Source organism: Scomber scombrus, chromosome 23 (genome assembly GCF_963691925.1).
Source record: "Scomber scombrus chromosome 23, fScoSco1.1, whole genome shotgun sequence".
Lineage (NCBI taxonomy): Eukaryota > Metazoa > Chordata > Actinopteri > Scombriformes > Scombridae > Scomber > Scomber scombrus.
In genome coordinates, this window is record NC_084992.1 from 18,496,511 (window position 1) to 18,557,458 (window position 60,948).

Consider the following 60,948-nt stretch of genomic DNA (forward strand, 5'->3'; position numbering starts at 1 on the left):
CTATATGTCTTCTTTCATGTGCATCTCTGTTTCTTTACATCCCTCCTCTCCCTCTGTGTCTGTGTCTTTTAGGTGTGAGAGCACAGTGCAGCTCCAGAGGCTCCCGGACACTGATGGCTACTGTCTGATCCTCCCTCCCAACCTGAAGTCAGCCATCGCCGCTGTGACATACATGGCTGAGCAGCTGAAGAAGCAGGACACGGACGACACGGTGAGTAGCGTGCACGACATGACACACACTGTCAGGCAGCTTGTTATTCAGGTACTGAGTACAGAATGTTCCAAACATGCCCCAGTGATGTTCATGTGTCACTGCATACATACAGTACACTGCTGACTCAGTGCTTACAGTAAGTATTTGTGTGTGTGTGTGTGTGTGTGTGTGTGTGTGTGTGTGTGTGTGTGTGTGTGTGTGTGTGTGTGTGTGTGTGTGTGTGTGTGTGTGTGTGTGTGTGTGTGTGTGTGTGTGTGTGTGTGTGTGTGTGTGTGTGTGTGTGTGTGTGTGTGTGTGTGTGTGTGTGTGTGTGTGTGTGTTCCCTACAGATGACAGGAGATTGGCAGTTCATCGCCCTGGTGGTGGATCGTCTCTTCCTGTGGTTATTTGTTATCATCACCACTCTGGGAACCCTGGCCATGTTCTTGGATGCCAGTTTAAACTATACACCCAACGAACCCTTCCCATAGAAGACAACATACACACACACATAAATATATATGCACACACACAACACCTGGATACTATGGTATTTGCAACAAAATCTTAATGAGATATAAGTATATTTTCTTGACTCTTTTGAACTCTTTACTGTTTGTTCTTTGATAAAAAATAAACCATGTAAAGCATTTGTAAATCTTGAGAGATCCAGGTCAAGCATGCATTACAACTTCCATCGTGTGGTTGTCACTTTTAATTCTTGGTGCTTTCTTAGATCACCAGATCTGACTTTCCATAATTCCATATTTCTGTTTCCAGCCTTTGAAATGTAGCAGACAAAAAAGTGTCACCTTGCATAAACTAATAAAATAATAATACCAGCTCCATTATAATAAATCCATGTATGTGGATCTACAGTATAGAAGGTAAATGCATCAGTGGCTTTGCATTATTTCTGTCTATATTGTTTATTTATCAGATTGTGATCTTTGTTATTTGAGTTTAAAAACTTGAAAATACATGTTTCTTGAAAGTGACAGTGTTTGTGTTGTTTACTGTATTTTGTGAGAGAACATGCAGAAAACTAGCTGTTAAAACTAGTTTATCTCTAGTTTGTTATTTGGATGATTATCTGCCCCAATTTTACTAATAATAATCTTACTGAATTAGATTCTCTCAAATAGTTTTCCACCAATCAACCAAGACAATAAGAAGAGATCATGTAGGTTGTAATGTTGGTGTTTGAGCAATAGGGGGCAGTAATATTAAAGTAATTCATCAGAGATCTATGTTGGTGAGAGAAAGCTGAAATGGTTACATTTTAATGAGTTTTTGCAGTCATCACATATTATAATGTATACAATAATCTAAACATGATTATCTTAAGAGGGCAGCTGGATTTGTAAGTTCTTGACCTCAATGTTGCCAACTTTTGAGACATTGTTTTCAGTGAGTTTTCCTTTGTGGACAATCAGTTTGAGTCAAGTACAAGAAAAATCCATCACGAGTCATGCTGCCATCTCACTTATCACTGTGAATGATTCAATGACTCAAATCTGACTTTCATAAGAAATTCAATGTCATTCTCCTTTCAGCCAGGCTTACACACACACACACACACACACACGCACACACACACACACACACACACACACACACACACACACACACACACACACACACACACACACACACACACACACACACACACACACACACACTGCAGACCTTTATAAATCAAATGGCTTATTTCTCTGTAGAGCTACAGAGCCTCACAAGGTGATATTACACTGTTTAATCAGAAATCATAATGGCTTTTGGTGGTAGACAGTAACTACATTTAGTCAAGTACTGCACTTAAGTACAATATTCAAGTACTTGAACTCGAATATTTCCATTTTTTGCGCTACTTCACACGTCTACTTCACTATATTTCATGGGGTTCTTCTTTTTTATAAATACTTTTTTTCTAATTTAAAATGTATGATCAGGAAAATCTGAAATGAAAAATGTAAGTATCTGAGAAACAAAAGAGCAGAACTAATCAAGCAAGCCACCAAGAACAACAAAACAACTAAAACAACAAAAGGATGACTATATGACAGAATGTATGTACATTGCATACATTCACACATTCACGTTGTGCTTTATACTCCATAACATATATATGACAAATGAAAAGTTTACATTCAAAACATGTGATATGGATTTATATATTCAACCACTCAATAGTAGTAAGAATTGCAGCATCTCAAGTTACTACAACATAAAAATGCTGCCCAATTCTTATTGTCTCAGTAATAATAATTCAATATTAGAATATATGATCATATAGAGAACTGATGGCATTATCCTGTATGGAGTGCCTTTACTATTGATACTTTAAATACATTTAGTAAAAATGCATTCACCATAAGTAGTTTAATAGTTGAAGATTTAAGTTTCCACATCACACTTGTAAGTAAGTTGACTACTGGACTGTGATTGGCTCCAAACTAGTTGTAATGTCACAAAATCCTACTACTACACAAACAGGAGATGAATGTGAAAACAGTCATTTAGTGTCAAACTCTGCACACACACATCAGTCTGCACAGAGGAGCTCAAGCGTCATAGTAATAGTAGAATAATAGCATTTTTGAGAGGAGGAGGGGCTTTCAAGTTCAGAGGCTACTATATAACCATGATGGCTCTTTGCTGAGCTGATTAAGTTGTCTTGAACAGAACAGTCCATAGTTACACTGAAGCTATTTTCACACACTGATGTGCAGCGTGAGGCCGCACAATCTAACATTGTATCCATTGTGTCACAACTGTGCAAATATGTTTCTACCCAATATGTAAAACTTGCCAATTCTTAAGAGAAAAGAATGCCTCTCTCTCATTGCTTCAGACAAGAAGAATGAGTCCACAAGACCAACAACACAATCTATTGGCTCTGCCCTGCTGATACTGCACAAAAGCCAAGTCATGTTGCATAAGAAGGCTGGAGGTGAAAAAGACAGAGGACATGGAGAGAGAAGGGCGCCATCCCCCTCATTTGCGCACTCAGAGCTTTTCAGAGAAAAGCCGTGGGCCCAGCGTGTTTTATTGCTAATGCCTCAGTGACTTCCAAGGGCACTTAAAAGACTTCAGTCATTGGATTTGCACTCCCCTTGCTCACTTCAGACCCGCAGGAGGCCTCAGAGACGGGAGGGAGAGCCCCCGAGAGAATGTTGTTAGTGCCCTTCTTTGGGGCTGATTTAGCTGTTTTCTTTTTCGCCTCCCATTGAGCGTTGAGCAACGGCTAAACCAGCAAGATGAATGTGTGTTTACACTCCTAAAAAATAAAGTAGTGAAAGTGGAAAGAGGTGCTAGGGAAGAGGGGAAGAGCAGAGGGGGGGAAAGGGCAATGTTCATTTTGTGGTCTTTACAATGCAAGATCTGGGTGGACAAGCAGCCAAGAGGACATAATATAAATCAGGTTGCCAATAGCAACAACACTGGTCGGCCTGTGACTGTCCTCATACTGTGCTCCTGACTTTTCTTCCTCTCCTACATCTCATCTAGCTGTTTGTGCTAAATACATGTTTTTCTCCATTAACTTTCCTTCATCTTTCTCCTTTCACCTTGACCTCAGACCTCTCATCTTCCAACTAACCCCCTTCCTCCTCCTCATCCTCCTCCTCCCTTCTTCAGACCCTGTATCAAAGTGAAAGATTCCTAACCCAGCTACGGGGTCACTCCTCCTTGGCAACAATAGGGTATTTGTTGGCATCCACAGTTAAACCTTGAGGCCTATTACCCAATCCTGGATACAGTAGAGGGGGAAAGAGTTATAGTGAGAGGAGAGGTGGAAGGAAAGGGCAAGAACGTGAGAAAATGAAAGTTAGTGCAAGGCAGAGGAGAGACGGAGGAGGAAAACAGGGCCTCCTTACCTCTATAAATGAGATGATAATCCAGCCAGTAGGTGAGCACATTCCCATTAACCTGGCAGTGGGGGTAACTTCCACCCAGCTTATGGGTTATTACTTCCTCTCCCATTACTACAGGAGTATTGTTTCTCCACAGTGTGAAGTCATACAGACCGCAGTGCCAAAGCCTGACCTCTCAACCTCTCATATGGACAATGCTTCCTATTGTCTTTGGGTTTTTGCCCGTTCACTGCAGGAAGCAGCTACGGCTGGCATTTTAATGGATCATCTCCAGTTAGGTCATGAACATTTGATTCACTGACTGGAAATAGATTGTACGCACAGTTGGCACGGATCAAACAAAATGCTACACTACAAAGTGTGTTGTACAACTTGAAAACCACTACTAAATGTATTATCGCCCAGAGGAGATCATGTGTTTGGTGGTGTTTGTGTATTTTCAAGTGTGTATCTATCTGCAGCTAATCTCAAACACTGCTGGACACATCAGCCTGATATTTTTTTGTGCACACATACAAATGTGTGCTCAAGGACCTCTCATGGTAGCAGTTGTAAAATCTATTTCATACCTAGGCTTCATATACCTATTTTATACCGCCAGAAGGGGCCCCAAGTAGTCAGCAATTACAGCAAAAGGCATTTCCAGCAATCGGCTAGGCTAACAACTGTCTGTTGCACGCCAGATTTTGGCTCAAAAATAAAAAAGTTTGATCCCATCTTGTTGCATGTTTGGACTTATCATCCCATTCATTATTACTTTATTACATTTATACAGTTACGTGAACCCAGGAGGACCCTCGGTTACAATATCATAACACAGTTCTATAGATCTTAGAGAAAACGTAGACATACCTGGTGGAGATCTGCAGTCTGTTGAACACACTCTTCTAGTTAAATGTGTGACTTGTTGGAGGAGGGTACCTGGTTTTAACTTCTGTAAACCTGTGAGGTATGCTAATGGACTGTGTAACCCAGCTGTACTGTAGAATAAGGTGCCTTTCTGCAGGACAGTTTCATTCACTCTTCTTTCTAATTACACATCATGAAACAAGCAGTGGTGAAAGAAGTATTCAGATCTTTTACTTACAATGTAAAAATAATCTCTTAGAAGTAAAAGTCATTCAATTAATACTTTGAAAATACTAACTATGCAGAATGGCCTATTTCATAATATTATATATATATGTATATATATATATATATATATATATATATATATATATATATATATATATATATATATCATTGGACCACTAGTATTATTATACTAACTTGTAAGCAGTAATATTGAGTTGGGGATATTTTATTTTACTGATTCTAACCCTTTTGAAAAGTTTAGTCTTTGAAAATTCATTATACTTTAAAAGCTGGTCATTTGTTTTGTATGTATAATCTATAAAGTAACTAAACTCTCAAATAAATGCAGCTGAGTGAAGAAAGTATAAAGTAACATAAAATGAGATAACTTTAATAAATTACATGAGTAAATGTGGATAGTTACATCACATCACTGGAAACATGGAAGTTATTACTAAATGCATGTTGTGCTGCTGTTTGCAGTGACTTCACTTGTTTTTAGTGGTTTTCCAGTTTCCTTGAACCTACTATTACCCTATTACTGTGTGAGAAGTAATACATCAATGAATAAGTCACACATGATTTAATGAATGTTCATGTTTCATCATGGTTCATTTAAACCAACTGAGCTTGTTATTACAGAAACACAGTGGATGATCAAGCTTAAGTTTTCAGTCGAATATCAACATCAGCATGTCATCATGTTTTCTTCTTTTTGACCTGTGGAGAAGCCTCCCTCTTCTCCAGATATCTCTCTGCCAGCACCTCCCAGCTGCTCAACTGAGGCTGACTAAATGCTCTTTATGGTCTCCTCATCGGGGAGACATGTTGCCTTCTCTGGCACTAAAAGAGCTTTGTCTGTAGTTCTTCTGTTGCTCACCTGTCGATAGTTTGAATGCCACCAAAAATTGAGCAAAAAATGGGAAAAAGAAAGGTTTTAACATCTCAATTTTCCTGGTAATCTACTTCTTTCTGGTATCTGAAGCTATTTTAACATGATGATACAGCTTTCACTTCACGTTATGAGATTTCAACACTGAATTTTTCCACTTGTACCCAGCAGCTTACGGTTTACAGTTCCTCATTAACACATCAGTGGCAACACAGAGGTCGTGAATCTGTGCTGAGCCGGTCAGCAGCATGTGACTGGTGATCTGTGGTGAGAAGACGGTTGGGAGTTTAGTCTACTTTGTTCAGAGACAGGGACTTGAGTTATAGCATCAATATAGGTCAGTGGGTATTCTGTAGGCTACATATAGTACAGGTATGCATACTGAGTGTGTAATTAGAAAAAAAATGGGATGATACATGAGCCTGCTTATTGTTCAATTTTGGAGTCATTTATTTTGGCACCGTTGAAAGAATAAGATATGACCTCTTGAACCTTCATTGAAGGCCTCCTAAGACTATTTTAACCCTTACATACTGTTCAGGGTCAAATTTGACCCATTTTCACATTTGTGAGGTTTAAAAATACCCTACACATTTCTTTTAGCTGGACTTTTCCTAATGTGAGCCACAGTATACAACATGGAAATAAAATGCTTGTGCAGCTTATACACATTTTTATATTTGCAAATATACAAGTTTATACCTGTGTTTATTAAACCAAAAAAAAAAAAAACAGCATTCAAACATGGTGTGGCATTCATCATATTATATATAGGGCCTCCTGCACCATAAAATAGTGATTATAAATTCATCATCTCTTTTTCCCATAAGATTATTCACATATTTATTAATGACTGTTGTTTATGAATGTGAATATGTGTAGAGACTAATGATGAGTCAGAATATAACCAGTATGTGAGGGTTAAAGAAAAAAGAAAAAAAAACATAGCCTACCTCATATAAAGCTTATATTGCTATTTTGTGTCTTGTACATATTTTAGACAAATTTCAGGTTTTGATAATGTGTAATGGTGGAGTTTAAAAGGTTAAAAAAAAAGAAAAAAGATCGAAATAAACAGTCTTCAGTGGAGAAAACAACCTGTTGCTGTGCTGGAAGCGGAGGGAACATTTCCCAGCAGCGACTCCATGCATCAGCAGGCATGATAACTACACACACCCACTTCACACCATCACCCACAACTTGCATGCCCATCCCCGAGCAGAAGACCCCCGGTATTCCACTCAGGAGCAAGCACAGATACCACCAGCTACTTGTGCATCACTTAAAGACACTTTACAGCAGTTTCAGGATATTTGCAGTTTGCAGAGGGACACTGACTCATCATTTAAGTTAACTTAGAAGAAGAAGAAAAAAAAACGATGGCGAACTCCGGTATTCAGCTGCTGGGTTTTTTCTTGTCGCTAATAGGTATCGTAGGACTGATCGTCGGGACTATTCTGCCTCAGTGGAAGATGTCCGCATACATCGGGGACAACATCATCACAGCTGTGGCCATGTACCAGGGGCTGTGGATGTCATGCGCTTTCCAAAGCACCGGACAGCTCCAATGTAAAATCTACGACTCCATTCTGCAGCTTGACAGTAAGTACAACAGTGTGGTGATAGTTTCGTCTTTGTTGCGTAAAACTAAAAGGATGCACGCTGCAAATCTTCTTATCTTATCTGAAATTCACTTTTGCTTGTCTCACTTGACAAGTATGACAGACTGTGTGCAGTTTCTCAGTTGTTTAATTAGTACAGCTTCTCCACCCGGAGACCCACCTGCTCCATCAAAGCATCTCCTTCACCTGACACCTCAATGGATCACACTGTAGTCAAGTCAACCTGCTCGTCACACCTTAATTACCTCTCATCCATCCAATGTAGTCTATTACAGTGGGACATTGTGTTCTTCATAAGGCTTCCTTTGATAAAGAAACTATTGCAACTAACTCAAGATACCCATCTATACTGAGAACTCCATTACTAAAACTTTCTTTAGAAACTTCACCCACACATTCCAGGAAACCCTCCCACCCTACTCTACATCTCCCAGCATTTCCCCATGTACCCACTCTTCAATGCACTCACATGCAATAGATAATACAAGTTTCACAAAATCATTCTGAAAGGTTCCACCGTAAAATATCCTATAACATAAGGTGTTTAAAGCTGCAGCAATTAGTCAATTAGTTGATTAATTGATTGACAGGAATTGATCACGAACTATGTGATATTTAATTATTAGTTTAAAATGACTTTTTAAAGTGAAAAAAACACCCTTTTTTTGGTTCCAACTTCTCACATTTGAATATTGTCTAGTTTTAGCTTTGGTTTTATTCTTCTATATGACAATAAACTGAATATCTTTGGGTTTTAGAGTGTTGGTCAGGACAAAGCTAGATATTCTAGGTTACATTTTGGACCTTGGGAAATGGTGCTACATTTTTTTCACCATTTTCTGACATTTTTAGACCAAACAACTAACTGATTATTCAAGAAAGCAATCATCAGATTAATCGATAATGAAAATAATGGTTAGCTGCAGCCCGATGGATGTACACAACTTCATGGGTGGCCTTTGTAGATATACCGATGCAGCACAAGCATCTCAAGCATCCACTGACACACACATACACACACAAAGATTTTCTACACTCAAACTCAAACTACACCCCTGGGTTTAACCTTTTCTTAATACCACCTGTCCTGTAGTCTTAACAGCTGAAATATTGCAGACTTTTGTTCTCACTGAAAGAAATCTACCTATTTACTTATACTTAACAATAATAAACTGTGTACAGGTCTATAAACTATAAAGTAATCATGACCAAAGCAGTATCTTTCTCAGGCTCATTTTATTCTCTGCAGTAGATTTCCATTGTTATACCAGATGTGCTACATTTGTGAAACAACTGCAAAGCTTCCATAGAAGGCTCACTGGCAATAATGAGAACACTGTGCCGACTCTGAGACAGGATACTGTGCATCCTTCTCTGGATCTGCATTCACTGTAATCCATCCTATTGTTTCCCCTTCTTCACTATTTTATAGAGTCCACCCCCCTCCTCTCTCTCTCTTTCTCGTCCTCTTCCCTCTCTACCCATCCCTCCTTCCCTCCCTCACTGCTGGAGGGTTTTGTTTGTTTGGGCAGGGCAGGGATGGCCTAGACTGGCACAGACTGGTTCTAGGTGGACAGAGAGGGAAGAGACAAAGGAGGGGGGGGGGACTCACCCTGTGATAGGTTTATAGGATGAGGAGGAGATTTTTTGGGGGGGGGGTGGCTGACATATGAGGGTCCTGACAGTAGTGTTTCAACAGTGTGTATTTCCACCTCTTTAACAACAATAGAAAGAAAGAGTGTGAGATGTGTGTGGGGTTTTTTCTAGCTGTTTTTGTGTGCTAGCGTGTGTTCATGTGTATCCCATGGTTTCTCTTCCAGGAAAAGCTCACATTAAAGTAGCCTGACAGGCTAATGTGAGTGTAATTCACAACCCCTGGACACACACACATAAAAACCCTGTCTGATGGGTTGAGGCCGGTTTTCTCTTTTTCATTTCCCACTTTGTGCCTCCAAATTTGCACTTTGCATACAAAATGTATGCTTTGACTTTATATGCTCTTTGTTTTGTGCAAGATGCTCTATTATTTAACCTTTTCATGCTGTACTCCCACATTCCGCAAAACTAAAGGCCACCTATTTAATGCCAGAACCAACACTGTCTTCCTGTACTGTTCTCATACTTACATTTTTGTCGTCTTCAGGTTCGCTCCAGGCCACTCGTGCCTTGATGATAGTCGGCATCATCGTGTCCATCGCTGGGCTGGGTGTGGCCTGCATGGGAATGAAGTGCACCACCTGTGGAGGAAGCGACAAACTACGAAAGTCCCGCATCGCCATGACGGGAGGCATCATCCTACTAGTGGGAGGTGAGGATTACAATGCTCCTTTTTAAAATTTGTCAGTACTTCATGCCACCATGGCTAACAGTCTTTGGCCATATATTTGACATTATAAGTAAATATGATGCAAAACATGGAAAACCTTTCAGACACTTAAAAAGTAACACATCAGAAAACACATCAGAATGGTTCACATATGAAACAGTGCTCATAAATACATTATCACTTGAATTTTTGTATAATTAGACTATCATGTCATACGTAGAGCTCCTAGCATGTCTAAAAGAACATAACCTTGCATTAGGAACATTCTAAAATGTGGGAAATTGACTTATGAGTAGCTTACATGGTAATATGATACAATATACCAATGTGTGGTTCAGTTCCAGTTTCTTCTCAGAATCTAAAAACAAGGTTATTCTTTGCTGACCAAATGACAAGCCCTGATAAACAACACATACCGTGTTATGTAATTTCATCAAAAATACCCAAACTCACTTCAGATCTTAGATCCTATGTGCATCATACAGTAGGTAGGAGGCAGTTTGATCCTGAGTCCAGTAAGCTTTCTTCCCACTCCACTGCTTCGGCCCTCCAGAGGTCATTAGACTGAATGAGTCCGGTGCTGCTGGCACTGATTCTAACTGCCTCTGAAATGGACAGAGACACTAAAAGCTAATTGTACTGGAGTCAGTACTGAGGGGATAAAAGCATGTCTGGCCTCTCAGCTTTTGATGATGTGCTGATGGTTGATTGATCTTTGTTGTCGACTTCATTTCAGGGCTGTGTGCCATCGTAGCATGCTCCTGGTTTGCTCACAATGTGATCCGGGCCTTCTATAATCCCTACACTCCTGTCAACACCAAGTAAGTAACCCGAAAGCACCTTGTCCTCACTTGACCACCATATTTTTATTTGTTGTGTGTATGTATATGTTAGATTCATATCATGAACTGCTATCCCAGGTTTGAGTTCGGTGCTGCCATCTTCATCGCGTGGGGTGGCTCCCTTCTTGACGTCCTGGGCGGGGCCATGATGGCCGCTTCCTGTCCACGAAAGAAGCATGTCTCCAAATACCCATCTATGCCCAGTTCCCGCTCCGGCCCACCGAGCAGCACTAAGGAATACGTCTGAGCGCGCCCCCCTGCAGTCTGGGAGTCCAACAGAAGCCGCTGAAGAAGTTGTTTCAGCACCAGTAAAGAGTGAAACTGAAGGTGTACGGACAGTTATGACTCATAGACAGGAGAACTACTGAAATGGGACTTTTCTTTACTTTTTTTCCAGGCAGGTCTTCGATAACGCTCTGATTATCATGCAGCACTCTCAGTTATTTCATGAATGATGTCTCTCACCCCGTCCAAACATTCCACAATTGTTTACAATTGGTCTTCACAAATACATTATAATTAGATCGCCTGACTTAATGGACAAGCCCTCAGGGTGTAACCTCTTGAATCGTAGCCTAAATGGTGGATTATGGCCAACACTTGCACCTCCATGTCAGAACCAGCATCTATTAGCGTTTGCCATGTAATTGAATGCAATCAATTCCAGTTTGTTGTCCAGGCTTCGGCTCAGGGGCTCACAGCAGAAACACAGGGTGACAATACTGTGTTTTATATCAACTGTTGGTGGGTCTAAAATAGACATTACAATGAGCAGGGTGTGACTTCACACACAGGGCACACTGTGTAGGGTGACCGTGGGCCACAGGCCTTTTACTACAACACTCACCACAGGCCCTGCAGCTCTTCATACCAGTCTGTTACAAACCCTGCTCATATAAGAAATATTTTATAATGTAGTCACTGTGTCATTATCACTCTAATAGCTTATATATCAGCCACTATGAGATAGTTTTAAACTGCCTCTATTTATTGTGTCAAATGCAGGATGAAGCTTTTGCTCCATTGTAGATTTACATAATTGGTAGTTCACTGTGGCCTGATTCTAGCTTTCAGAGATTATAATGTCATATTTTTATTACAATGTTTTATGCTCTGAACAGTATCTGCTGTTTTTTTTTTTTTTAAATGTCATAGTTGTATGTTGTGTACACGTGGCACATCTAGCTGATGATGGTGTACTGAAAATGACTGGAAGAGACTTTTTAACATGTCCAACAGTACTTAATAATAAAGAAGCATTGTTAAACATTGTGTGGTGGTCATAGTAGCTGATGACAGTTGTTTTCTTTTGTGAGAAACAAAGGGACCAGTTTTGATAGTAGGTGACACAAAACTGGCTATTTGCAAATCAGCAAATGCTTGTAACAAAAAAACGTCATTTAAGACAGCAAAATAACCTTATTTCATCAATCATAAGTTTATACCTGCAAAACTACTTCTACTAACTAATAATACAATTAAAATAAATTCCACTTCCACTCAGAAACATTTTTTGCTCATTGTTACTTCACTTGGTTGTTTGAGCTCACTCTGCAGATTGATGTATTCACAGACTTTGGTTTTCACATTCATCTGCTTAAAGGGAAAAGTTTCACTCTTAGTTTAAGACGTGTATGTTCTGATTTTTATCACATCACAGCTATTTCGGAAGCCAATAACGCTACCAAGTACAGAAGTTGGATGTTGAAACTTGAAATCACTAGTGCACACACTGAGAATGGACTTGTCCATGTCTAGCTTTTAAACTTTTGAAATGGAAAATACATGCATTCTCATAAATTATGGATTATTCAATTCAAGAGAAGCAATCAATGTCATTTTAAGATTTTTTTTTACAAGGTACTTGTGAAAAAAATGCATCAGGCACAAGTTATTATTCCAAGCAAAGTATTTTTTAATGTCTCAAAACATGTATGGAGGGATACTTCTGATGAATCCAGACAATATGAATTAACCTCACCTACGCCACAGATAAACCTTTTATAGGGTCTTTGCTTCTTTTTTCTTTTCTTTTGTACTTTATTTTCTGATATGTACCTTTAGATATGATTTTATAGTTCTGGATTCAAACATTTTGTAACTCTGCATATGCACAATGAATGAGTCACCAAAACAAATGTTTTTCTTCCACTGGGATCAGGATTGAGAATACTATAAGCAAATACTCATTTGAAGTCTGTGTGTGTGTGTAAAAATGCTCTACTGACACTGCATTCTTTGCGATAGAAAATAGGACTAGTGAAAAAACAGTAATCACTGAAAGTTATGTGAATGCATTTGATGTTGTTTTTTATCACCTCATTCCTGGATTCGCCCTTTTAGAACACATTTAGCAGAGAAAACATGTCAATGGTATATTAAAATACCACGCAATACAAAATATTTCACAAATATTCATCCTTTATTTCCCGAGATGCATTAAGAAAAGTCGACCATTTCCATGCAAACGGCCACCACAACCCAAACAACAATCTTTGAGTCAGAGAATGAGCTGCGAAACGCAGTGCTTTCATGACACAGAAAAAAAGAAAAAAAAGTGAAGTAGTAACAATTTCACAGCCAACAAAGTAACATGACATCAGCATGAGCCTTTGTAAGCAAAAATCTGTCATTAGGTGCATCTTTGAAAAAAACCCAGATGACCCAAAGCACGTCAGTGTAGGATTGTCTCAGCAGTGAGAGCTAATTATAAGCTGTCATTTGCTTCCCATGATCCCATACTGTAATTATAAAGGTGCAGGCTGACATTATCTTTAAATAGTCCACCTCAACCTCAAAGATGCCATTACATCATCTAGCTGTAGTTAAGCAAGCACTTTGTACTGCTACACAACTACACATTCATACAAAATAGGTGTTGTTCATCATGATAAGCCAATCAGAATTAAGTTGAATGATTTCAATCTGATGTAGCGTTAAATATCATTTGGCAATTTATTTAAAACATTTAGAGCTGTACATATTCTTCTTTTTAATCACAGTTGTCTGGCCAATCGGGGAAACCCTGCCTTTAAAAAAACAAACAAACCCTCCATAAGTCAGTTGTTTATGATATTTTCCTGCTGAGTCTGCAACTCAAGCTAACAATGAGCTCGAGAAAAGTGTTGACTCCACAAGATCTAAAGAGCAAAACGGTGGCGTGGTTTACTACATAGCCCTTAATAACGGGATACCAGTTACGTGTTTTGATGCTTTAACAGACTCCATGCATAGAATTCTGAAACATATCACTGCACATAACAGGCATTCCCACAAAGTATGCACCATTTGGAAACATAATACATCTCAGTTATAGATGACTAAAGCAATATCCATTCGAAAACAAGTAAAAAACATGTAGAAGCCATATCAACACAACAGAGTGTTTCTTCTCGTTTTTTTAAACAATAAATAATTAGCAGTAGTTTTTTCCCCCCCCTGTATATAGCGAGCTTTCATCCACTGGATAATAGTACATCACTTGCATCAGTGTGAGAGTAGAGAGTGATAGTCATTGCACAACCTAAGCGTAACATTTCACCTGTGTGGTACACATTTACAGGCTTGTGTTCCCTCGCACGACCAACCCACAGACAATCAGTAACCCATACCAGAAACCAGGCTGGTGAGAGGCTGCTTTTCATCTAACCATTTGCTTAGTGCAACTTTAGAAATGTAGCCCTTGTTAAGAAGCTCTGAAAAAATATAGACACTTCCTTCAAATCTTTCTCAAGTCCTGATAGTCTAGTACCTACCGAGGTATAGAGTAGAGGGCAATGCAATACAATTCATTCACAGTCTGACCAAAGGTTAAGTTAAATAAACACTATTTACAAAGAGGGCCTAGGCTTCAGCTGGCGCTAAATAAGCCATTTTGTGCCTTGTTGAGCCATCAGAAGCTTCATTAGGACACTTGACAGGATCAAGGCCAAGAGCACTGATGAGGAGTTTTGGCATCCCGGGGGATTTTTTTTTTTTGGCACTTCTCTGTGAAGTTTAGGAGATGGGTGACAGGGATACAGGACACTGCCCGTTGTTGTTCATGATGTCATCCAAGTCTTCATCGCCCAGGTCCACTGAGGAGGAAAAGTCAGAGTCAAGAATGTGCGACTCTAGGTGAACTAACACCAGATACTAGAGAGTTAAAAGGCTGAATCTGTTCTGTCAATTTAGAGAGATGGAATAGTTCTCTTAAAGCAATAGTTCCACACTTGACAAATACACATATATACTTCCTTGCAGGGAGCTCAATATCTATCCATTATATATGAAGCTACTGCCAGCAGTAGGTTAGCTTAGCTTGGCATTAGGATTAAAAACTAGGGCAGCGGCTATGAGTGTATATAACATAAAAGATGTGATTTTACAGGGCAACCAGGAGGTCACCGCAGTGCACCCAAACTAGAAATACTATAAATTCCTCTAAATATAAAACATCTTCATTTGTGAGGGTCAGCGGCTTCCCCTCGCTGTCACTCTTAATGCTACACTTAAATAACTGATTGCTGGTTCCAGCTACATACATATAGGTGACAAATGTAAGGATTAACCTGAATAAATGAGTGGAGAAATTAGTTTTGACCAACTGAACACCTATGACGGACATGATAGACATCTCCATCACCATCATCAAAACGCTAAATGAGGGAATATCTTTTTGGAAGAATGGTGTTCATCCCTCCAGGAGTGTTCACAGACTTGTAGAATTATTGCAAAGGCACATTGAAGCTGTTCTAAGACACTTGATGATGTTTTTTACTTTAATTTTTCACCCATCTATATTTTGTGTACAAAATGATATGAGAGTGGTACCAATCTTCTCAACTAACTCTGGGAAAGAACACGCATTTACAAAATTGTCAAACTATTGCTTTAAATATTTCAAACACAATCCCTGCGTCAGAGGCTGCAGTATTTGCAGATTTAGTTACATGATAATCTAATTGAGCTCAGTCCTGCTGACATTCAGGATTGCAACTATCAGCTATACTTCTGTGAAAATCTGTGAAATATTCATCAAATATTCTTCAAACAATTCTCAATCAAACTTTGTCCTCTTGCTCTAAGTAGAGGTAAGCCATGTAGGTAGATAAAAATAGTCATTATAAATAAATAATAGAAGTAGTAATACTGTTCTCCACATGAGAAGATAATGAGATACTCTAATAAGATATGGGTTTTTGTGGTTTTGTTCTAATCAGTAGGTTTTCTAGTGTCGCAGTGCATTGTTTATGCATTGCAATGAACTTCTCAAACTTGTGACTCCTTTCTAACTTTCTCAAAAGGGGCAGAGATAAAAATTCCCCTTTATTTACAAAACTCTGTTAGAGGTCCTCTTCTGGTCCTCAGGCCCCAAACTGGGAACCACTTGATGTTGAAGACATAAATATCAATCCATTATCAAATATAACATAACACTCATTTCTATCAGAAATGTCAGAATGACCAGAAAATAATTTTTATATATTGATACAGTTCATTTATATATGGTAGGAGAGCAGTTCATATTGCCTAAACCTATAAAAACAAACTTATCTTATCATGGAGAAATACATGAAGGGATTCACTCCGTCTAGAGATTACTCAAAACATTGTGTGTCTAGTTTTACATTTCTCTTGAAAAGACACTTCAAGTAGAGTTAAACAATTTGGATGGTGCTGATTATTATAGTGCTGGGCTACTGTACTTCTTTCATTCTTTCTTTCTTATTCTGATATTGTCCGTGTCAGTCTCATGTTGTATGATATGTCATTGTATACTTTGACATATTAATTTCAGCTCAGGACTATAAGGGTGCTTGATTGTATACATTACATACATGTATTGTCACTACATTTGTATATGGACATCAGTTAGAGTAGTGTTAAGCAGCAGCCAAACTAACAACTTGCTTTGAAAGGTACCCCCACTCACCTTTCTTGGACCGACCAATTTGACCCAGCTTTGGTGCTCTCTGTCCGAGTCTCTGAGGGTTGGGCCCACCACCGTGGCCGTTGACCTGGGGGTGTCCCGGGTTGTACTGTCCAGCCGGGCCGGGCTGCCGGGGTGGACCGCTGGGTGGGATGAGCTCGGGGATACCTGAAGCTCCGTACATCTCGAGAAGGCGTCTTCTCCTGATTGGCCACTAGATGTCCTCACTGCCCAAGCTTTGTGTCGTGTCGGAAAGCCTCTCACTTCCGTAATGGCATTCAACAATGAATGTATGGACAGCCGGCGACAAAATGTTGGAATTAAGATCGAGAAAGTCCTCGTAGCCTGTGAATGAAAGTAAACACGTTTGTCATAAATAGCTGTTGTGCGTCAGAGAGCGACCGGCTTTTGGCAAGTGCGCACAAACACTTCTCCGCTGTTTATACTGGAATAACCGATGTACTCCTCTGTGTTTCCACTGGATTTCAACTAACAGGTGTAGCAAATGCCTTCCTGGTCATTACAATAGCTGAATAGTACAATAACCTGTTTCCTGTTAGATCCGCTCACTATAATAAACTGCTTTTCCGTCCGACCCTGTAACCAACACCAACAGAAACAGATCGCTTTCTCTACAATCCCTTCAATATACCAGTTAACATGATCAATATTACCTTACTTCTTCTCAACCGAGGCCGCAGTAAAGAGCTGAATCCGGTAAAAGCGGCTTCTGAGAATCGTGTTGTTGTTTATCAGAGCTCTCTCTCTCTCTACCTCTCTCTCTCTCTCTCGTTCTCTCTCTCTCTCAGCACACCAGCGAGGAAGCGTCGATTTAAAGGGGCCTCTCGTTGTTTTCTTGGCCTTGGGGATTTCCTCGTGTTTTGTCTTGACTCATGTCGGCATGCGGACGTCACCGTGCGGTTGATATAAGCGACTATGCTGACACTTTGGATTATACAGCGGAGGTGTGCCAAAGTTTCGTGAGCTCAGCGCGTAATTACGCACCTTCAATAATGAGAGAGTGACTCGGGCGCCAGCCAATGGTAGATACCGTTTAGTAATCCCCTTCCCACCCCTCACCACCACCCATACATAACACATGGAGTCATAAAGACAAAGACATGATACATTGAAATCAGGAAACTTCATGACCACTAATTCTTAACTGACTGAAATAGCGCCATTGTTGTGTTCAAGTGTTTCCCCTCTAAATTCAGAATAAGAATCCGTTGTATTGTCACTCACATAAGAGGAAATTGTATTTCCCCTTAGTTTACAGTAATGTGAACTAAACCTTACTCTGGCCCCAACCACTTATTTCTTTAACATTTGTTGTTTTAACATTTAGCCATAGCCTGCTTATGTAGACTCTGACACAAAGGGCAACCTTAAGGAAAACATACTGAGAAAAATATTTTAGGGGAAACCTGACCGAACACCAGTTCCTTCTTAAGAGTACTGCTGTCAAATAGATTCATGATGTTTTGTTGAAAGCTTGACCTCTAATTAAGATGCAAGTAGTCAGTTTTATCAGCTTTATGTGTTAACTTTGGACAAGAAGAACAGACCTGGTCAGTGGACCAGTCATACAAACTCATGTTGTGCAAACTTTTTTCAAACTACACAAAGCTTTACTTAAAATGTGAGTGGAGATCCCACAGTTTCATATATATATAATTAATGTAAAATATATTGTATAAAACAGCAGCAAAAATGCCAAATATTTGTTGTTTTCAAATGTGAGAATTTGATACTTTTCCCAAATACCTTATGTCAAAACAAGACATTTGAAGATGCCTCCTTGAGCTCTACAAAATTATAATGGGCGTTTTGTCACTATTTTCTTGACATTACAAACAAACACACTATACTACTACTTCTATAACTACAGGGGAAGGTTCCCGAGGGCACATTGATTAGAATAATATACAGTAGATGCTGTGCTTGAGGGTGCATAAAAATATGTTCTCAAGTGAGAAAAAAAGTGTAAATGGATGAAGTAATGGACAATTAATAACCAAAGCGCTATTCTGCTTCTGCCACTCCGAGTGTTTGTAGTATGAACCCAGACTTGATGAAATGAAACCAAGACATGAACAAGGAGGTTAACTCCGAACATCTCTAATTCCAGCACTATCTCCATCTTCATCACATTTTGCAGATGAATCCATCCACAGTTGAGAAATTATACCCCCCTCCAAAAAAAACTTCCCACTGTAGACTTGCCAAGACTGGTCTGTCAGCAGATCAAACACAGCAGACCCACGTGGATCTGGACTTTCTGGGCTGGTATATAATTGCCAATGATCCTCTTTCCTTGAGCAATAATTCAAACGGATTGTCACGAACAGAGAAGACACTAACTGCTGCCATCATGTCCAGAATCATATGTGTGGCTCTGCTGTTGGTAGTTCTGATGGACAACTTCTACGACAACGCAGGTAAATACAAAGTAAATTTATAATTTCATGAACATTTACTAACCAGCTGTGCTTGTACAAAATTCACTATAACGCACCATTCTGTCAATAGGTGAATATGTATTTAACAATGAATGTTAGGAGGAGTGGATGAGTAACATATTATTGTTCCACACAAATGATTTCTTGCTATTTGTCTTTTTCCACTGTTTATAGTTCAGTCTGCTAGATTTCATGTGACCAAAGTTCATCTCCGCCAGTGCAGGTGCAGAGGTGAGTATTCACTGTTCTTTAATGCTTTTTGGTTAAAAATTTGCAACAATAAAAACAAGCCTAAACCGGCTCCTGTTGGTCATCAAAAATGGTTGAAATCAATCAATATTAGGATATCTGTGTGCAGCTTGGTGTAAGTAACTTAAAATCAACTAACTAGACTTTTCCTGCCATTATAAATAATACTACTAAACAGGTATTAAGAACAGTTATGATCACAATATCTATGAGGTGAATTTTATAGACCGCCTGTGTTCTCCTTTCAGCATTTCCCAACAGAAGACTTAAGTGTCGCTTTCCACTCTCTCCTAAAAACCGCGCAGAGGAAATGGAACTGACCAAATGCCTCTGCAGCAAGGAAAACCAAAGCAGTGAGTGAACAGAAATTGTGTGTGGGTGTCAGAAGCAGAGATGATTTCTTTCCCTCTGTTGTTATTCAGTTGAGGAGTCTAATGTGTTGCTTTTGCTTCTTTTTGTATGTTTCCAGAGTTTCCAGAGTTTCAGGTACCCTGCGGGTCATGGCGTCCCGGTTTCCCAATCACCCTGCTATGAATTGTGCAGAGGGACATGGAGTGAAGCACCTTGTACATATCACACTGTGAAATCAGATCCATCACCTGATAATATCACATGATGTTAAACATCCCATTATATCCTGGTATGTCTGGTCACATGACAAAAAGCACAAATATTGATCTCATTACTGGGAGATTGACTTAACATCAGACTGGGTAACTAATTCCTGTAATATTGTTGCTTAGTGTAAATAAAAATATATTTTCAATCATATTACAGTTTTGTTTCTGTGATTGTGTAAGTTTTGATTGTTCAGCGGTGTGAAATTTTGGAAAATATGTGTATTTGCTTCTTTGCCAAGAGTTAGATGAGAAGATTTGTATCACTCTACTGTCTAATATTGATCCTCTCAGCAAGCTATTCCTTCAAAGGTGGCTGTAAAATCCATACTGTGAAAACCTTTATGAAATATTAATCACAGTTGAAGGTTTTTGTCGTTTGTCATGCCGAAAAAACACAATAAAGATAGGGTCAGTTCATTTTAAACTTTTTTATTAAATCTTTAATCGGGACATAAACAGCTAAATATGGCACATCCCTTCATTCCAGTTTCCTACATTTTCAAATGAATGTGCTGTTATCAGTTGTTGTGTCACCTCTGTTTATCTTCTATGTGATCTTCTGTGTCAGCCACAGCCCTTATGCAAGACCAGACTGGTTTTGCTCAATGAGGGTAGGATTCACTTCAATGTGTCTTTTCTCATCTCTGTTATAATCACTTCTATATGAATAAAGACAATTTAGTTATCTCTAAATGATCTCTGAAATTGTTCATGTGGTACAGTCTCAAATAATACTGAAATTCCAAATTTCTAGTCCCATTACTATATTCCATATACATCATGGGTTCTTTTTACTAGATACTTACCTTCAATGTTTTGATAAAAGTTCTTATAAGTGAGCTGTGATGACATTTTATCAACTGTTAAAGATCAGTATCTGCTGGTGTAACTCTCAAGCCAAAACATCTTCTTTTCCATGGTGGCACAATTGACGGTTACTGATAGAAGTGGAAATGACTAACCCACTGTTTAGGAAATATTTTGACTACAATTCTTGATGGCATCTTTTAAAACATCAACTGGTCTCTCAGTGAGTACTCCAGATACAGTCTCAAAATGATTCAGGTCAGCAGAGTTAACTCTCACGGGATCAGGGTGCCTTATTTACCTTATCTGACAGTTTCATATTTACACCAAAACACTGCAGTCAAGCACAGAGCACACAGAAATGTGACAGACAAAGTAGGAAGATATAAAGAGAGTAAAAGTCAAACGCAGTAGAAGAAAAGTGTGCCTGATTCATGGATTTCTAAAGATTTTGATAACTTAAAAACACTTTTTAACACAGGTAAGTCATCTGCTCTTTAACAAACAAGGTTATATTTTCAGCTGGACTTCACTCTACCAATAGAAACAACGTAAATCATTTGTTAAAGCAAAGCAGGCCAGCTCAGCCATGTGTGTAAAAAAAAAAGGGAAGTTTGAAGGGAATCTACAACATTTTGATGGTGGTTTCCGGTGGATGTTGATTTAAGTTGATCTCAGGATTACATGTTTTTGTAACAGGTAATCATCACCTCACTCATAGCTTCTTCTTGATGCAAATGTGTACTTCAGATGGCAATGTTATCCCTTACATAAGCCTGTTTTGGCTTATGTAATAATAAATTGTGTTGCCAAATAGGTTTTGGTTCACTGTATTACATTCACTCTGAGAGCACGGTTTGTGTTTTGCGTCACATGTGCTGTCAGGTTATGTTAAGATGCGGTTTGATTAAATATTTACAGTGGATGTGCCCTGTCCTGTTGTCAAGTCATCTTAAATTACATCTTCAATATTAAACCAATACCACAATCTTTCAATAACCTTAAGCAATTGCTTTGAATTGCCTTACTGGTAACCATATAAACAATAATATAGTTGTTGGGGAAAAACGAATGAAATACATTGAGAGTGAAAGCTTTGCAAGTTTGTGTAGATAAAAAAGAAAGCATAGCCCCCATTATGTTTTTAACTGATGCACATCAGTTGTACAAGACAGGGTTGCAAAAAAGACACCTAGCAACCCTTCATCATTTAAAGCTGCAGTAACTCTTTATTCATTTTTTGGATGTGTTTGTTTTGTTCCATTTTTTTGTGTCCTTTAGGGGAGACATTAGAATTATTTTTTGTTAAAACCTGACCATTAACTTCAATTTTCAATATTCAGCAATAGAGTTTTTAGCTTACTAACTGTGAGTGACCACTCTCACGTTAAATGTCACTTGATCCACTGTTTATACCAAAATATTTCTTAGAGCAGCTTTAACTTTCCACAAATGAAAGAAAGCTTTCTGGAGTATTTTATCTGATGGTAACATTCCCCTTCTATGTGTCCCCACCTCTTTTTTCTTACAGTTGTGGCACCTCAGGCATGTCCCGACAGGTGGTTCAGGTCCAACCACAAAGCACGCATCAGGATGCAGGGCAGTGGAGCACTGGCCTGTGTGAATGCTATAAAGACATGGGAGACTGTAAGTGTCCAATTATGAACCATTCAGTGTGAATTTAAAGTGTATTTGACCAGCTGTGCTCAGTGCCAGCTAAAAGTGCATTTCCTGAAATGTTGGACTGTTGTGAAACTCTCATGTTTTTGTGTACTGTGACTTGACCCAGTTTGTGTGTGCAGGCTGCTTTGCCATGTGCTGCCTCCCAGTGTTTACCTGTAAGGTGACCAGTGCAGTGGGGGCATGTCCCTGCCTGCCCCTGCTGGACTGTATCGGCTGTGTACCTCCGGCTTCTTTGGCCATGAGGGCTTCTGTCAGAGAACGATACGGCATAAAGGTAACACAGCAAAAACAAAAAAACTGAAATATATCATTAGTTGCTTCATTTACTCCTCAATTGCCTGTTACAGTTCATCTTTAATGTGAAACTATTTCTTGAGTAGAGAATAGTTCCTGATATGTTCCTTCACTGTGATAAACATGGCTTTTGTCGTTCAACATGAGTTCTGGTCCTAGTTTCATAAATACTCACTTGTGCAGCAGAGGTGTATTCATCCACTGAAAAATAGTCCCCAACAAATGCAATAATTACTCCTGTTTGAGGGACATTTGCTAAAACCTATATATTTGTGACCCATTTTTAAAGGTTAACATCTTCAGTAGGAACAAATGGGCTTGAGGCTGAACGCTAAAATTTAGGAGACAGGCTAATTAATTGTTGGTTTTGATCTTGTAATGAGATTTGTTGACAATAATGCCGGCCTCCTCCTCCAGTCATGTGCTTTGGATATAGTGGAAAAAATTAACTTAATTTGTCTTCCATTGACTTCCATGTTTTTTCCATTACTTTAATCCCGTGGGAAACATTAGCGATGTCAAACACTGATATCACGACTGTGCTCGAACAACGGTAATGGACTGATAACATTTCAACAAGTTGCGCGACAGCTTCAACCGCTGTACTTAACGTTTGACAGCTAACTTTGACAGCTTTGCTCATGCGACCTTATCAGATGTTTTCCTCGTTTGCGTAGAAATGTGAGGGTTTAAATTTCTCTCTTACACGTGGAGTGATTAAATTCTTTCAGTCAAGTGGAATGGACCCTGTTGTTTGTGATGTCGTGATAAACGCCGGCATGAACAATGCAGCTGATTGCTTTCATTCGTATCACATTGTGCCCCCAGTTCAATTACACAGAGCTGCTGGAGCTTTGAATAATTATGATTACTGCTGAGGAGATGGAGACAGTTCAGTGATGAAACACAACAACGGCACACATGGGAAATAGTGCCAACATTGACTAGGTGTACATTTTATTTAGTAGGTGTATTACTTTATTATGTAACACAAACAATAGTTAAGTCTATATAGTGACATCAGGAAAACTTTATGCTGAGAATGCATTTATTAAATTAATGAATCTGCACTGGAGTTATAAATAACTTAACAAATAAACAACATTGGGTTAGTTTGTTGAAGATACAGCAACCTACTCAGGCTGCCCACCCACTTCTTCAATCGTGTGCTTTATTACCAACATTGAGCACTCATACCCCTGCCTGCATAATCCCAACATCCTGATAGACATCGGGTCTCCATCACTGATCCATACCTATTACGAAACAGCTGTTCCACAAACAAACAGCAAATCCCAGGACCGATGCTCTGAGTTTGATTTTCGATAAGACATTGTCGTTTCTGGGACAGTGAAGAGAAGGAGAGATAAGGTTCGGTAGTGGGAGTGGTAGGAGGCCAGGCAGGCAGGCATGAGCTGGAGAGCTGCCATCCTAGAAGGAGGTGGTTGGTATAATGTTGGTTTATTTGTGGGGGCGGAGTGGGCAGAGGATCGTTGTCAATACTGCAGAGCAAGAGCTCGGAAGGTGCCAGAAGTGATTATGAAAGCAAGTCTCAGCATGTAGGTTGTTTGTAAAGCAAGAGAACGGCTCTCTCACAGCGGGAGGGCGACATTTCTCTAACAGAACGTATCATGAGATTAGAACCGTAGATTACATCAGCGTCATTTGGAAATTCGTTAGTTGTGTACGTGTATACCGCCACATTGTCTTACCTCTATTCTGATAACCTTACAGTGACTCATAATCATAATTGTCAGGATGTCTTAATGCACTAAATAAACCAACATATTATTCAAACATAACAATGCAAACTAGTACCTGAGATGCTATATTTTCCTCTGATTATACAACTTTACATCAGAAAGTTGCATGTTGCATTCACATCGCAGACCTGTAATGATGTTTGGAGGCGGTGTGATAATTTTAGTTGTTAATGTCACCCTCCCACAGTAAATAAGGGAGGCAGAAGGCGCAGAAGAGAGATGGTGTGATACTGAGCAGATCCCAGGTCTGAGTGTGCTGCTCAACAAAGACAATCGTGTAAATTTCACAAGTTGATATTAATGTGTGTATTTATAATGAATATCGTGTTGGTAAAGAAGACACAAATGCATAATGGTCAAGCTAAAGTTGAAAAGTTTTTCTTTTGAGATGTTATATGTTTTGACTTGACAGTGATGAAGCCAACATTACTGCAGCAGTAAAAGCTGATTGGGCTTGAAGTTACAGTGCTGACTCAGTATCATGAAGGAGTGATCACATGCACGGGCTGCACATGGTACAACACGGATCTGCCTTCTTACTGTGTTTATCAGACTTTATTGATTTTTCGAATCTCACCCACGAGCATTTCCATCTTGTCATTACTGACGAGGCCTTTAATCCTGGTTATTGCTGCTAAGAGCAAAGACTTCAAGCAGCCTTTAACTACCATATATTACTGTTACTTTTTTATTAGTATTGGTGTATTTACTCAATTTGGTCATCTGTGACACTTGCTTGTTTGTCTTACATTTATCAAAAAGAAAACTATAGATTTTACCACCAGACTAGAGTCTAATTTAATATAAGTATGACTGTTTGTTGCAAAAGACGCTGAAAACCACAGGTAAACAAAGTGCTGAACTGCTACATTGTATATCACCGAAATGTCTTCTTTTGCACCTAAATGTAAATGTTCACCTTTTGTTCGCGCCTCCCACCTATGTTCATGCCTCTCTGTGTCTTACAGGGGAGTGTGTGGAGCGACTGCCTGTACGGATGCTGCTGCTATCCTCTATCTTGGCTCCAGATCTCCAGAGAGTTGAAGAGAAGAGCAGCATCCCACGCTTCCTCCTCCTCCTCCTCCTCAGCCAGATACAGCGCCCTGACCTCCCTGCAGGGGGCGCACTTGGTCTAGACACGTCCAACATTTTCTTTCCTCTGGCCTCTGCTGCCGCCTGTCCCTGCAGGGTACAGGAGTTGATTTAATCACACTTCCTCCGGTCTGCAGCCACTCCTTTTTACCTCAGAGATTTCAGCGGGGACACAATGTGTCCCACAGAAAGAAAAGTTAAGTCTGCACTAAAGTGACTCATGTGTTGGAGCAGAGGGAATTTGGCATGCAATTTAGAGTAACTGCATATTTCTTTTGGGAGGATGGATGATAAAAAAGTACCACAGATGATGCCTTTAGTAAGTCTATACATTAACATAGACATAAAATACAAAGACAATAAAACCTGCATTTCAAATTGTAAGTTTGACCTTGAAAGAGAACTTCTCATGCCACTTTCTCAAATTGACAGTGTAGACTGTTCCTGAAACCATGGAAACCAAATGTCACATTCATCTCAAAGTCTGAGTTAGTTCACCTTTCTTATTTTGTGAGAACTAATCAATTAATGTGGACAAAAATGTGTCAATACCAAACGCTGCTACTGCTTAAGTAAAAACTATTTGATGAAATATATTGCTGAAGTTGTTGTTATCGAAGAAAAATATTTTTAAAAAACTCACATGCAGTTGTAATTAAGCTGAAATTATACATTTGGTCCACAGGAGGTTTTATTCACATTCTTCAAAGACCTAATTGTGTAACTGAACTGCTGATACTGCATTATGAAAATGCATAAAATGTTATCTCCTTTTTTCACTTCAAGTCATTTGTGACTTTGCATTTATTTTATTATGAGCACATTGTCATGGCAGAGAGAGAAGGAATCATAATGGATTGAAGCAACACAGACACTCACAGTCACATTCAGTGGCCTAATCAGAGTTTGCTTTATTAATCATAGCTATAGCTTAGTAACTGATTTGACTTTAGTTTTATAAGGAAATAATAAACCACAAGCCATTTTGGCTGATTTCATGTACCCTCAAATAGTTTACAGCCTGCTAGCAGCTCTGTGACTCTGTATAACCGTTAACTTTTGTTTTGAAGGTATCATGTTAACCTTCTTAGTTACATGTTAACATTAACATTTGCTAATTTACTGATTTATTAAGCAATTTGTGGGCATCATGAAGTTTTTGGTAATTCACCCAATACTGTAGTAGTTTAGACATAAAACCAAAAAGGCCAAGCTCATGGTGGTGCTAAAGGAATAGTCAGGAGATCACAAAAATCATTCTGTTGGGACCATAAATGTTTATAAAAAACATGTGGCAGTCTTTCTAATAGATGTTGAGATATTTCTGTCTGGACCAACCAAATAACAAACTGACTGTACTGACTATCTCCTCAGCTATCTTCAAGTTTGGTTTGGCTTTTTGAATGGGCCCTAGTTCAGGCAGGCAGTCAGAATTAGTCACACTCCAATCTGGTATGTCCACTACCTGTTTCTCTCAATAGTCTATAAGAACGTTTTCTTCTCGTTTAGTCTGCATACAACCTCAGCTTCCTCCTGTATAGCATTCATTTGTCTCTGAATTTTGAGTGTTTCCTTTGAATATGTCATGTCCAATAAATGTTGTTTGTCTAAGGCTCATGGGGGATGGGTTGGGGGTCATGAGGTCAGGGACAGTCTGAGCCAAGTTTGTTCAGATTTGTTCCCAGGCATCACATGAAGAGAGCCTCACCACTGAACCAAAACGCATGTTGTTACAATAAATGGTTAAAATCTTGACTGTCCTGACTGAAATGGATTCTAATAAGACACCCACCTCCAATGCTGCAGTGCTAATCTGGAAACAATGAAGAGATGTGAATTCAAGGAAATAGCAAAATCAACAGCTTCTCAGTGAACGTGACAAAGAACTTTGAAACATCCAAACAAAGGCGTAGAGCTGCATGTCACTCTGGCAGAGAACAGGAACATTGTCCTAGACATTCTCTTTTGTTCTTATCACATACCGCTGTCTAAGAACAGACACTACAAAAATGAGGTAATGTGCGTATTGCCACGTAATGACGCCTGCAATGTCAAAAGACATGATGGTCAGATGTCTGATTTTTAGAGGTATTGACACATGTCAGACTGGACAGACCAGTTGGTAACATGCATTCTCTGCCGCCCTGTCACACTCACTGCTCTCTAGTATGTCAATAAGATGTCACGTTCACTGCTCTCCACTGCATATATATATATGCGTCTCCCCAGAAAACTCACCACTCATCTGCTTTTCAGCTTTGAACAAACATTGCTCCTTCTCCCTTGAAGAACAATAAGGTAAGACAATCCACTCATCCCTGGAATACTAAGATATTGACAGCGTTTTAAATTTGCATTTTCTATTATTATCATAGGATATTAAAAAAAATACATTTTGGCTTTGACAGCGTTTTAAATTTGTATTTTCTATTATTATCATAGGAGATAAAAAAAATACATTTTGGCTCAAATGGATGAAACACTAATTTCTAGTATAAGCATGGGCTTTTAGGTGACTTTCATGTTTTAACTCAAGGTTGCCTCATACATTATCTGTACTATATCATAAATTCTGAAACGCTTAAAAAACGGAGGTAGCTTAGCTCGAATCTACACACCTGTCCTCCTTCCACCAAGCCTTTTTTTCTTGGAGATGTGAAGTTTTTACTTAATAACAGAAATGTAATTTTTATGACCCAGGGCACTGTAGTAAAGTTGCCTGAACCTGCATCACTCTTAATGCTAGAACCTGAAAAAAAGGAGCCCTGAATTTATGACATTACCAGGATGTGAAGTCTGGCACCGACTCATGGATGACAAATTTGGCACTGAATTTGATCTTGCACCCAACTGATAGGACAACACACAACTTAGCGACTTATGTCCCCATGTGCGGTTATTGTCCAATGTAATGTCCAAGCGAAAGCACTAAATCAACAACAGCTCTGACTTCATACAATAGGTGACAGTCCACAAGAGTTTCTGTGAGTGGCCCATTATCCAGTTTATTCATATGAATTCCATTCAATGAAACTATATCTTTGTTAGAATAACAAGAATGTAGCATTTACTGTACATAACCAGGGAAGTGTTTAACCTAGTCATTCACCTGCTTACTATTTATAACAACACACAATTGTTGCATGATTTACAGTTTAACTCTGTAATCCTTAATGTCAGACCTCATTTCAGGCTGTGTCTGAAACAAGCTGTTTTAAGTCCTGTCTCATTAAGGGCCCTTCTTAGTGAGTATACTCTGTTCTGATTGGCCTACACCCAGAAGGGAAACAAAGTATATAGAGGTGACTGAAGCCCCAGTTCTTGGCTTTCAGGAAGCATTTTTAGCACTTCAAGTTTTTAACCGTTGTCCATTTTTAACATTGACATCTGACATCACAACAGTATACAGAAAATCACATGATATGTTCCATTCAGGAGTCCAACTCATATTGCTTGCATATATGGTTTTCAGCAGTTTTGCCTTGCCAGTTACTACATTCTATGTTATATGTTTCCTTCCGAAGGTGTTGCCATGACTGAAAAAATGGTTGTGACCCAACCCCGGCCTTTTATCGCAACCGCTACAACCAACCAGTGGACGTCTGGCATCTGTGACTGCATGCAAGACCTGCCCCAGTGTAAATTCACTTCTTTTTGATGTTGGTTATTAACTAGGTTACAATTTTCAGGACACGTGTTGAGACAAGCACTCACGTGTAAAGCGTTGAAACCACACTGATCATTCAAACTGATCTGGGTTCATAGGAATGCCAACAGATGGCAGATTGGAGATCGTCGGTGGGTGTAGTGAAGTATGTGGGCATTGTTATGCAATACCGTTCCTGATGCCCCCTACGATAATGCAAACTAACAGTTGACCTGTATGAGATTAACTTCGTCACTTGAAATTTCAGAGCCCAAAGCTGACATTCTGACTTGCTTACTCTTTTGATTGTTGAGTGTTTGGAGGCTTAAAAGTTCAAGCAGGCATATTTGGAAACAATCTCTACAATGAGCACATTCTCATGCCCTAACCCTCTTTTTTTAGGTTGCTTGGCCTTTTGGTGCCTTCCCTGCTTCACCTGTAAGACATCGCACGAGGCTGGGGAGTGTCTATGTTTACCTCTGCTGGACGCTTTTGGAGTCATTCCACCAATGACCACAGCCCTCAGGGTGTCAGTACGCCAGCGATATGGCATTGAGGTAAAAACAAAAAAATACAAGTTCAGTTCAGCCATTACTGAGGCTTTTTGGTATTGGACAAGATGTAAATAAAATGCACTTCACCTTTGTCAATACTGAACAGCATAATGTTTTCTAGCTTGAAATTTGGTATTCCCATCATAGTCTATCTGATCTCTGATCAATCAGTCTTAACCCTATTTATGTTTACGTTCCTCGACAACATCCAGTAATTCATGTGGTATGGTCATTAAAGAGGGTTGCAGTACACAATGTTCCTTTGTTCCAGCTCATTTGTTAACGTGGAATTTGACAATGATTAATGACTGAGGCAGAAATATCAGCAACATCATGAAACTGGTTTATGCAGATAAATCTATGTTGTACAATGTAAATGAGTACTTGAGAGTGTGAACAAGCTGGGTGATTTTTTATACCATTATTGTTTGATTCATGCATGTTTAACTATCTCACCCTCTGTCTTCACAGGGTACAATCTGTAATGACTGTGTGTACTCCGTCTTCTGCGGGCCCTGCACCTGGTGTCAAATAGCAAGAGAAATCAAAACAAGAACAAGTCCCATTACCTTCATTAACATGACTGCCTCATACAAAGGCTGAATACGTCAATGCATCATCACAATTGGAACAAATGTCACCACCACTGTCAAGGACTTCTTTTCCTCACCAGGATCAGGGCTGTCATGCTATTTGGAAATAAGAGAGATAGTCATTTGTACCTCTGAGGAATGTCACTGAACAGCTGATTACAGTTCAACACATGAGGGTCATAACTAATGAGGCAAGAGAGGTACAACTTATGTAACATTCATTGTTTTCATAACACATTATTTATCTGATACTTTAGTGTTACTTCTCCTGTTTCATACTTGCCATTTGTATTTACATTCATTAATTCTTCTGTTTGGTTATATGGTTAGAATGTTTCATATCCATTATTCAAATGTTTCATATTTATAACGGCAAAATAAAATTTGTATAGATCAAAGTCTGCCTTTGTAAAGTTGATCATGTGAATCTCAGTGTGCTCAACCCTATGCAAACTGCACATGCAAATCTGCTAAATCCTACCTTGATGTGCTAAATGCCACTTCTTGCTCCACTGAGATCCAACCAGTGTTCACAGAGGGGCTCACATCAACATCAGGTGAGTGGTTATCACATTTAAATTTAAAAAAGGATTACAAAGAAACGCTAACGGTAAGCTACTAGTAAGCTACAAGGCTTTGAGACATTTACATAAAAAGCAACTTCATGTTCCAGTGAAATTCCTGCAACAACTGTTTGATTAATAGTAAACAGCTGTCACCTTGTGATAGTGTATGCAGGACGTGTGAGTTAATGGTGTGAACACTGTCATGGGGATTTAAATGAGCCATATCATGACGCAGAACAATTGAAGGAAGGAAAGCTTCTGAACCACATCTAAGTTTTGTTCAGATATTTGGGCTGGAGATCAACTTTGAAAAGGTGCAACGTAGAAAGACTCCCATGAGAAATACAAAGAAGAAAAGAAAAAGTTACGAGTGTTTTTTATTTTCATTTTCAGGCCTTCCTTATTTGAGTGTGCACCATGGCAACTAATGTGTTCATCAGTAACCAGCAGCCTCAACCTCAGCCTCCAACGCTGATCGCTGTCCACTCCAACCAGTGGAGCACGGGCATATGTGACTGCTTCGATGATTTAGAAGTCTGTAAGTCTATTTCCCTGTAGTCACATGTTTTCTTTCCACTGAAACATACAAACATTGCAAAAGTGAATCTTTGAGTCTTTCAATGTGAAGAATGAAAACTGCAAACTGCTTGACAAATACTCATTCACACTGACTGCTTCAGCACCTTTATTCTACTTTCACATTGTAAAGAATAAACAACATGTTTGACCAAAGTCTCAACTTAGAATGTGCATATCTGAAATCTCAACTCTTTTATGAAACTACCAGGGCTATTTTGAACTTTCCTAAGATAAAGATACCCTGGCTGCATTTTGATAAAGCCTGTTATCGCCTGTTATCTGTTATCTTTTCCTCATCAGGTTGTTTTGCTTACTGTTGCTTTCCTTGCTTTGCCTGCAAAACCACCTCTGATTTTGGGGAGTGTTTCTGTCTCCCCCTACTGGATATGTTGTGGACTAGCATGCAGTTTATCTGTGTACCAACATGCACTCCTCCTATTGCAATGTCCATGAGGGTTGCTGTGCGTCACCGCTATGGAATAGAGGTACATCTAGACACAAGAAAGAGCCAGAAAGTTCTATTAAGTCAACAGTTTCTTTAAGCAAAAGAAAGCTTATATTAATCTTTTTGTGTGTGTATCTCTTCAGGGTGGCATGGCAGCTGACTGCATATATGCCACTTTCTGCAATTTGTGCTCCTGGTGCCAGGTGGCTAGAGAGATCAAGAGACGCAAATCGACACACACTGTCATCAACGCCCAGCCAGCCTTCGTAGGTGCCCAGCAATATATGGTGACCAACCAGCCTGGGGTCATCACCTCACAGCCTATGATCTCAACTGCTCCTCAGGCTGTCCTAACTCCCATGTAAACCTCTGATAAGAAGCAGTTTACAGTGTATGAACCTCAAAAAAAGGATTTAATACGCTTTGTTGACTGTGTATGATTTGTTCTCTGTGAAGCTATCTTGGAAATCAGCCTCAGAGTGATCCATATTTTGTTCTACGTTTTTTGACCTGAATGTAGAAGAATTTCCTACCCTGGGAATGTCATCCTATCTCCTCTATGATTTAAGACAGCTGTCCTAACGTTAACGTTAACGTCCACGTCCTACATTTTAGAATTTGGTGGAAGGTGGCACAGATTGGACAAACATAAATATAGCAACATCAATAAGGATGTTTTCTTTGGAATATGTTGGTTGACTTCCATCGATAAAACATGTTTGATATTGCTCCAAAATTGAATATGGGCACACTCTGATAAACTTAATAATCAAACATTAAATAAAACATTATATTTTTTTAAAAAGAAGACTAAAGGGAAAATGTGTAGTTTTATGTATGCCTTTACAAATAAAAGTGTGTTTCTGTCAATTGTTTTACATCAAATTATGCATCCATGTCTTAATAAAAACATTTATGTTGTGATTACCTTTACTGGTCTGCTCTGACTGTCATAAAACTGTGATTCCTTTAATAGTCCTTGCTGAGTGTGTAACTGGTTCCAATAACTTCCTGCAGTTTCTATATCGTGCCTTGTAACTGATCCCAGCCAAGAAATAGTCTAGCATATAACCCCTCCAAAACCTTACCATTTTTACACTTGGATTATTGTTCAGATTAAACAAGCAAGATATAATGTATTAATTAGTGTGTAGTGTTTGTTATGATTGGACAGAGCCAGGCTAGCTGCTTCCCCCTGTTTCCTATAACCATAGCATCTTCTAAGACAACTGTGTAACATTGGTCACAATGAACAATACATTTTATAATAATAAAGTTATCTCAAGCAATATAATAAGTTCAGTTCAATATACTAGTTGTAGCTGTTGCCTCCCTGTATGACGTTAACCTTTGATTGGAGGTTAAACCACTTTTTTGAGCTTCTTAGGGTACATGACAAAAGCAGTCTCCTTCTCGTCCATATGCTTTATCTGAACTTATTAATGTGTTTCTCGATCCTCTTTATGATAGATTTTCTTCTCTAACAGTAGCAGACTTTCCTTCCTGCTTCAGTTTGGTGTTCTTTTTGTTTTCATTTCCCGCCGGTGTCCTATAATTCATTCCCCCATTTGTATAGTTGGCCATTTGTTTCTGTCATAGATATTTAAGATAAAGACAAATAAAATCACACTGCACAGCTTCTGCAGAGAATCATGTAAGGATATTTTGAAGAATTAATAATTGGAAAGATGTAAATGAATCCCTTATCTCTGATTGGCTATTGCTGCTCTGAGCATGTGTGATTGATCATATGATCCAGTTAGTAGATCAATTGAGGATACTGCTACATTTTACTGCAGGTAGGAGCAAGCTGCTTGAGAAATGTGTATTATTTCTTACTTTTAGCCATAAAACTCTAAAAGGTTTCCCCTTTAGAGCATTCTTAAATGTAATCTAATACATATAGCAATATAAACTGTACTTTGTTACACACAAGGCCTTATCTGCACAGTCACAAAGTAAAACATTAGCTCATTGGACAGGTTACTATTGGCAAACTGTGTTGGAAAGCAGCATACAGCAGCATACATGCTCCTAGTAAATACTTTAGTCACACGAGCCACAAACTGACTGTTGTTCCCTGGCTCAGGTTTATATAACTCCATAGAGGCAGAAGAGAGGAGGGGAAGGCTGCGGTTCACTGATATGACTGCTCATTTTATTTTCCCTCCGCTATGTGACCTCGCTGCTTCCTCCTTCCCTCTTTCCCTGCCACTCCCGTCTCACACACTCTGACTGGGTCTCAGTTTGGATTTTTCCCCCGTTCCTCCTGAGGTTTCCTCATCAATCACAATAGCATAAACGTCAGCTTTGAATTTCTCAGACAGATTGTGAAGCATGTAAATGGGATTTGCCAGAGAGCACTCAATAGGAATCTATAAGAAATTTAAAAAGTCATCGAAAGAAATTTGGACCTGAGCAAGATATAAGAGACCTCATACTGTATCCACAATTAAATCAATGACATTGAAATGTTCCTCCATCCCTGTGGTAAACATATCTTTTACTAATTAAATGTGTGGACATGTAGACAATGTGTAATATGTTGGATAATTCATAAAAAAACACACTACTATACCTGCACAAACCACTGCTTTTAAGTTTGACCCTTTGTCTTTATTGCAACATTTTAGACCTTAATGAGTTACCTGTAATCTGTAAACTGGACTTTGGCTGGATAGACAATTGTCAGTGTGTGTATAAGTTAAACTGTGTGGAAACACAGGACCTCACGCAGGAACTGAAGCTCAAGCCAAATGCCTGGATTGAAACAGAAAGGACCAGGTGAGGCATTTGATACACTTTTAACTGAATTATATGACAAAAACACTCATCATCTAGCTTTGACTACGCACCTTTTTTTACTACTGTACTATAATATAAAAAAGGTATGTAAAAAAAACCAAAACATTATGTAAAATGTGTTCCAAGAAGTGTTTATTCAGAGCTTGGTTCTGTTTTTGCTCAATTTTACACATTGTAATGATGTAACATTGAGGGTGAATGTTTCATCATTACAACAAGAGTCTCTGCAGCTGTAGAATGTGCTGCCAATAAAGGTTCCTCTGTTTAGACATGTGATCAAATGTGTTATTTTAATTTTAAACGCCATATGCTTGTATTTTTAACTTATATACTTATACTTTTATTTGTTGCATTGTCACATGGCAGAAAATGATCTATCTTGCTCCTGCTTTGTGTGTTTGACAACTGATAAGCTAGGCATGAGTGGAGAAAAGTAGCATTCTTTAGCTATGGTGTGTAAAAGTAAGATATAAACTGGGCCATATTTCAGAGTGGTGACAGTTTGTAAAACTTCCATCTTATTGCAGTTCAATAGTCTGTGGTTTGAAGTGCATGTTCTTTACAGACTCCTACAAATGTAAAGCTGCAAAACAGATTGCATCCATTATTTCAATTGAGGTTTAAAATTGTCATTTATTGATTAGAAGCTTTGTCCACATACTTCATATGTAATACTCTCTGGCCTACAGTAAAGCATGCATAACCAAAAAAAATCAACTTTCATGAGCAAAGAAAAACAGCCTTTTTTTTTTTTTTTGGGACTGTACAGTTTGGGGCTTTTAAATGGATTCCGTAACTTAAGTGAGATAATTTCCCCAATGTATAATAATAGAAAAAAAACCCTCAGAAGTGATACATGGTTTTCTTTGGACAGCTACTATAAAACCATGTTGTAAATTTAATGTTTGAATGATAATGTATGTTTAGATATACCAACACTATCATCTTACGATATATATAAAAAGTATATGTTATTTTGTTAAAGTTATTCTTTTATAAGCATATGGTCATTTTATTGCTGTGCTGGGACTGCCCCCAGGCTTCTGTGACCCTGACAATGTCAAAGGTCTTAGAAAATACTGATACTGGAGATGACTTGAGTCAAAAGCAAGATAAGTGCAGAGGTCTTGTGTGGCATCTGTGTTTGAAAATGGGAGAGGTAAGAAAAACAATCTTCTAATTTCCGCTGCGGTCCATGCCATACTGTGATGTGTGACCAACCACACCACAGATTAGATGATGTTACACTGACACAAATTAGACATCCCATACATTTTCACAGGCAAAATTTCAAACCTTCTTCATGACTTTTCAAGGACCCATAATATCATTTCCTTGACCATTCATAACCTTTAAACTAATTTCATTATGGACAACAAAATTAACGCGGCTGTTGTGTTCAGGTCAAATTTGACCAATTTAGATGTGTAAAATATACTTTAAATTTTCTCTGATAAAAACAAGGCTTCATTACATCTTCTGCAATGGCCTATTGAATACAATAAAACAAATTTTTTCAGTTCTTAAACCTTTTTCTGATACAATACAAGGATTAAATTCCATGATTTTGCCTAAACTTTTGATGACTTAATTTCATGATTTCTAGGACTGGAAAATTAAATTTTAAAATTCAGTGACTTTTCCAAGTTTTCCATGACCGTGGAAACCCTGAGACATGTCATTCTTCGTTTGTTGCCAGAAAAAAATTAATTGATGGTTTGTTTTAGGATGTCATTCTTGTTTGTTGCCTGAGAAAAGTAATTGATGGTTTGGTGTAGGTACACATTCAAATGTATCAGTCATTTTCATTGCAGCATTTTCAGCTACACCGTAATGTGTTTCAGGGTTTTTGTCAATCTAACTATTGCTACCTGTTGTTTTTTCCTAGGAAATGTCAAGCCCCCTCACTATAATCCTGGCAGCTCTCTGCTTCCTGTTTCTCCAACCCAGTTGTAATGGCAGCAAGATTCTGGTAGTGCCTGTAGATGGCAGCCACTGGATCAACATGGAGGTGATCCTCCGAAAACTGCACTCCAGAGGCCACGACCTCACTGTGCTGCGCTCTGCCAAAAGTTGGTACATTCCCAGTAATTCTTCCATTTATACTTCTATTGATGTGCCCATGCTGGAGGATGAGTCAGATAAAGAGTACTACAATAATATGCTACAAGAGGTTATGAAGTGCCGGAAGTTCCCCGCTTTTATACGCACCTTTTACCAACAACGTTTGATCACAGACATGTTGGCATTGGGCCATCGGGTCCTTGCTAAAGCAGCTGCCACAATGTTGGATGACCCTGTTTTTGTGAAGAAGCTGCAGGATGCCAAATATGACTTAATGTTAACTGACCCTGCTCTGACAATAGGGGTTCTTCTGGGTGGTTACCTCAAATTGCCGATGGTTTTCAATGTGCGCTGGATTAATACTGGAGAGAGCCATTTCACCATAGCTCCTTCCCCTGTCTCCTATGTCCCTGTGCCAGGAAGTGAACTTCACGATCGGATGGATTTTTTGGAGCGGACAAAGAATATGTTACATTATCTTTATAGTGTTGTTGAACAGCATGTTTACATTAATCCTGTGTATTCAGATCTGATGCAGCGACACTTCCCTCCTGGTACAAACCTGCTTTCTTTGCAGCGTGCTGCAGATATCTGGCTGGTGAGGGAAGATTTTGTCTTTGAGTTCCCTCGGCCGACCATGCCCAATGTGGTTTACATAGCGGGGTTCCAGTGTAAAAAGGCCAGCCCCCTCCCTGCTGATCTGGAGGCCTTCGTGCAGAGCTCCGGGGAGCATGGGGTGGTGGTCATGACCTTTGGGACATTTGTGTCAGCCTTGCCTCGTGAGACCACAGAGGCAATTGCTGCTGCTTTTGCTCAGCTTCCTCAGAAGGTGGTGTGGAAGTTTAGGGGGGAAAAGCCTTCAACTTTGGGGAACAACACCCTGCTGGTGGACTGGCTGCCTCAGAACGACCTCCTGGGACACCCCAAGACCCGTGCCTTTGTAGCCCACGGAGGCACTAACGGCATGTATGAGGCCATCTACCACGGCGTCCCAGTTCTGGGCCTGCCGCTCCTCTTTGACCAGTTTGATAATGTACTCCGTCTAAAGGTGCGTGGTGCAGCTCGGATGTTGGAGGCCACATCACTCACCAAAGACAACTTCCAGGAGGCTATAACAGACATCCTGGAGACTCCTTCATTCCACAACAACATGAAGCGTCTCTCTCGGCTACACGTTGACCTTCCAATGTCTCCTATGGATACTGCCATCTTTTGGATTGAGTATGTCATCAGGAACCAAGGAGCAGCTCACCTGCGCTCAGAAGCTTTTAGTCTGCCTTGGTACTCCTACTTCTGCCTGGATGTGCTTGTTTTCATCATGTCCCTCATTGGAGCCTTTATCTGGGCTTCAATCTTAGTCTGCAGGATTCTCTGCTGCCGGAGGTCCAGGAGAAAAATGAAAGGAGAGTAACTAATTGGAAGATAACTCATGCTGAGTGACTGCCAAACAAGTTGAACAGTGGCTGACATGCATTTACATGTTTAGAAACTGTTTACGGAAAATAAAGGTTTTAATCATTATGTAAATTGTTTGAAATGTTTGTGAAGGGTTGTCTCATCCCTAGGAAAATGTGTCAGTTTTGGGAAATACTTTCACTTACTTGTCATGCACTTTATGGGTAAAATCCATAGGTTTTCACCACTTGTTATTAGAGACTTCTGACCTAAGAATAAACTAGTGACAAATGGTACAGTATGTTGCCCAAACTTTAAATATTTAAATAACGAAGGACCTAATTTATAACATGTGCATATACTGTACAGTAACATGGTATATTATCATATCATCTCGAAATAAACTATAAACGCAAAATAGTGACAACATCCATCTTACACTCAGGCCATGGTAAGTTTATCAGTCATATTTACCACTTCCTGTACGACAAAGATGCAACACATAAATAAGAACATGTTGAGAGCTCACTTGTGTAGCTATAAAAAAAATCCTCAAAAAAGACAAAAACTTGAGCTCCATTAGATCTTATTTTGACCAAACAAATTTTTACTTCTCTCACTTTTTTTAACAGAAATGTTGACCAATGTAATAAGTTATTGCATATTTACTTGACATTATAGCAAACACTACATTTTTACTAATGCACATGTCTGTGCTTGTATCAAGATAACATGAACATAATACTAACATACTAATTACCTTAAAGTGCATGCATTGTTACGAAAGCTACTGTTACGAAATTTAAACTGTACCTTCAAACAGATTATAATTGCAAACACATGTGGAGTCTTATCATGAGATCTCTCCTTTCAGTGCTGCAAACCACAAAGAAATGTGGTCTCATATTGCACACAATTGTTCTTGTTGCTGCTAAATTTGGAAAATAACCTTAGGCCTGGTCAAGCAGGAGGCTGAGGCACTGACGAGGTTACAATGAAACCACTCAATGGACTGTAGTAGCAGAGCTGACGATAAACATATTGCGTTAAATGTTTTTACATATCTGTTGGAATTTGATCTCACCAGATTTAAAAAACAAACAAAAAGAAAACTAACATTTTTGTTGAGTGATGTGGCTGTATGTATATGATGGTGCCGTAGAGTTAAAGAGCAATAGCTGAGCAGTGAAACTGACAACGGGTTGCATAATATATAACCAGAGCACATACTTTTGTTCATAACTCATACCACAGAGCAGCCCACAGAGGGCCTCAGATGTAGTATTACTGTGATGATGTTAAAATTAAAGCCTCAGTACCTGTTTTATAACTAATCAAGCTACTGAACTACACACTATTAGAAGAAAGACCATAGTGAATACTGTTGTAATCCCTCTTCAATCATTAATTTTACTCTAACACTAATATATTCAATGACCCATTTCTTTCCCCTTACTAGAGTTCTGACAGCGGAATCAGCCCACATATTTTCTGTTTGCATATTATGATTACACCAGCAAAACCGGCTTTTTGAGTGGTTGACTGTGAGGTTGACAGTTCACTGCAACTTCCTGTGTGAGCATAATTTCGCAGAGCTCTGAAGTGACACCAGACTAAGAATTAAAGCTGGAACTTTGTTTTTACTGACCTACTGTTCCCTAGGGGGATTCTAATAAGCACAGTAGCTCAGTTTACAACTCCTGCTCTATGACAAGATGAAATTCCAGCAGAAAACAGAGGACTTCCTTTGATATGCAGCCAGCCTGCTGCAGGAACAACTTATCATGCTGCCTCTCTACTGGGAGATTCTCCAGGAGCACTTCCCACTAGACTTGTTGTCTATGCAGTGTACAGCTGATATTTGGCCCATCAAGCTCAGCGTGGTCTATATACTGCAAGGGCATGGAGACTTTTATGCAGGACTCTGGAAAGCATAGGGTGGTATGTCTCAGGGGACTGGTCAGTTTATTAGTAACCATCTTGGATTATTCAATAAATCAAAGATTAGTGACATTTTAAAGGAAATAAAATGAGTGATTACACCCTCCTCCCTTTGAAACCATGCAGCAAAAATACTGCCTAACACCCATTGTCTCAACATACCCATTCTTCCCCAAAACAATTTCAATTGTGTACGTTTTTTTCCTCCCTGTGGTGCCTGAAAAATGTTCACCGGAGCTAAATTAAACATGTTCACTGTCTACAAACTCTACAAATAAAATTAATCGCTTTCAGTTCAGATGAGTTCAGGTGACATTTTAACTCATGCATATACTTTTACTGCAAAATAATGTACGATATACCACAGAGCTGGTTTTATCTGGTCAGTATTCCTTTCTTATAATCTTATCTGTCAGTCACCGCTCTGCAGTAAATCATATATGTGCACACACTGCCATACACAAATGCTTGTTTTTGTCACTTAGGAGGACCCTGCAATGTTCTTATCCATAACTGCTACATATAAACCTAACTCTGGTCCTAACCCAATCCCTAACAAAGAAACAAGTCTCTTTAGTTCTAGAAAGCAAATCTAAAATAGCTGAATAAAACTTGTGCACACTGCAGTATGTAGTAAAAACAATATTCAAATGTGTTGAAAAGCATGTTTAAAGACAGCATAGGAGAAGGGTTAATGTGTTTAATGGCACATAGCCAGCAACCAACAATCTAAACAGCATTAGTGGACACCCTACATTAGTTCCTCCCCTTACAGCCCCTGTCCACCTTAATCATTGTGTCCACTACTGAAGTAAGCGAGAGGGAGACGCACAGAGAGGGAGAGAGAGTGTATGTTTTTGTTCTGGGACAGAAAGGCGTTCTCCTGCCTCAGGAAGTTGCCTTTAAAGCTGAAGAAGTGGGTTTCCTGTGGAGGAAACGATCACAGAATAGACAAGGCTTAGTTGAAACACCATGTTCCCAACATTTATTGAGTACAGGTCACTCAGTTGTAGAGCAGGCAGCACGCTTTTGTGGAACAAAGTCGGTCTCACGATCTTCAGCGGTGAGTAAAAAGCAGAGATTGCAATATACTGTATGATTGAAATCATCATGCACCTGCTGATAGTAAACCACGTGAGAATGATCTTTATATCTGCCTTGCAGGTGTTTGTTTCCGCTGATGGATTGTGGTTGCTTTGAAGACTTGTTGACTGACAGCACAAACCCTGAGACTGACCTTTCCCACAGAAGAATGCATTTATGAAGATTACACAATGGACAAATAACAAGTAGTTGACACAACTGAGAACTTTTTGTCACCTTTTTTTTTGTTTTGCTTCAAATGGATGAATGGGTATTCCTACACCGAATCATCATCCTGCAAATATCAATCGATGTCTGAGTGAGGTCACCTGTACTTTCCCATGTCAGGTATTTGACCAACAGAGACATGTCCAATGACAGTTGCAACCTCCCCTTCAACACGGACACGCCTGGCCTGACCTGCATCTATGGCCTGATCTTCTCTTTGGGTCTCCCTAGCAACCTGCTGTCTCTCTGGGGACTGTACCAGCTGGGCCGCACCGGTGCGGGAGGCTGCCAGCTGGTCTACATCCTTAACCTACTGCTGTCAGATCTCCTCCAACTACTTACCCTGCCACTGTGGATCCTTTACCTCCAGGGTGGACACCGCTGGCCCTATGGCCAGCTGACCTGTGAGCTGGTGGGCTATGTGTTTTATGTAAATGTCTATGCCAGTGTCATGTTTCTGTGCCTGATAGCGCTGGATCGCTGCCTGGCCATAGTGTACCCACTGAGCAGCCGCAGGGTGAGAACTGTCAGGGTGGCAGCAGTGTCAGGAGTGGCAGTGTGGAGCCTCACATTCCTGTTCTGCCTGTGTGGGCTGTTGCCATCAGTGTTTGACCCAGACAGACTACTGTGTCTGGAGCAGTACCCCGTCAGCCCCAGATATGCCCACTTCAAGATCACCACGGTGGCTCTCGGCTTCCTGCTGCCATGTTCCATACTGGGGTGAGTTATCCAAAGATAACAGTAAAATACTCAAATTAGTCTACCCTTTTCCAGTACCACATTAGTTTCTTCCATGTCTGAGTCTAAGTGGTCAAATTTATGGCACAGTAAAAAGACTACCTTTAATTGAAATGATAAGAAACCTCTGCAACTTGTCAACTACTGAGATACTTTACATTTTTTTGTGATCAGTATAGTTTTAACAAGGTCTTTAGGGAATACCATTTTCTAATCTGCATATGTCTATCTCCTCAGTTACACCTCGGCCCATATTGGGATAACACTCCGACGATCTCCCTCAAAATTGTGGGGATCCTGGTCGTGATCACTGTCAATTTCATTGTTGTGTTTGGACCCTATCACTGTGTGGGTGGATACAGGTTTGTGTCCTTGCTGCTGACCGATGAGCCGTGTGAATTGGAGCGTTCCATTTTCCTCATCTATCGCTTGTGCTACGGTCTGACAAGCCTCAACACCCTGCTGGACCCTCTTTTCTACATCTTCCTGTGCCCTGATGCTCGACTAGAACTGCAAAGGTCCCTGCCCTGTTTAGGAAGGGGTCAAAACACTCGCAAAAAGATGGTCTTCAGTACCAGAGCTCAGACAGACACCCAGAGGGAGAGTGAAACTGGACATAATAATCTTCTAGCAATATAAATTGGATCACATCACAGATCCTCCTGTTGTCATTTAGACAAAGCAATTGTGCCACCCAGTGGAAAAGCATGTGGAGTTCATGATTGCAAAGGCTACTTTGCAGACAGTTTAAGTATTGCTTGTATCTACTCAAAACATTTAACCAAAAAATAATAGAAATACTGTATTTGCCAAAAATACATTTTTTCTAAAAATCCATAAAACCTATTGTGGCTTCAATGTAGAGATATACATCCAAATAAGATATAATCTAGAAATTGAACCTCATTCATTCATTCATTCATATCTGCTACATTAGTTTAGGTTTGTTTTTGACGTCTTGGCCGTGTATGGAAATGTGCCACTGTGAAAATGTCCCTAACTGTTTTTACTGTTATGTTTACAAGCATTAAAAATGATCTAATTGCTTGTTTTTCTGGTTAACATTTTAATAATAGAGTGCAAGTTAATCATTCAGGAAGTTCAAGCATGACTGTGGTTATAGTGTTAAAAAGGAAGTGTCTCACTGCAGCGTCGGTTTTCTTTTCCTGTTTATTAATATATAAAAAAAATCACTCATTAAAAAAGCATTATTATATTAAATGAATGCAATAATAGACATTGATAAAAATGCACAAAATTATATGAAAATGTAATGCATCTGTGACCTAAACTATGAAGTCTTTTTATACTTTTAAGAAACTAAAAAGCAACAACATGAGGCTCATTCTGCAAAATATACATATCAAGTAGCAAAATAAGGAAATCACACATGTACAACCCTGGTTTGAGTATTTACTGCATGTTATATCATAATGCAGACTAATCCCTTGAATGCTCTTGTGAATGTAACAATTAATGGATGGATGAAACAATTTAAGTACCATTAATTAACTAATAAAAGCCAATATTGAAATAATGGTAATAATAGCTGAGGAGCATGGCCATTACAAGCAAATCAAAACCAGTCACTAATAAACGCTGGGTAAAAAACAATTGAGAAAGGTTGGAATAACCTGTGCTTACATAAAAAAATGTTCAATACAATTTTTTTCACACCACTAATCCCATCGCTACAGCAACATCAAGATGATTCTTTGCTATGTACCCGTCAATGAGACTTGAGACTTCTTGCTTCTTGCATGTCTCAAATGAGGTGCTGAGTGGCTGTACAAATAACGTTGAAAATGATGAAAATGGACGCAAAGGGAATTAGGAAGCGACCGAAGGTGAATGAAAACTGTATTTCTGTTAGAGAAGAGGAGAAGAATGGTGAATATGAAATGACTCTATCGTTGTACTGATGGTGCTGTGGAGTGTACAGTATCCTGAATTTATCATGACAAACTGAAGCAAACTACATAAGAAGCAAATTCAAACATGAGCAGATCAGAAAACAGAGCAACATCTGGCTAAAATATGATGAGAGAAGAAAAACGGGCCCGCCTCTTGCACAGGTTTGTTTAAAAAAACAAAAAAGGGTGGTTCTCTTTTTCAGTTGAAGTAAATACAATTCTGTTCACTAGTTGTGAATCACGATATGTATGTTCAGTTCTGAGCAGAGTTAATGAAAACTTCCTCCTGCTCTTGCTCCCCTGTTTTCATGGATGTGGTTTGAATGGAATTCCTCTGCTGTAACACAACCTCAGAGTTGTTGATGGAGCGTGCGGTGCTGCGGCGCCGGGCAAACTCTGCCAGATCCTCAGCCAGAACACTCTCCATCACTGCGCCTAAAGATTGTCTTATCTTTTTGCAAAGGTCAGGGCAGCTGAACACATACAGAATGGGGTTGAGGACGCTGTTGAGGAAGCCGATAGTTGCTGAAATTGGGAGGGCTTTGGCTGCTAATTTCTGTGCAGGATGTCCTTTTGCGGTCACCACCTCCATAACACTGAACAAGTGGAATGGAGCCCAGCAGAGTACAAAGCTCACCACCACAGACACCACAAGCCGAACAAAACGAAAAGGGCGTCGGCAGCCTCTGCGCGCCAAACTGGCATTCACAGCAGTGTAGCTGAGGATGATGATTATAAGAGGAATCAGGAAGGCTAGAAAGAGCTTCATGAAGGCCAAGCCCTTCTCGCGTTGCTTACATAAAGACCCCAGGTCAAAGGACCCACTTGGGAGGAGTTGAGCATAGTGGTAGTAACACATGATCTTGCCATTGTGTAGCTGAATGGTGTCACGGTATATGTAGAAGGGGATAGTGCAGAGCACAGCCAAAGCCCAAATGACACCACACACCCTCCCTGTTTTTTGAATGTTCCTGTAGTTTTGAGCCCAGACAGGTTTCAACACAACAAGGCAGCGATCCATAGAGATGGCCGCCAGCAGGAAGCCACTGACAAACATGTTGAGAAAAAAAATGGAGGAATTGATGCGGCAGAAGGTTGCGCCCAACTTCCAGGTGTCACCATTGGCCATGTAGAGGGTGAAGAATGGCAGGGAGGCAGTAGCCAGCAAGTCAGAGGCTGCAAGATTAAGGATCCAGATGCTGATGACAGAGCGGCGGACATGAAAACCCACTATTCCGATGATGAGCAGGTTTTCCAGAATACCAACGGAAGCGAATAAGCCATGAAGGGAAATGGCAAAAACATTCATGGAACTCAGTGCAGTTGTTTGAGTTGTTGCATTAAGGGTGGAATCTATGAACCTCTGGATGAGTGGACAGTAGACAATTTTATCAGAGGAGGCCATCTTGGAGAGAAAAGATCCTTCTGAGCTGATGTCCTTTAATGGAGCCTTTTGTTTCACACTGCTGAGATCTACAAAAGAGGGTAGAGCATGTTTAGCTTAACAGGAAATTTACAATTTTGATAACAGTTTCAATTCAATACAAAAACTGTTTGAAGTTGTTCATGGCATTTAAAAAAGGTGTTTGTGGTTATCCTAATGCTGAAACTGAAACACCATTGAATTAAACAATAAAAGAGGACAAGAAAAACAGCAGAGGTGAGAGGAACATGGAGGTGTTGTTTCTCAGCTGACTCAGCTTCAACATTCAAATGCTCAATGAGTGTTTGGTTGAACCTTGTGTGCTCCCTTTTAAAATTAAGTGTATAAAGCTGTTTATAAGTGGTAGTAAAAGAAAAGTTTATTAATGTATTGCATTACAAAATCTTCTGGGTTGTCAGGGTGTGAAAACCCAAATATACCATAGTAAAATGATGCTGTATAACAATCACACATTTATTGACCAACAGTTATTTGTCTCAATAAACTTTGGGAAATATAAATTATTTTTTATAACTCATTTATAAGTTTCATGACTCACAGTTGTGTCTTTTTCAAGGAGCTGTAATGTTGAGCTGTACATTATCTCTGAAAGAGGAATTTGTCATTTTGTTTGCCAACTTTGAGCTGACACTGACAGTCTTTTCAGTTTTATCGCCTACACACCCCACATCCTCTCTGCAATTCTTTACTGGCATGCTTGTATAACTATAAGCTTGTCTTTTTGGGCATGTATCAAAACATGAATTGAAAATGTCTCTACCTGATAATGAGTTTCACACATGCTATAGAGGTCAACTCAATAACTCACATAATTGCTGCAATAGAGAATTTAACGAGTAAGTAACTTTGGCTTGGCCTGTTAAATGAGGGAAATCCATATTTGGAAAGCAATAGTTGCAACATTTAAATGCGAATATGCAAAAGGTCAGGATGAAAACCCAACAATGAGGATTCAGTGACATTTTTTAAAATCCTAATGCATAAAAAATGATTTAAAAAAGTCAGGCATTGGTATCTTATCAGATCAAATAATCATGTCAACATATTTCCTCCTTTCAATTATACTGATGTAAGAAATGACCCTTGTGGATTCAATGGTTTCACTGCAAGATAATGACTCTGACATAGATAGCCTCTGTTTTAACCCCTTGTACTACCCTCTTTACGCAAACAAGCAGGCAATCCCTGTGCAAAAAAAATGACTCACCTGTTCGTCTGTCTTCTGCAAGTCCAATGAGGGCTCTGTCATGTTACAATGACATACGACACATACCTAGCACGAAGCTCAGGGGTGTAAAAGTCAGCTATAGGAAGTCATAAACCTCAAAAGGAACTTAGTCTTGTCATAAGATGAAGTGTTAAACCAGTTTCTTTGAAAGGATCTCTGACAGTGTTAGATGTTAACAAAGTCTCTTATTTTTCTTGTATGTGAAAAGAAATTCTCAGAAAATAAGGGTTGCAATTAATAGAACTTATGTGTTATACAGTATATGTGTGTTTGTGGGTTATAATTTGACTAGTTCAAATGATATGTCAGTGCATGAAAATGTTATTATACTAGTTTCTCATAAGAGGTTTGTTTTAAATGTTCTATCATAGTTAAATTGAATCTGTTGACTTCTGACCAAACCACTACCAAAACCAATTCATGACTCATTTATAATCATCAAAGGATGCTGACAAAACAGAGCTTACTAAACTGAATATGCTATTATAACAGCATTACAGCATACCATCAGGACAACACAGCATATATTGTATGATACGCAATGTTTTTCTGTCAAGTTTATTTTAATGGGGTTTAAGACACTTGGCTTGGATTATTGCTAGACATCCCAACCAGCAAAAAGTCATTTCAAGGAGGCCCCACCCTGACCGAGACCCAGACAGGGGGGGGAGGGGTTGGTCTACTATGCAAGACAGAGCAATCAGGAAGCTTTCTCTTTCTCTCTCTCTCTCTCTCTCTCTCACACGCTGCATGGACAGTCAGACACACAAGACTGTGTTCATGCCATACTATTCTCCCACAACTATCATGCCTCTCTCAAAATATATAAATATTTGTCCCTAAGGATTTTGACATTACTGGTCATTTGGGACCTTAAAAGTCATAGAGTAAGTAAGCAGAAATAAGTCAGAAGGTGGTCTGGCCTTGCCTATCAAGTTGGTAGCCCAATAATACAATAGGGTTCTGTATATTTGAGCTTCCTATTATGTAAAATTTGTTTGTCAGTGGTTTACTCTTCAGTTTAGTGCTCAGGAGCTCTAGATGTCTTATGTTGAAAATGTTTTTTGTATTGAAACTTGGCTGAGGAGAATCAAAGTATTATTAATTCACCTGTCTGATGTATGATGCCACCATGATTCTGAGGAAAGGGTCCTCTGTAGTCTTTAAGCCTTCACAGATAGTGCCACGAATACTCTATGCCCAAAAATGGTCATACTCAATGTATCTGCAATATGTGGAGTTTGCCTATTCTTTTGTTATTCTACAAACAAGGAAACACAGTCACACATCTGTGGGCTTGAGGGAGTCAAACAGTCATATCCTTTGACCTTGATTGCCATAGCAATGCTGCGCCACCATTATCAAAATGCCAAAATGCCTTCACCATCTCAAGGAGAGAGACAGTATGTGTCTCTGCTAAGGTGATAGTGCTGCCTTTACTATGGCCTCAAGGCCCATGCTTGACCCTATATATGGAAAATTCTCTGACACTTGCAACTTAAAGACGATTTTCAACTTGATTCCAATGGTTCTTATGTGGGAAGTACTCATACATGACATTAAACTTTGCTCTGAATTCACTCTATTAAAATGCACCTCTAGCAATAGGGAAAAGATGACAAGTGTATTTGGAAGAAAACTAGTTTCATGGTATGATTTTGTAATCAAATATGTGGCACTACTGTTGCAAGGCCAAATGTGTATGTAGGTGAAAGTGTCCACTAGAGCTGCTTTACAGGCACGACCGGAGTAGCTTTGCAACATCAACCAGTGACTGTTGAGGATCTTCAGGAAGACATGAATGAAGACAGAATTATTTTCGACAGTTGATTACAGCCTTCTAATATAACTCGGCAAACTGTTAAACTTTTTGATTTGTATCTTTAAGTGCAAGAAAGGAGAGTGTTTCCTTGCTCTATATGCAAATAGGGTGAATGTATTTTCACACATTGTATCCACCCATAGGCATCATTTTGAAGATTCAAAGCAGAAGTTACCAAACACTAGAACACATGAGTCTGTCACATGATGAAACATTGAACGATCTGCAACAATCAGTCTTTTGCATCAGTTGCAAACATCACTGTTAATAAAAAGCAAAAGCCAAAAAATGTGGGCTCATGTTTGCCCGATCTGAGAATGTAAATGTGATGTGTCAGTGCAAAGCAAATACAACCTTCAGGTTTAATTATGTTCAGTTGTGGGTTTACAGTGACACCTGCTGGTTCATTGGTGAGTTGACAGACTCAATATTCTCAATTCTACATTTCTAGCAGTTCCTCTTTTGAAAACCCAACAAAGCTGCCCAGTAGTTGCATTTTAAAGATACACCTCTGTCTCTTTTTGTGTTGACATAATATAAATTATGTCAACACAATAAATGAATGATTGGTATTCTATAAATACATAAAAACTGCTTATAATTAATTTCCATATGGTGAATAAGCTAATGATAATGTGACAAGCATTTCTGTTTCGTATCTCACTGTTGTATGTAATTGGAGGTTTGTGTGTGTGGGAGTGTGTGTTACTCAGTTTCACAATTGATGGCTAAGCATTATGACTCAAGACGCATACTGATGACAGCATCTTAACTAGAAGTGCATTGCTTATCATTATAGAGGTTGCTGTGTTGACAGATCAAAAGTTAAGATTCCTGCCACATGTCAAAAACACAGAACAGACCATTTTCCCATGACAATATAGAGTTTAAGTCACATTCTTTAGCACAAGTGGAACACTGTGGACATGACATGAATACAAAGGATAGAAATATAGGACCTTTACATGTCTTATTTTTCTTAGGAAAAAAAAGAAGAAGAAGAAGAAGGAGGAAATACTTTGTGTTGTTTGCTAATTGCACATATGACTGCACACACATGATGTGGAGTTCCCTGAGGGTCAACACTTTTGTCCAAAGCAACATACAAATGAGAGTAGAAGAAGTAGAACAAACATCTTCCTAAAGGCAGTTACTGACTGTACAGTACACCACACAGAAAAAAAGGGTGGGGGTGTGTTATGGTACATGACTGCCATCTTGTGGATGGATACGGATAGTACCCTGTGTAATAGGGTTCTGTTTTACATAAAGATTAACTAGTGTCCCGAGCTCTCACTTCTTCACTCCTTTCTTACCAGCCTAATATTAGAGTGATGGAATAGCCAATTTACTTATTGTATGGTCAAGGGATGACATTTTTAATGGTTGGACAATTTTGGGAAATAAATCTGATGAGATGAAATTAACTATTAACTATCACAGGGTGATTGGGCTACTGTAGGGAACTATTGGCTGTCAATAGGATCTGTGGCCATGAGAGGACATTTATTATATTCAGTTAACATTTCCAAAAACATAGCCCCTATATTCTGTAAATAAGTAGGCTACAAGGTTTTTATTTCTGACAACCAGAAAAATGTTTCTACCCTAGAAAAGATAAGATGGTTTATCAGTAGGCATATTTTCAACCAAATAATTAATAACAGACAGTGCATTGCCATACATATTCTACACTTCTATTAGTACAACAATGTAAGAAAACTCTTCTATGAAATTTCATGCTAAGAACACACTGCCATCAAGTCCTCGATATATATGCTGTTGTTGGCCTAAGTGTTGTATAGCTTGGATTATTTATTTGGCCACAGGATAAGGCCACTGTTGACAGATTAGTGGATGAGATAAATTAACAGAGGATGTCCAATCATTTTGCAGCAAATCAATGTTGAAGTTAAAAAAGTTTGCGAAATAACATGGCTGTTGACATTTTAGTAAATTGATAAAATAATCGAGAGATAACCTCACATATTGTATGCAGACCACTCTAACATCACTCTGTAGAGTTGACTGCTGGCCTCAAGACAATAAACATCTCATCCAATGAAGATGATGCAGTTGTTGGCACCCCCGTCAGGCCAATCAGTGTAATGTTCAAATAAAAGAGATCAGTCATAAGAATCATCATTTGAATGCACAATAGAGACACAGGATGTGATTCTTGTGCTGAAAAAGAAAGCATGGCAAACCTCATACATCCGCTAAAGCACATCTAAACCACAAAAAGTTGAACAGAGTTCAACCAAAAATGGCTGAAGATGTCCTAGAAAGATTGTTTTAGGTTACCTAGGTCAGTGGAAAAATATAGAAGCTGTACAAAAAATAAGCAGGTTTTGTTCGGACTCTATGGAAATACTCTACTTAATGAAAAAAAAAACCCCTACAAAATATAAATATATGAAGTCCTTTCAGTTCATCCGTTTCCTTTTTGTGCAATCACTGACAGCCACAAAACTGCACCACCTGTGTTACGTTCAGACCTTTTTCCTCCGAAAGTAGGTTTTGTCTTTAAACCCTTAACTGACAACCCCATTCAACTGGAACAGTGGAGATAAAAGGATGTTCAAATTCTATGTGCTCTTCTTTCAGTTCTCTAGAGCCTGTAAGTCATTGCGTACAATCTTTTTCATGTTGAAAATGAATGATGGGTCTGAGAATTTTATTTTTGAGATTTCATGAACCATCGATATTCTTTAATTTATCTTCATCTGTGTTTCAGGTGGTGCTTTGCTCTACGCTAACCTTGAATACAATGTCACTTTGTCATGTTTTTATTCCTCAGATGTTAAGTATCTGTGCTGGTTCAAACAGGTTGCAGGGGAGCAGCCTGAAATAACATCCTCTTTCTACAATCGTTTACCTGACTCCAACCAATACTACAACCAGTTTAAAGATAACAAACGATTTTCAGTTCACACAGGAGAAAACTTTTACCATCTGAATATTTCTAATGTTCAGCACTTGCTATGTACTTCTGTGGAGAGACCAGAATTATTTTCACTGAGTTTCACAAAAGAATATTTTTGATTTTCAAAGGTATATTGCCTTTTATTTTACATTTTGGACATTTTTTGATCACATCAAATGAATTTCCATTAGATTTTGCCCCTTTTTAACTATTCATGATCCTGTCTAAAATCAAATTTCTCTATTTTTTAGAGTCCAGTCACTTACACCCTATACTTTCTTTATATTTCTGCAATAAGTTTTGAATCCAATGATAATTATTTAGTTTTCTTATTTCTAACAGAATAAGGAGTCTGATGATCTGCAGTATGCACTTCTGGACTTCAAAAAGAGACAATGCAAGAGCAGGAGACGCAGGAGCACACAGGAGGAAACAACTTGTGCTGGACTGAGAGGTTCAGACTGAGACTGATGTTTGCTGTTTAATTAAAACCAAACGATTATAAGGAAATTGCTCATTGAACTAAATTATGTTTTATGCACATAAAACACACTGACACTGGCAATAATAATAATTTCTTCCAGGGGATCCATATAGGTTTACTTGTCATGCTCTGAGTTTTACTTGACCCATTAACCTTTATCTAAAGATGATAATCTCTCAATATCATATTGAAGATTCAAAGCAAAAGTCAAAACACAAGAACATGTGAGTCTATAGCATGATGAAACATGAAAAGATGTGCAAAACATTATTGTTAATAAAATGTGGGCTCATGTTTCTTTTTTTCCCAATCTGAGGATGTAAATGTGATGTGTCATCACCAAGCAAATACAGCCTTCAGGTTTAATTATGTTCAGTTCTGGGTTTACAGTGACACCTGCTGGTTCATTGGTGAGTTGACAGATGCATTATTCTCAATTCTACATTTTCTAGCAGTTCCTCTTTTAAAAACCCAACAAATCTGCCCAGTAGTTGCATTTTAATGATAAACCTCTCTCTTTTTTGTGTTGACATAATATACATGATCTCAACACAATAAATGAATGATTGCTATTCTATAAATACATAAAACTGCTCATAATTTATTTCCATATGGTGAGTAAGCCAATGATAATGTGACAAGCATTTCTTTTTCATATCTCATTTGGATGTATGTGTGTGTGTGAGAGAGTGTGTGTTTCTCAGCTGATGACAGCATCTTAACTAAAAGTATATTGCTCATCATTATAGAGGTTGCTGTGTCAACAGATCAGTTAAGATTCCTGCCACATGTCAAAAACACAGAACAGACCATTTTCCCTTGACAATATAGAGATCAAGTCACATTCTTTAGCACAAGTGACACACTGTGGACATGATATGAATACAAAGGCTCAAGATCCAAATTTGAAAACAAGGATAATGCCAACTGAAGTGCTGCGTGGCTTTGCAAATAATGTTGAAAATGTTGAAAATGGACTTAAAAGGGAATTAAGAAACTGTATTTCTGTTGGAGAAGAGTAGCTGAATGGTGAGTATGAAATTACTCTGTCATTGTACTGATGGTGCTGTGGAGTGTACAGTATCCTGAATGTATCATGACAAACTGAAGCAAACTACATAAGCAGCAAATTCAAACATGAGCAGATCAGAAAACAGAGCAACATCTGGCTAAAATATGATGAGAGAAGAAAAACGGGCCCGCCACTTGCACAGGTTTGTTTGAAAATAAAAAGGGTGGTTCTTTTTGTAGTTGAAGTAAATACAATTATATTCACTAGTTGGGAATCACGATATGTATGTTCAGTTCTGAGCGGAGTTAATGAAAACTTCCTCCTGCTCTTGCTCCTCTGTTTTCATGGATGTGGTTTGAATGGAATTCCTCTGCTGTAACACAATCCCAGAGTTGTTGATGGAGCGTGCAGTGTTGCGGCGCCGGGCAAACTCTGTCAGATCCTCAGCCAGAACACTCTCCATCACCGCACCTAAAGATTGTCTTATCTTTTTGCAAAGGTCAGGGCAGCTGAACACATACAGAATGGGGTTGAGGATGCTGTTGAGGAAGCCGATAGTTGCTGAAATTGGGAGGGCTTTGGCTGCTAATTTCTGTGCAGGATGTCCTTTTGGGGCCACCACCTGCATAACACTGAACAAGTGGAATGGAGCCCAGCAGAGTACAAAGCTCACCACCACAGACACCACAAGCCGAACAAAACGAAAAGGGCGTCGGCAGCCTCTACGCGCCAAACTGGCATTCACAGCAGTGTAGCTGAGGATGATGATTATAAGAGGAATCAGGAAGGCTAGAAAGAGCCTCATGAAGGCCAAGATCTTCTCGCGTTGCTTACATAAAGATCCCAGGTCAAAGATCCCACTTGGGAGGAGTTGAGCATAGTGGTAGTAACACATGATCTTGCCATTGGGTAGCTGAATGGTGTCACGGTATATGTAGAAGGGGATTGTGCAGAGCACAGCCAAAGCCCAAATGACACCACACACCCTCCCTGTTCTTTGGATGTTCCTGTAATGTCGAGCCCAGACAGGTTTCAACACAACAAGGCAGCGATCCATAGAGATGACCGCCAGCAGGAAGCCGCTGACAAACATGTTGAGAAAAAAAATGGAGGACATGATGCGGCAGAAGGTTGCGCCCAACTTCCAGGTGTTACCATTGGCCATGTGGAGGGTGAAGAATGGCAGGGAGGCAGTAGCCAGCAAGTCAGAGGCTGCAAGATTAAGGATCCAGATGCTGATGACAGAGCGGCGGACATGAAAGCCCACTACTCCGATGATGAGCAGGTTTTCCAGAATACCAATGGAAGAAACTAAGCCATGAAGGGAAATGGTAAAAATATTCATGGGACTCAGTGCAGTTGTTTGAGTTGTTGCATTAAGGGTGGAATTTATGAACTTCTGGATGAAAGGACAGTAGACAATTTTATCAGAGGAGGCCATCTTGGAGAGAAAAGATCCTTCTGAGCTGATGTCCTTTAATTGAGCCTTTTGCTTCACACTGCTGAGATCTACAAAAGAGAGTAGAGCATGTTTAACTTAAAATATAAAGCTGTTTATAAGTGGTAGTGAACATTTTTTTATTGATATATTGCATTAGAAAAACTTTTGGGTTGTCAGGGTGTGGAAACACCCTAATATACAATAATAAAATGATGCTGTATAACAATCACAAATTAAGTGACCGACAGTTATTTGTCTCAATGAACTTTGGGAAATATAAATAATTTTCTTCTTTCTTTTTTTTTTAAACCGATAGTGGGCAGGATTAATTCTGTAAAAATGACCATTCTGCCTCGATTCCTGTTCTTGTTTCAGACTGTCCCCGTGTTTATTCCAAAAATCTTTTTTCAAGAGCCTAGATAAATGCATAGCATCTTTTATTTGGAATAGAACGGTTCCAAGAATTAGAAAAGCCTTTTCAGAGAGAAGGGGGACTGGCACTTCCACATTTTGGCCCTGTATGGGCAGAGATGGAACAGTTTACATGCAACCCAGTGTCATTACCAGCGATGCTCTGCGTACCACTACCTCGTAGCAAAAAATGCCAGACAGTCAACCCCATAGTAAATAGTTCACTGAAGATATGGTCCCAGTTCAGGTCCACTCTTAAACATAAACAAACGCTTTCTTTGCTACCTATTGTATCAAATGGGCTATTTCCACCTTCAATGATGGACTCTGCTTTCAAATTGTGGTTTAGGAAGGGACTACAGTGTGTTAGGGACCTTTTTCATGAAAACAATTTCTTATCTTTTGAGCACATTGTGGGGGAACATGGCATACCTAGATCTCACTTCTTTAGATATCTGAAAGTACACAGTCTAGTCCAGAAACACTTTGCCTCCTTCCCATCTCCCTCAGTAGGTGGCTTGATTGAGGAACTTTTAGAATGGGATCCTCTGGAATGTGGCCTCATAGACTATATAGCATACCAAAGAGTGGCTTCCCCTTCTTTGAACCATCTGAGGGAACAGTGGAGTGAAGATTTTGGGGCAGATATTTCAGACGAAGTCTGGCAGTATGCAGTTGAACGTATCCATTCAACATCTGTGTGTGTAAGGCATGGTCTATTACAATTTAAGGTCATCCACAGGCTCCATTTCTAAAAAAGTAAACTTGCTAAGATGTTCCCAGGAACAGACCCAATCTGCTCCTGGTGCCATCAGGATGAAACCACCCTTTGTCACATGTTTTGGTCTTGCCCTGCCCTGGTCCCATTCTGGACTGCCATTTTTGAGACTTTTACATATATTTGTGAGAAAGAGATACCACTAGATCCAGCAATCGCAATATTTGGGGTTGCCCCTACGGAAATCTCATTGTCAGTGGCACAGAGCGACGCAGTGGCCTTCTCGTCATTACTAGCACGGAGGCTGTTATTGTTAAAGTGGAAATCCGCTAAACCACCATCACATTCCCAATGGGTACACAATGTTATGTCGTTTCTGAAGTTAGAAAAGCTGAAATATTCATTAAGAGGCTCAACCAAGAGGTTTGATAAGGTTTGGCGTCCATTTCTATGTTACTTCGAAGAAAAAATCGTCCCTGAACAGCAGACGTAGGTCCCCCCCCCCCCACCCCACCCCCACCCCCCCACACACACACAGTTTGTTATTGTTGAAAACCCAAAAATGAGGTTCCCAACGCATAAAAAAATAATTTTAATAAGTCTGGTATTGGTATCAGCATATTGGTAAACATATTTCCTCCTTTCAATTATACTGAGTGAAGACATGACTCTCGTGGATTTAATGATTTCAAGCAAGATAATGACTCTGACATAGATAGCCTCTATTTTAACCCCTTGTACTAACCTTATTACACAAACATGCAAGCAATCCCTGTGCAAAAAAAAATACTCACCTATTCACCTGTCTTCTGCAAGTCTAATGAGGGCTCTGTCATGTTACAATGACATATGACACATACCTAGCACAAAGCTCAGGGGAGTAGAAGTCAGCTATAGGAAGTCATGAACCTAAAAAGGAACCAAGTCTTCTCATAAGAAGAAGTGTTAAACCAGTTACTTTGAAAGGATCTCTGACAGATGTGTTAGATATAAACAAAGTGTCTTAGTTTTCTGGTACTGTATGTGAAAAGAAATTCTCAGAAATAAGGGTTGCGATTTACAGAACTTATGTGTTATCTGATTGTGTTTGTTGGTTATAGTTTGACTAGTGCATATGATATGTCAGTGCATGAAAATATTACTATTACACGATTGTTAATTTTCCTGTTTGATTTATTGTTACTATACTAGTTTCTCATAAGAGGTTTGTTTAAATGTTCTATCATAGTTAAATTGAATATGGTGACCTCTGACCAATCCACTACCAAAACCTTCATCAAAGGACACTGACAAAATATAACAGCATTACAGCATACCATCAGGACAACACAGCATATATTCTATGATACGCAATATGTTTCTGTCAAGTTTATTTTAATGGGGTTTAACACACTTAGCTTGGATTATTGCCAGACATCCCATCATCAAGTCATTTCAGGGAGGACCCCCCACCGACCGAGACCCAGACCAGGGGGGAGGGGTTGGTCTACTATGCAAGACAGAGCAATCAGGAAGCTTTCTCTTTCTCTCTCTATCTCTCTATCTCTCTCTCTCTCACACGCTGCATGGAGCTCAAGATGTGTTATGCTGAAAATGTTTTTTTGTATTGAAACTTGATTGAAAAATCAAAGTATTATCAATACACCTGTCTGATGCATGATGCCACCATGATTCTGAGGAAACTGTCCTCTGTAGTCTTTAAGCTGCGCCCTCAAATGGGGGCCTCCATTTGCTGACCCTGTGTCTCACCTGTCTGTTCGTCTCTGTCGCTTTTATTGTTTTAAGTGCGTCCTAATGAGTGTCTTTAAGTAGTTTTGAAGTGGTTTCAACGCACGCACATCAGATCTCAAGGAAAATGAACTTTTCCGCCGTTTATATCTCTCTGATAACACTCCTGTCGACGATATCCGAGGTAAACGCTGACAATAGGCCTACTAACAATGGGATTACCCGGTGTAGATACTGAATATGCTATGAATTGGCACATGCTAAAATATCAGATAATGGGAGTAATTACTTTATTGTTTGTTTCATATAAAAATGCAATGCTATGTGTGACAGTTTGAAAGCAGTAAGTTTGTTGTGTAATAAGAATGCATCATCCCAGCTGGAAGACAGTTGACCTTTGGTAAAGACATGATTATCACATTGCAGGGGTAAAGACAGAACAGTGCTTCTCTCAATAATAATGATCAGGAAGTAGTTATCTCAGGGGCTACTGTTCTGTACTCAGGGATACAGGATGTTTTGTGATTTGGTAGTTTCAGAGACAGGAACTATCACACTACCCTGGACGTTGCTTAAGGAGGTCACAGGAAGGACACATGAGAAGATGGAGGAGGGAGTCCGATCAACTGCCCACCAGGAGACCACACCACACATTGCATAACCATTCTGGATTGTATATAAGACTGGGTTAGGAAGAGATAGGGCTCAGACTTCGTGAACTGACCAACACTTTGTTGCTTTGTCAGGGAAAGGAAGCTCTTGACCCAGAGCTCTGTATGCTTCATTCATTTGCTGCTAAAGACGATTTTCAAGTTGATTCCAATGGTTCTTATGTGGGAAGTACTCATACATGACATTAAACTTTGCTCTGAATTCACTCTATTAAAATGTACCTCTAGCAATAGGGAAAGATGACACAAGTGTATTTGGAAGAAAACTAGTTTCATGATATGATGTTGGAATCAGATATGTGGCACTACTGTTAAAAAGGCCAATTATGTATGTAGGTGAAAGTGTCCACTAGAGCTGCTTTACAGGCACGACCGGAGTAGCTTTGCAACATCAACCAGTGACTGTTGAGGATCTTCAGGAAGACATGAATGAAGACAGAATTAGTTTTGGCAGTTGATTGTGTAACAGAGATAATCAGTATTATTAGAGAATGATTGAAAGGTATTTACACACAGCCTCCATCTAAGAAATAATCCAAATGTAGGTGCATTTTATGACCAAACAGGTAGAGACTTTGTTTATTCAGACCTTTCAAACCAGGAAAAGACAACATTTGAAAATAACAGAAAGCCAGATAATAAGCAATTGAAACACTAGAAGGAGAATAAGGTCATGGGAAAATGTTCGTGTGTTTCACTTATTTTCTTGCACTGGTGGGACTGACAGTGAACCGAAAAAAACACTGAGGTTGTGTTTTGGAATATAAGGAAATTGCACATTTGACTAAATTATGTTTTATGCATATAAAACACACTGACACTGGCAATCAATAATTATTTGTTCCAGGGGATCCATACAGGTTTACTTGTCATGCTCTGAGTCTAACTTGACCTATTGACCTTTAACTATAGATGATAATCTCTCAAATGAAAAAGGAACAACCTAGAAACTGAACTTTGCGAAATACCAATGAGCTATTGCAATAGTTTTAAACCCTTGAAACCACAGTTTGTGACTTTGACTGATTAAATCTCTTTCAGTATCCACCCATAGGCATCATTTTGAAGATTCAAAGCAGAAGTTACCAAACAAATAAGGTGAATGTGTTTTCACACATCGCATCCACCCATATGCATCATTTTGAAGATTCAAAGCAGAAGTTACCAAACACTAGAACACGTTAGGTTGTCACATAATGAAACATTGAAAGATGTGCACAAATCAGTCTTTTGCATCAGTGGCAATCAGTAGTTGCATTTTAATGATACACTTCTGTCTCTTTTCTCAATTATTCATGTATTGTGTTGATATAATGTATATTATGTAATGTATATTATTTCAACACAATACATGAATGATTGGTATTCTATAAATACATAAAAAACTGCTTATATCATATCCATATGGTGAGTAAGTTAATGATAGTGTGACAAGCATTTCTGTTTCGAATTTCACAGTTGTATGTATTTGGATATGTGTGTGTGTGTGTGTGTGTGTGTGTGTGTGTGTGTGTGTGTGTGTGTGTGTGTGTGTGTGTGTGTGTGTGTGTGTGTGTGTGTGTGTGTGTGTGTGTGTGTGTGTTCTCAGTTTCACAATTGATGGCTAAGCTTTATGGTTCAAGAGATTTTCTTAGAAAGAAGAAGAAGAAGAAGAAGAAGAAGAAGAAGAAGAAGAAGAAGAAGAAGAAGAAGAAGAAGAAGAAGAAGAAGAAGAAGAAGAAGAAGAAGAAGAAGAAGAAGAAGAAGAAGAAGAAGAAGAAGAAGAAGAAGAAGAAGAAGAAGAAGAAGAAGAAGAAGAAGAAGAAGGAAATACTTTAATACTTTGTGTTGTTTGGTAATTGCACATATTACTGCACAAAAAATGATGATGATGTGGAGTTCCCAGAGGGTCAACACTTTTGTCCAAAGCAACATACAAATGAGAGTAGAAGAAGTAGAAGTAGAACAATCATCTTCCTAAAGGCAGTTACTGACTGTATAGTACAACACACAGAAAAAGGGGTGGGGGTGTGTATCATTATATGAGTTGTGTTATGGTACATCACTGCCATCTTGTGGATGGATACGGATAGTACCCTGTGTAAAAGGGTTCTGTTTTAAATAAAGATTAACTAGTGAAACAAAACGTGTGTCCCGAGCTCTCACTTCTTCACTCCTTTCTTACCAGCCTAATATTAGAGTGATGAAATAGCCAATTTACTTATTGTATGGTCAAGGGATGACATTTTTAATGGTTGGACAATTTTGGGAAATAAATCTGATGAGATTAAATTAACTATGATCACAGGGTGATTGGGCTACTGTAGGGAACTATTGGCTGTCAATAGGATCTGTGGCCATGAGAGGACATTTATTATATTCAGTTAATATTTCCAAAAACATAGCCTCTATATTCTACGGAGCCCCTGAGGGGACATGAGGCACAAAAAAAAAGAGGCCAGTTATCTCAGGATACTGAGATAACTAAGTCAGGATCCCAAGATAGGTAAGTCGGGATCCCGATTTACCTATCTCGGGATCCTGAGATAACTTTTCAAGGTCAATGTACTTCCGGATCAGTTCAGCAGCCATCGGGATAACTTGAATGTAATGTGTGTAATTTGAATGTAAATATTTATTTAAAGCAGAAGTGATTTTTTTAAAACATAATTTCGGTTGGTAGGTTAGACAAAACTGACAAATCACCCGTGCCTTCTGTTAAGAACTGATTTAATATGTTTATATTTGAGGCCAAGTTCGAAATAAAACTCTATGAACTGTTCCATTGTTGTTGTTCTTGTCTTCCATGATACCAAACTGACCCAG

General features: G+C 39.2%; 10 protein-coding genes across 12 annotated transcripts in view; 7 read left to right on the plus strand and 3 right to left on the minus strand.

Moving 5' to 3' along the window:
* chrnb1l (cholinergic receptor, nicotinic, beta 1 (muscle) like) overlaps positions 1-684 on the plus strand; it is a 12,643-nt gene extending 11,959 nt beyond the window's left edge. Inside the window, exons 11-12 of the mRNA XM_062445323.1 lie at positions 73-211; positions 544-684. Coding sequence (XP_062301307.1) covers positions 73-211; positions 544-684 — 280 coding nt within the window. The remainder of the gene's footprint in view (positions 1-72; positions 212-543) is intronic.
* A 6,732-nt stretch (positions 685-7,416) lies between these two features.
* Positions 7,417-11,074, plus strand: cldn7a (claudin 7a). Its single transcript, XM_062444839.1, has 4 exons — positions 7,417-7,639; positions 9,803-9,967; positions 10,722-10,806; positions 10,906-11,074. The coding sequence occupies exons 1-4, from the start codon at positions 7,417-7,419 to the stop codon at positions 11,072-11,074; spliced, it is 642 nt and encodes a 213-aa protein (XP_062300823.1).
* Positions 11,075-12,779: 1,705 nt separating this feature from the next.
* Positions 12,780-17,790, minus strand: si:dkey-112a7.4 (uncharacterized). 2 transcript variants are annotated; one of them, XM_062445110.1, is made up of 3 exons: positions 17,418-17,790; positions 16,742-17,083; positions 12,780-14,903 (listed from the first exon to the last, which is right to left on the minus strand). In XM_062445110.1, exons 2-3 carry the CDS (start codon positions 16,920-16,922, stop codon positions 14,824-14,826), a joined length of 261 nt encoding a protein of 86 aa, XP_062301094.1. In that variant the 5' UTR covers positions 16,923-17,083; positions 17,418-17,790; the 3' UTR covers positions 12,780-14,823. The 2 variants fall into 2 exon arrangements, with proteins under 2 accessions (XP_062301094.1, XP_062301093.1); XM_062445109.1 differs by having other exon boundaries at positions 17,413-17,790.
* Positions 17,791-21,211: 3,421 nt separating this feature from the next.
* On the plus strand, positions 21,212-27,404 carry LOC134005470 (placenta-specific gene 8 protein-like). 2 transcript variants are annotated; one of them, XM_062444375.1, is made up of 4 exons: positions 21,212-21,357; positions 22,408-22,523; positions 22,679-22,833; positions 25,585-27,404. In XM_062444375.1, exons 2-4 carry the CDS (start codon positions 22,424-22,426, stop codon positions 25,750-25,752), a joined length of 423 nt encoding a protein of 140 aa, XP_062300359.1. In that variant the 5' UTR covers positions 21,212-21,357; positions 22,408-22,423; the 3' UTR covers positions 25,753-27,404. The 2 variants fall into 2 exon arrangements, with proteins under 2 accessions (XP_062300359.1, XP_062300360.1); XM_062444376.1 differs by lacking the exon at positions 21,212-21,357 and adding an exon at positions 21,558-21,575.
* A 449-nt stretch (positions 27,405-27,853) lies between these two features.
* Positions 27,854-30,662, plus strand: LOC134005997 (cornifelin homolog A-like). Its single transcript, XM_062445047.1, has 4 exons — positions 27,854-28,006; positions 29,233-29,346; positions 29,757-29,911; positions 30,380-30,662. Exons 2-4 carry the CDS (start codon positions 29,241-29,243, stop codon positions 30,509-30,511), a joined length of 393 nt encoding a protein of 130 aa, XP_062301031.1. The 5' UTR covers positions 27,854-28,006; positions 29,233-29,240; the 3' UTR covers positions 30,512-30,662.
* An 822-nt stretch (positions 30,663-31,484) lies between these two features.
* Positions 31,485-32,456, plus strand: LOC134006237 (placenta-specific gene 8 protein-like). Its single transcript, XM_062445324.1, has 3 exons — positions 31,485-31,605; positions 31,947-32,131; positions 32,235-32,456. The coding sequence occupies exons 1-3, from the start codon at positions 31,485-31,487 to the stop codon at positions 32,454-32,456; spliced, it is 528 nt and encodes a 175-aa protein (XP_062301308.1).
* A 2,357-nt stretch (positions 32,457-34,813) lies between these two features.
* On the plus strand, positions 34,814-38,481 carry ugt5g1 (UDP glucuronosyltransferase 5 family, polypeptide G1). The gene is made up of 2 exons (XM_062444736.1): positions 34,814-34,875; positions 36,785-38,481. Exon 2 carries the CDS (start codon positions 36,788-36,790, stop codon positions 38,369-38,371), a length of 1,584 nt encoding a protein of 527 aa, XP_062300720.1. The 5' UTR covers positions 34,814-34,875; positions 36,785-36,787; the 3' UTR covers positions 38,372-38,481.
* Positions 38,482-41,265: 2,784 nt separating this feature from the next.
* si:dkey-165a24.9 (G-protein coupled receptor 4) lies at positions 41,266-43,481 on the plus strand. The gene is given in 4 exon segments (XM_062445028.1): positions 41,266-41,359; positions 41,461-42,327; positions 42,583-42,623; positions 42,626-43,481. Coding segments are annotated over 3 exon segments (981 nt in total). The 5' UTR covers positions 41,266-41,359; positions 41,461-41,746; the 3' UTR covers positions 42,985-43,481.
* Positions 43,482-44,217: 736 nt separating this feature from the next.
* Positions 44,218-45,663, minus strand: LOC134006238 (prostaglandin D2 receptor 2-like). The gene has a single exon (XM_062445325.1). The coding sequence runs from the start codon at positions 45,661-45,663 to the stop codon at positions 44,512-44,514; it is 1,152 nt and encodes a 383-aa protein (XP_062301309.1). The 3' UTR covers positions 44,218-44,511.
* Positions 45,664-53,402: 7,739 nt separating this feature from the next.
* On the minus strand, positions 53,403-60,714 carry LOC134006239 (prostaglandin D2 receptor 2-like). The gene is made up of 3 exons (XM_062445327.1): positions 60,651-60,714; positions 55,945-56,073; positions 53,403-54,683 (listed from the first exon to the last, which is right to left on the minus strand). The coding sequence occupies exons 1-3, from the start codon at positions 60,712-60,714 to the stop codon at positions 53,464-53,466; spliced, it is 1,413 nt and encodes a 470-aa protein (XP_062301311.1). The 3' UTR covers positions 53,403-53,463.
* Between the last annotated feature and the right edge of the window lie 234 nt (positions 60,715-60,948).

What these genes read in the sequence shown, in the direction of transcription:
- cldn7a (XM_062444839.1), top strand. Translation starts at nt 7,417, where the DNA reads ATGGCGAACTCCGGTATTCAGCTGCTGGGTTTTTTCTTGTCGCTAATA. An exon ending in CATCATCCTACTAGTGGGAG is followed by an intron (nt 9,968 to 10,721) that starts GTGAGGATTACA and finishes ACTTCATTTCAG; the next exon opens with GGCTGTGTGCCATCGTAGCA. An exon ending in TACACTCCTGTCAACACCAA is followed by an intron (nt 10,807 to 10,905) that starts GTAAGTAACCCG and finishes CTGCTATCCCAG; the next exon opens with GTTTGAGTTCGGTGCTGCCA.
- si:dkey-112a7.4 (XM_062445110.1), bottom strand. Translation starts at nt 16,922, where the DNA reads ATGTACGGAGCTTCAGGTATCCCCGAGCTCATCCCACCCAGCGGTCCA. An exon ending in AATTGGTCGGTCCAAGAAAG is followed by an intron (nt 14,904 to 16,741) that starts GTGAGTGGGGGT and finishes TTTCCTCCTCAG; the next exon opens with TGGACCTGGGCGATGAAGAC.
- LOC134005470 (XM_062444375.1), top strand. Translation starts at nt 22,424, where the DNA reads ATGTCCCGACAGGTGGTTCAGGTCCAACCACAAAGCACGCATCAGGAT. An exon ending in CTATAAAGACATGGGAGACT is followed by an intron (nt 22,524 to 22,678) that starts GTAAGTGTCCAA and finishes TTGTGTGTGCAG; the next exon opens with GCTGCTTTGCCATGTGCTGC. An exon ending in GAGAACGATACGGCATAAAG is followed by an intron (nt 22,834 to 25,584) that starts GTAACACAGCAA and finishes TGTGTCTTACAG; the next exon opens with GGGAGTGTGTGGAGCGACTG.
- LOC134005997 (XM_062445047.1), top strand. Translation starts at nt 29,241, where the DNA reads ATGACTGAAAAAATGGTTGTGACCCAACCCCGGCCTTTTATCGCAACC. An exon ending in CATGCAAGACCTGCCCCAGT is followed by an intron (nt 29,347 to 29,756) that starts GTAAATTCACTT and finishes CTCTTTTTTTAG; the next exon opens with GTTGCTTGGCCTTTTGGTGC. An exon ending in GCCAGCGATATGGCATTGAG is followed by an intron (nt 29,912 to 30,379) that starts GTAAAAACAAAA and finishes CTGTCTTCACAG; the next exon opens with GGTACAATCTGTAATGACTG.
- LOC134006237 (XM_062445324.1), top strand. Translation starts at nt 31,485, where the DNA reads ATGGCAACTAATGTGTTCATCAGTAACCAGCAGCCTCAACCTCAGCCT. An exon ending in CTTCGATGATTTAGAAGTCT is followed by an intron (nt 31,606 to 31,946) that starts GTAAGTCTATTT and finishes TTTCCTCATCAG; the next exon opens with GTTGTTTTGCTTACTGTTGC. An exon ending in GTCACCGCTATGGAATAGAG is followed by an intron (nt 32,132 to 32,234) that starts GTACATCTAGAC and finishes GTATCTCTTCAG; the next exon opens with GGTGGCATGGCAGCTGACTG.
- ugt5g1 (XM_062444736.1), top strand. Translation starts at nt 36,788, where the DNA reads ATGTCAAGCCCCCTCACTATAATCCTGGCAGCTCTCTGCTTCCTGTTT.
- LOC134006238 (XM_062445325.1), bottom strand. Translation starts at nt 45,663, where the DNA reads ATGGCCTCCTCTGATAAAATTGTCTACTGTCCACTCATCCAGAGGTTC.
- LOC134006239 (XM_062445327.1), bottom strand. Translation starts at nt 60,714, where the DNA reads ATGGCTGCTGAACTGATCCGGAAGTACATTGACCTTGAAAAGTTATCT. An exon ending in ATCTCAGGATCCCGAGATAG is followed by an intron (nt 56,074 to 60,650) that starts GTAAATCGGGAT and finishes ATGGTGGTTTAG; the next exon opens with CGGATTTCCACTTTAACAAT. An exon ending in TGCGATTGCTGGATCTAGTG is followed by an intron (nt 54,684 to 55,944) that starts GTATCTCTTTCT and finishes TCTCTTTTGTAG; the next exon opens with ATCTCAGCAGTGTGAAGCAA.